The following is a 72,089-nucleotide window of genomic DNA, read 5'->3' on the forward strand; positions in this document are numbered from 1 at the left end:
GAACGTTTCTTAATCTTTCTTGATACAAGGGAATTCCCAATCTAAACCATATATCTTGTAACCGATCCTCTTGATGACAGACATTTAGCCCAATCAGATCAACAAATCCTATCAAAACAAAATTATCATATCTTGTTATAGAAATACCCTTACCTGGACAACTCTTAAGATATATTAAAAGTCTAAAAGCAATATTTAAATAAGAGTTTATGGATTTACACATATATTGACTTAAATTTTGAACACTCATGAAATGCCTAGTGATTGTGAGATACATTAACTTTCCCACAAGCCTCTAGAAATCAGTTATATTAACAAGAAAAGACATCTTCATTATCTACACCATCACAATTTATAACAAACTTTACTTCTACTGGAATTTAAGTTGGCTTGTAACCAACCATTCCAAAATCATGCAGAGTTCAAGACAATATTTACATTGATTAAGACAAATTCCCCTATCTATAGCAATTACCTCAATTCCAAAAAATTATTTTTACTTGCCAAGATCTTTTATTAAAATCTGAGTTCTAAGAAACTCTTTTATATTTTTTTTCTAGTTCATCTTTATGGCTACCTGTTAGGATTATATTATTCCCATAAACAAGAAGAATAACAACATACATGTTCTTAATTCTAATAAACAAAGAGTAATAATTATCACTTTGTCAAAATCCAAAATTAAAAAGAGAGGAACAATTTTTTTTATTCTATTTTCTAAGAGCTTGTACTAAACCATATAGGGACTTAACAAACTTACAAACCCCTATATCACCTTTAATATGATATCCTTGAGGAAGAGTCATAAAAACATCCTCAAAAGATCACTAAAAAGGAAAGTATTGTTAATCTTTATTTGATATAAAGACCAAGAATAATTAACAACAAAAGACATAATAATTTGAATAGTAACAATCTTAGCAACTGGAAAAAATGACTCCTCGTAATCTATTCCCTCTATCTAATCATAACCCTTAGAAACTAAACAAGCCTTATATCGTTTTACATTTCCATTGGGTTTGTATTTGATTTTGTAAACCCATTTAAATCCTACTGGTTTTAAATTTTTTGGAAGTTCTGCTATGTCCCAAGTAGGATTTCGATAAAGAGCCTCTATCTCATCATTCACGACTTTAACCCGATTAGGATCAGATGATGCTTCATCATGGTTCTTTGGTTCAATTGTTTTATTTAGGACATAGACATTACTTAGAAGGGAGTAATTAATAGTTTGCTTACTACCATATTTATGTTTTCCCTCTTCCACATAGTCAATAAATTTACTTAGATTGACCTAATGAACAACAAACAGAGCTACTAGTTGAAGGCGCATGTGCCTCGGCATCCTGAGTGCTGCCCTGACTAGTATCAAACTTATCCACGTTATGGACTACACTAACACCATCTGATTAGTGGTGAACTCCCAAGTCATCTAAATTTGTAGAATCCTTTATATATCAGACAAGTCTGGTTCATCATAGGAAAAGGATCCTATTGATTAGTACTATCAATGGACCTTTCAATAATTGTTAACTTCAGCTTGAAAGGGAAAACATATTTGTAAAATTTAACATCCCTGGAAATAAAAATATGTTGGAATAGTGTCGAAGCCCGTAACTGTATTTGGTATGTACTTGACCCGGTTGTGCATGGTCTTTTTGGGTTGCCTTCTCCAAAGCAACTTGACAAGGTAATTTAAGGAGAAAGAGAGAGAGAGAGAGAGAGAGAGAGAGAGAGAGAGAATATTATGGTTTATTAATATATTATAAGAATAATATATTAAAGGAGAAATCATATTTATTTAACTGATATTAGTCATAAATTAATTAGGAATTAATTTGATGACTAAAAGAGATTAATTAAATAAACGGGTATAAACTGTCAAATGTGTGATAGTTAAGTTTTCGGTTAAGGAAACCTAATGGACCTAAGGGGGAACGAAATTATGATGGGGATCCATCATATTTTCGTCCAAGGCCTTATTCCAGAAGGTTCCTTGGGCTGCTTGGTGGCTAAGCTGTCCATTAGGGTTTATACTGAAACCCTAGCAACCTGCAAGTATAACTAAGACCCCTAGGCTATGGAAATCGGCTACACTTGCTTCCAAGGAAAACCTAGAGCCGATTTTAGCATCTCTCACCCTCTCTCATATTGCCTTCTTGCTTGTGGGGTTTGTGAACCATTAGAGGAGTTATAATTGTGACTATAAGCTCAAGATCAAGAAGATTACAAGGATTCAAGCCACTTGAAAGAGGTAAATCACCTAGATCTGTTTTCTTAATGATAATTTCAAATTATATATGATAGATCTAGTTTTGTAAGTCTTGGATTCAAAGCATGTACAATAGATAAACCTAGATCCAAGCTTTAGGGTTTGTATGAGCACATAGGATAGTTCTTATGCATAAAACCCATCAAAATAGACATTAGGACTTATTAATTTATAAACTTTCTTATTAGTTGAATATCCAAGTAAGACACATTTTTTCATCATATTTAGAGAATTTATCAGAATTATTAATCTTTATAGAAAAACACAAGCAACCAGATACCCTAAGATTTGTAAAACTTGGAACTTTCTTAAAAACAAGTTCATACGTGGACATCCCTTTTAAAATAGTGGTTGGAATTCTATTAATTAAGAAAATAAATGTAAGAATAATCTCTCCATAATACTTAACTGGAAGACCTAATTGAAAAATCAAAGATATACAAACATTAAGAATATGCCAATGTTTTCTCTCAACATCACCATTCTGTTTTGGAGTATAAACACATGAAGTTTGATGAAGAATGCCATTATTTTCACAAAAAAAAAAAGATCTTATTAGGGCTCCAAAATTCAAATCTGGTCCATTCTATGGTCTAAGTGAATAAAGTTTCCAACTTTATCCCTTTAGACTCTCCAAGAAAAAGAGAGAAAAAGAGAGAAAGAGAGAGAGAGAGAGAGAGAGAGAGAGAGAGAGAGAGAGAGAGAGAGAAGAGAGAGAGAGAGAGAGAGATAGATAGATCACTCTTAGATCCAAAATTGGGCAAAACACAACTTGACTTAAATCAATAAGTAGTTAATGTTGATGAACTCTAGTTCAACACTCCAGAAAGGTTTCTAGCATCATAAATAACATAAAAATCCATGATTTTCTTACATGCATGTCGAATGCATGTCTTGAACTCCTATTAGGTAAAAATAAGGGTTTATGGCCAAAAATTCATGCATGACACCAAAACTCATTTCTGATCTAGATCTAAAGCACCAAACACTACAAATGGCCTGGAGATTCATAAAGTTGCAAAATTTATGTAACACCCGCAAATTTGGGCTAAACAAATAAGTTATTATAAGCCGTAATAATGACTTTTAAATAGGATATTATTTGGGGTAAATAATCCTAACCAACGTAAAGTATATGTGACGAGGATTCCTTACATATAAATAACACTCATGTATGACTTCGAGTGAACATGTTACAATCTTTCGAAGTTCCACATTCGAACCGTATTTTGTAAATAGCGAGTTAGAGATAGGTCGCTTATTAGCATAAGTGATCTAAACAAAATTCATAATATAAGGAAAAGTGAATTCATGCATATAGAGAACATCCAAATATGACTTACTAAGAGAAAGTTATGATTTTTCTAGGATTCAACGCAACATTGTGCGTACCGACATTGAATTTTAGAATAATAGATTATTAGGAAAACTAATCTAAACAAGAGTTGAAGATCTTGTCAATATGAATCCGTCAATATAAAGAACATTGAGAACATAATCCGTATGTAGGAGTTGTGCTTTCTACAACATTCTCTAACAGGCTAAGCCTATAAAAAATATAAATTTTTGTTAGATTTAGAATTAGCTATTGAGATCTAAAAGGATGTTGTAGATCTCACCATGGGATTTCTGGAGATAAAAAGAACATTGAAAACAGAGCTCATATGAAGAAGTTATATCATTTCGAAAATCAAGAAAACCGGGCGCACGAAGTGGTTGGTGCACACTGATGACATGGCAGCACCAAAGAGCGCAACATGACAATTCGACCATTCCCCTCCTCCAAGAGTGAAGGTGATATGACATCATGAAAACTGAACATGTGACACCACGGTTTTGTGACACATGTCACGTTCTAGAAGGTGGTCAAGTAGACCACCAGTATCGCGACACGTAGCAAAGAACCAAAGGAGCCAACAAGGCTGACGTGCCCGATACACACCATGCCTTTCCAAGTGCGCATTTCCACGTCCAATAAATAGAGCTCATTCCTGTATAAGTTCCTCACATCAAGACCCTAGAATTTCTCTCTGTTGATATTCTCCCGTGTAGAGCCATTTTCCCTTAGTTTTCGGCCTATAGCGAAGCCCTGTGATGCCCCTGAGTACGCATCCAAGGAGTACCCTTCGAGTAGGAGATCCTGAGTCAGAATTTTGTCCTTTTAGATTCTGGTTTTCATCGAAAATCCTTGGAAGTTAAGGTACACTCTTGTCTTTTTAATGTAAATTGTATTTATAGTTATAAGTTGTTATTATGAACCTATAAATAAGATTTATCAGTAATTTTCTAAGTCGTTATACTGATTGATCTGCTTACAGTAGAGGTGTCTAAAATGGTCATGTTGGCTTAGTTGTTGGATAGGCATTGAAGTCTTTAGGTCCATCTTAGTTGAAGAGGGTCACTTTCTTGTTTTAACAGAGGGTTTGGGGGTGTTTGATAGAGAATGGTTGAGAAAGGTGTGAGAAAATAAGTGATTTGCGCCTTCTATTTATAGGCTATGAGAAGGCCGAATGATGGGTGTTCAAGAGCTGAACACGGGGCGTTCTGGTGCCACGTGTCGTCATCTCGTTCCAAGCCATGGGGAAGAAGGTGCGGCTCAAATCGCGCCATGTGTTACTCGCTGGTTACTCCAAAAACTAATTATCTTCTAAACTCTGTAACTTTCACATACGAGCATCGTTTTTGACGTTCTTTATATCCACGCGTAGGTAGTGACGTGATCTACCACTTTAGTTTAGACTCTGTCGATTAATTTGAATTTATTTTTAATGTTATATTTTAACAAGCTTAGACAGTTAAAGTCTGTTAAAAATTCATAACTTTACCATCCAACGTCCGTTTTCGACTGTCTTTATATCGTTGAGCTCCTATTAATGAGATCTTCAATTCTTGTTTAGCTTGCATCAGCTGATAATCGATCGATCTAAAATTCGATTTTCAAGTTGTGTACTGCTATGCTAAATCTTAGAAAAATCATAACTTCCTCAAACGAAGTATGATTTGGACGTTCTCTATATACACGCTCTCGGTTTAACATATACTACGACTTTAGTTTAGATAGATAAGGCTAAAAAGTAGCTTATTAAAAATTCACTTTTTACGATACGCAGAGCCGTGTCGGTTTAGTCGCAAACTTCGATGGGTCATAACTTCTTCGTTATAAGTCTGATTTCAACATTCCTTATATCCCCGAAATCCTTGTTACGACTACTTCAACTTTCTTAAAAGATATTGGGTCTAATTGTTATTTTATTTTTTATGCATATTTTCATTATTATTTTATTATATCGTTATAAGGATATATGTTGCACATAAATTACATAAAACACATAATACTCAAATAATTCTTCTTCGTTACTTCAAAATATATTACAATTGTTGACCCTAACTATTACATCATCATAATAATGCTTAGCCAGAAACACAGGCGTTACAGTATACTTATGATTATGATTCTTCTAGGTACCTTCTTAGTGAACTCCTTGCATGCTCTTGTGTTTTTTGACTCGGGTGCGAGTCTGTCGTTTGTGTCTTAGTCTTTCAATAGGAGTTTTGACATGTATCTTGGAGATTTGAAGTGTCTGTTGCGAGTTTCCATCGCAACGAGAACGGGGAGCGTTTTTTTATTGCGTTTTGGAGATTTTCAGGGTGTCTTACCCGATCGATTTGATCCTTATCCTTATAGGGGATATGTGTGTGATAGTAGAGATGGACTAGTTGATCAGGTTTGGTGTAATGATTGACTATGAGGGTCAGCGGGTGGTTGATCGAACCCCAAGCGGGGGAGAACGAATTATTTATAGAGAGGGTACCAAGTTTCGATGAACCTTTTGTTCTGCTTCCAGGGCTTGGCAGTATCTACAACATGGATGATACTAAGGTAGAGAATAGAGTTTTGATTTTGGATTTTTCGGTAGTTAGAGAGTTTCCATATGTGTTCCTGGAGGAATTGCTCGATGTGCCTCCGTCGAGACAAGTGGAGTTTAGGATCGATCTGATCCCTGGTGCATCACTAATGGCTAAGGCGTCGTACCGATTAGCACCACCAGAGATGTAGGAGTTGTCTGTTCCGATTTTAGAGCTGTTTTATAAGTAGTTTACCCAACCGAGCAGTTTGCCTTAGGGAGCATCGATCTTGTTTGTGAAGAAGAAGTATGGGTCTCACCGTATGTATATTGACTATTGGGAGTTGAACAAGCTAACAATGAAGAATCGGTACCCGCTTCCGTGGATTGATGAACTTTTCCATCAACTGCAAGGTGCATCTTCATTCTCTAAGATCGATTTGAGGTCAGGGTATCATCAGATGAGGGTTATAGAGGAGGATGTGAAGAAGACAACATTTCAGACTCGTTATGGTCATTACGAGTTCGTGGTGATGGCATTTGGGCTCACTAATGCGCTTGCGAAATTTATGGACTTGATGAATCGGGTATGCAGGCTGATGCTTGATCGATCAATCATTATTTTTATTGATGATATCCGGGTCTATTCCAAGACCAGGGACCAACATGAGGAACACCTTTTATATATTTTGGGAGTTTTGAGGCCGTAACAACTATATGCCAAGTTCTCGAAGTATGATTTTTGGTTACGGAAAGTCTAGTTCTTGGGACACCTCATTAACCATAACGAGGTTTTGGTCAACCTGGAAAAGATTGAGGCTATTATATAGTGGGAGGTCCTGAAGTCTCCCTCGGAGATCAGGAGTTTTCTAGGTTTTGCAGGGTATTATAGAAGATTTATTCAGGATTTATCCAAGGTTGTTGTACCCAAAACCTGTCTGACGAGGAAGTGTATGGATTTTGTCTAGGGACCTGAGTAACATGCTACATTCGAGAAACTGAGACAGAAGTTATGTAAGTTATGTGAGGCCCTAGTATTAACCCTCTGGAGGGTGTTGAGGTTTTTTTTTGTATATTATGATGCTTCTATCACTGGTTTGGGGGAGGTACTTACGCAGAGAGGGAGGGTTATCACATATGTTTCTAGGCAACTAAAGTCACATGAGGTTCGATATCTGACACATGATTTGGAGCTGGGGGCGGTGGTGTTTGCCCTCAAGATTTGGCGAAATTATCTATATGGACTTCGGTGTACCATTTACACTGACCACAAGAGTTTGAGGTATTTTATGTATCGGCCGAATCTGAATATAAGGTAGCATAGATGGCTTGACATGGTCAAGGAATATGAGTGTGAGATTCTTTATCACTCGGGGAAAGAGAATGTGGTTGTTGTTGCCTTAAGCCGCTACTCGACTAGTTCTTCTGTTGGGAGCTTATGTATGAGGATTTCAATTGATTCACTACTTATTGATTTGACTAGGTAGGCTCAGGCTGAGGGAGTCAAGAAGGAGAATTGGAAATAGGACTGAATCAAGGGTGAGATTGGCAGGTTTTCTACCGATGGTCGTGGATTATTGACCCAGTGTGGTCGGGTTTGGTACTAGATTTTGGTGTGATCATGCAAACTGTGTTGGAGGAGGCACATAAGTCCAGATTTTCGATACACCCTAGAGCCACCAAGATGTATCGGGACTTGAGACTTAGTTTTCTGGTGGCCATGAATGAAGAGGGAGATAGCCTGATATGTTGAGAGGTACTTGACTTGTCTGATGATCAAGGCCGAGCATCAGAGGCTGTATGGCAAGCTTTAGCCTTTGGAGGTTCCCATGTGGAAATATGAAAAAATAACCATGTATTTCATCATCAAGTTACCTCGTACAGCTAAGGGATTTGATGCGATATGGGTTATAGTGGACTGTATGACCAAGAGTGCCCACTTTTTAGTTATTTGGGAGAGCACCTCAGCTGAGAAGTTAGCCGATGTTTATGTGCGTGAGATCGTTAATCAACATGGTGTTCCTATTTCCATTGTATATGATCAATATGTTCGGTTGACTTCTCGATTTTGGCAGAGGTTCCATGAGGAACTGGGTACGAGATTGAATTTTAGCATTGCTTATCATATGCAGACTAAAGGCCAGAGCAAGAGGACCATCCAGATGCTCGATGATATGTTGAGAGCCTGTATGATAGATTTCGGTGGGATTTGGGATACCTATCTTCCTTCGGCTGAGTTTTCTTACAATAACAACTATCACTCCAGTATTGGTGCGCCGCTGTTTGAGTTTCTCTATGGGAGGAACTGTCGTACCTAAGTCTATTGGAGAGAGGTCAGTGACAGATTCATGGGAAAGACTGAGGTGGTTCTTCAAAAGACAATGCTTATTCAACAGATTAGTCAAAGGTTACAGACAACTCAGAATTAGCAGAAAAGTTATGCTAATAGGTGTCGGTCGGAGTTGGAGTTCTAGGTCGGCGACATGGTTTTACTGAAGGTATCACCCTAGACGGGTGTAATACACTTCAGGAAGAGGGTCAAGTTGGGGCCCCGATATATTGTTTCGTTTCGAGTGTTAGCCAGGGTATGCAAGGTAGCCTATCGGTTGGATTTGCCTGAGGATCTCATTTAGATTCACAACACCTTCCATGTTTCTGTTGGGTTATGGGCATTCTAACACTCCTAAGTGTACATGCAACCCTAAATACCTTGGATCTATGTTTTCTCTATTATACATGCAAATAAGAATATCCAAGGTATTATCCTAATCTAGCATACAAAACAATAACTATAGCAAGATAGAATACATACCTCTTTGATGTAGAAAGTCTTCATGAAGCTTGAGTGCCTAGTGCCCCAAGTGTGACACCTCAAATGGAATCACAATCATCAAAACACTTGGAATGACTTGAGAGAATTCTACACTCATCAAAATCGGCTAGCCCTTTTACTTCACACACTAGTGTGATTCTAGTCGCCAATTTTGTCAAGAATAAGATCTTTATATAGTGTTACAATTAGGGCAAACCCTAATTGTCATGACTTTCCATTTCCTTGGATCCATGGGTACAAATACACCATGGAGCATCCATGGACCATCCTATGGGTTTTAGCCCAACTTGATTATCCATGGAGCATTAGCCCACTATACAAGTATGGATATTTACACAATCAACCCATATATTTAATTAGTCTTCTTTTGATCACTTAATTAATCCTAGATTAATTCTTGATCAATACTAATTAAATAATCTTATTATTATTATTATTAATATACTAGAACTTATAATATATTAATAACCATAAGTGTCTTATTTCTCTCATCCAAGTGCATGATGGTATGCAACCCAAATGGACCATGCCGGGTCGGGTCAAGTCTTACCAATTATAGTTATGGACTTAGACATTAATCCAACAGTCTCCCACTTGGATAAGTCTAAAACTATTATTGCGAATGACTTCAAGAACCGACCGGCAATCGTAGCTCTCAAAAGCTTCTGTCGAACTCTGACCTTGTCGATGAACTCTGACCTTTGTCAGTGACTTGTCCATTAGATAAGGGATCATATATTCCTCCATTCTAGATATCATATGGACTGAGACATGGATTATAATCATTCTCTCTGTCCATTTGTTGTTTCCCGATTTCCGATTTATGATGACTGACTAATTGAACAAATCAAATCAGTCCTGGCCCGGCCGAGCACTTCCATTTGTCATCATCAAATCATCGAGGGGCCCACAGATATCGCTTTTATCCCGAAGGTAAAAGGAACGGATAAACTTCGACTCATATGGCTTGTTCTACTACTTGTTGAATCATACACAAAAACACGTTTTATAGCACAGAGTTACCAAATGCGGTTTCGTGCAATCAATGTACTATCAACTCATAGTAACAACTCATATCTCTAGGTTTGAAGAATATAAGATATTATCGTCTCATGACCACTCGTGATAAAATCCATGAAGTGATTCCAATGAGCGCGGGTTGAATCCAATACTCAGAACTTATGAGCACTCATGAGTGTTGTAGCCTTGTCCAACACCTTAGACCTCTACAAGCCAACCCATGATAGTCTTAATTCATATCTACTTCCAACATATGACCGACTGTGGATGGTTTGAATAACTTAGTCATTCCGGAAGAATAACCCAGTTTATTCGGGAAGTCAAAACATGCAAAGTGAAACACAATAATAATTGAATCCAATATGGTATCAACTCTTTGAACATAAATAAAACACCTTTTATTTATCACCATATGATTACATATTATTCATTGTATACTGTTTCAGCTATCAACTTTATTCTTGAATTTAAAACAATAGTTGTCCCATGCTCCAAGCATGTACACTATGTTTTCTAAACACTAGTCATGCCACACACCAAGTATGCATACTATGTTTGTCTATGATCTTTACTTTGTGAACTAGATCAATTGAACATTACTTCAATGATTCTCTTTTCACACTCCCAAATCCTTACTGCAAATGCAAGAATTCCAAATTCATGCCATTTACTAGAATCTGTCAGATTCTAAACTTATATGCATTGATCCTCTTGTAATGATTATGCACAAAGTCATAAAGACTTGGCAATAATCATTACAGAGTATTCCAAAGGAGATCAACTCCTTGGAAATATCCTTCTTGCATTAAGTTTCCTTAATCTTACACAGATTGAAAATTCTAACTTTGAAACATTTCCAGATTCCATTTTGACCATCACTTCTGAACAAGAGTTGCCTCCTTACAAACTATGTCAATATGGTCCTTCCAGAATTATTACTATACTTCCAATTGTCCTTGAGCAACCAATCTTTGGTAAACCTTAGATTGTCCTCGACAATTGTTTGATCCTTTTAGTCATATCCAGTTCTAAACCTTTTCCCTTCTTAATGCCCCAGGCATTTGGAATATTTTAGAACGGATGATTATAGCACATGTAATCGATCCTATATCCGAAGCGTATGGGACACGATTCATGATGTCTTACATAAAGACTAAACCAGTCTTTTGCTATAATATGTCCATTTCAATTTGCCAAGTTCTCATAATTCAGATTATGAAAAGGGATGCCGTAATCATAATCGAATTTTAGAACGCAAATAATGGACCCATATACAGAATTTCCTTATGTTGAGCCATTCCAACATGAAATTCATATATATATCCTTGACTAAATGATTAAAACCTCACGATCTAAGCTTATAGATTTGAGATGAAGTATAATTTTCTCTCCCTTAATTATAGCAAAACAATTGAAACCTTTGTTTTCTATAATTAACATTTCTAGCTTGCAATACTTAACATAATTATCATGCTCCCACTAACATGATGATTATTAGCATAACACTTATGCTCCCACTAGCTTTGACATGTACTCAGAAATCAGCTGACTTTCTTACCAAAGTTCAGATTTCTGATACTAGATTGTTTTGATAAGACTTTATCAAAATCATACACCTTCCCTTAGATAGCACACTTGTGTATCTAAACAATTATGAAGAGGGATGTCGTAATCATAATGTTTAGACCTTTTTGCCACTTCTCACAAGTCCATGTTAGTGTGCCGGTTAACCACACGCGCTCCACTAACGACTTTGAGAATGCAAATATCACAATTGCTATCTAGCTAAAATCTACTTAGTGAAAGTGTTTCCTCACCATCATTTTCATGAATCGGAGAGAAACCTTATGACACTTAGATTTACTGGTGTATGTGTTCTTATCCATGTGAATTGTCAAAATCATAGTCACAAGACAAGGATAATGACAAATCCAAACTCATATGGACTGAACTCAATCTTAATTTCTTGCCACCTGGCAGCTCAAGGGCCTACCATTGCTTCCAAGTTGTTGTGCAACCAATTGAGAACTCTAAGAACTCATATGCAAAGCCAACTTTAACTGGAATGGGCACAGAATAAGTCAACACGATAGGTTATAAACCTCAAGTCGTGTGCTAGTGAAGAACTTCAGGTTTTATTCTTGATTAGTTCTTGAGACTTTCAAGACCTTTAAGACTCCCACTGTCCTCTTGACCTATAAGACTCCCTTGTCAGACATCCAAGAGACAGTGTGGATTCTAATCAAGACAAACACTTCACACAATTGGCCTAAGTTGGTCTTTGTTTTATCCAAAACATCACAACTTACCAATTTCAAATGTACAAGAGTAGAAAACTTTTACTCTTACATTTGACAAGTGTTTTAAACCTTCTTTAAGACATTTCACTCAAAATACAATCTTGGAGTATGACTCTAAGACTTGTATTGGAACGAGGTATGACTCATCTTCTTGATTTAACCATTTCAACAATTCAAGATCCCTCTTCTTAGTCATAAGAATGCACTAAGATTTCCTTAGAGAACTAATTTTGATATGGTTTCTTAATCATTAAGATGATCACAAAACTGATACTAAAGTACTCTCCCATCTTTTCAGATTTGAGAAACTTTTATCCTTCTGCCTAATTTGATTCTTCTTATTCGCTCTGCCATACATTGAAACCTTTTCCAATGTCTCAGAGTTACACTTAAGCTTGTAAGTATAATCATATTTACTGAACTTAAGTAAATCATGACGAATAGTCTTATCAAACTTTTGTGGTGGACTAAATCAGTGCACAAGACTATGTACTCGATCCCTTAGTCCATTACTTGACTCACACATCCATGTGAACAAGTAATTAGTCTTAATTTTTCCAAAACTTGAAAGTTCTCATTCATCATGCTATATAACTTGCATGATTCCAAGTCCCGGTCCAAATGAAACTTGGGTGATGAGAATCTTTCCTTATTTGGTAAATTTAGACATTACCACAAATGAAAGAATCAATTTCATATTTCCACTCTTGCTCTTAATGGAATCATATAAGCAACAATTTTTCCTCAAATGCCATTGTAAGGATATTTTAAAATAAATAAAATCAAAATTTTTTCTTTTATTTTAAACTTTGCGGAAAACTTATCCTTACAATCCATATGAAAACTTGTTGTTACCTATTCCTAAGCAATATCTCATAACTCCTAAGAAGTAGCTCAAGAATCCGATCTTCAAACTATGCGATAGAAATCCATCTACGCCATCAGATTCAGCATGTTCTTTCTTTAAGTTTCTTCACTTTTCTTTGATTCTTAAAACATCACCATGTGACCCAGTCACATCATGTATCAAGAATCTCAGAATAGAAACTTAACAGAGTTAGATAGTGGACTTTACCTGAAGTAGAGTCAAACTTATTGACTTTAACATCCTTAGGTAAATTTGGCAGATTCGTAACCAATGCCCCTTCCCTTGGCAATATAAACATATGGAACCTTTGATAGTGGTACACGAGACTATCACAGACTTAGCTTTTCTCTTTACCATTTGGTCAACCGAGTTGACTATGGCCGATCCCTTTCCATTGGGAAGAGAATGCTTTAATGGATATCCAATGTCATCATTGTCAATGTCCATAAAGTTTTAGGAAGTTGATCTTAGCAAATAGATAAGATCATTAAGGGTCTTGTCATAGTCGGTTTCATAGGTGTTCCAAAAGAACTCACTATGTGACTTAGAAAGTGATTGAACCACCAACTTTCTCAAGACTTTGACACCCAACTCTCCCGGCTTGTCAATATGTGACTACATCTCCAAGATGTGATCACACCTAGACCTTGCCTTTCCAATAGGGCCTGAGTGACCTTAAACTTTTCAAGAACTTGTGGGTTGGGGAGAATAATTGGAGGAGGAGAAAGAAGTATGATATCCCTGGGACATCATCTTCATTAGGAAAGCTTGTTTCAAGAGATTTGGGAAGATCATAAATGTCTAAACCAGACATCTTTTGGGAGATATTCAAGATAGTTGATTTTAAGTCCTTAATATAACACCCAATATGAAATATTAAGGCTAGGACCCAACAAACTATTTTATAACTTAGAAGAGGTATGCCGTAATCCGAGCTATAGAATATTTGAAGGTAGGTGAATGACGATTCACCAATTTCCACCAAGATAAACGAAATGTATTATTAGGTTTTAATTGGTTTTGAAACTCCTAGATCTTTGAGATTCATTGAACTTTTCAATGGCATGTTTCAATCTCGAGTGTGCCCTTCAGGTTTTGTGACTGGGATGCCGAGGATCACAAAACAAGGTGTGAAGTAACCATGCAAATCACTTGGTACCCTTAATAAATTACCCCTCAATCGATGTGCCGGTTAACCACACACGCTCCATCGATACTATGATAAATATTAAGTCACCCTTTACCTACCTTGTTAAGTCCAAGTTAGTGTGCCGGTTAACCACACACGCTCCACTAACGACTTAGACAAAGTGTAAAGTGTAATTTCATGGATTAGCACCTTATTCACATTTTTCCTAAGTAACTAAGATTGGGTATTATTAAGAGTTTAGTTACTTAGTATTTTTCATTAATACTTTTAATGAAGGGAGAATTCTAGTCCTGTCAAACCCGTTCGGCTAACGACCCTCCACCAGTCAAGCAAGCGGTGGGTGAGAGTGGACACCCATTAAGTTGCCATTTTATAGGCAACAACCTTATACCCACCTTATAGACCGGCTTCGTGAATGAGGCGTACTAGCGGTAAGACTGACTTTACTCTTATACATATATATATTATTAACTTATAATATTATAAAGTATAAGGGTTGAATTTTAACTTTTAAAATTCTAAGGGCTAACTTGGAATTAAAGTATTCATACTTGAAAACTTTTCAAATTCCAGAACTTGAGGGCAAGTTTTGAAACTATTCAAAACTAATTAATTCCATAACTTATGTGTTTAAAGTAGTTTTAATCCAAAAACTCTTCAAGTTCCATAACTTGAGGACAAGTTATGGAAGACTTTAAACTAATAAAAGAAGTAACTTTTTCCTTTATTTTATAACTTATGGATTTAATTATGGTTACATATTTTTCTTTAATGAAGTGACTCTTGAACTTCCATAACTTGAGGACAAGTTATGGAGTCATAAAAATTATTCAATGACACAAGACTCTTCATTTTGTAACCATTGCCAACTCTTATGAATTTTATGAGTCTTTAATGTGACTCTTCATGTAACTTGAGGACAAGTTACACAAACACATTTTATACTCAACTCTTAGATTAAAATGGATTGAAAACAACTATTTCACTCAACATTTCTATTAATCTAAGCAACTCATAAGAACAAGATAATTCAAATCAAACTTTTTCATGTAATTAGTCTAAACCTTAAACTAATACAAAACATGAATCTATTGACAATTATCTTTGAAAATGGATTAGCATGAACATTACCACATCAAAAACAAGTTTATAAGATCAAAAACAACTTAGGGTAATGTTCCTAGTCCATTTCCAGCCAAAAAACTCGAAAATATGCTGTCTGGGGGTCTAACTCGTCGAGTGCATGAACAAACTCGGCGAGTTGGATCGAATTCATCACTTTTTAGGCATGGACTCGCCGAGTCTCCTGATGGACTCGCCGAGTCTGATGGCCAGACAGCACCAGATTCGTTTTTTCAGCTTCTATTGCAGGTATAACAAGAAAACAAGCCTAGTCTCTGATACCACTGTTGTGTTTTGAGCATTCTAACACTCCTAAGTGTACATGCAACCCTAAATACCTTGGATCTATGTTTTCTCTATTATACATGCAAATAAGAATATCCAAGGTATTATCCTAATCTAGCATACAAAACAATAACTATAGCAAGATAGAATACATACCTCTTTGATGTAGAAAGTCTTCATGAAGCTTGAGTGCCTAGTGCCCCAAGTGTGACACCTCAAATGGAATCACAATCATCAAAACACTTGGAATGACTTGAGAGAATTCTACACTCATCAAAATTGGCTAGCCCTTTTACTTCACACACTAGTGTGATTCTAGTCGCCAATTTTGTCAAGAATAAGATCTTTATATAGTGTTACAATTAGGGCAAACCCTAATTGTCATGACTTTCCATTTCCTTGGATCCATGGGTACAAATACACCATGGAGCATCCATGGACCATCCTATGGGTTTTAGCCCAACTTGATTATCCATGGAGCATTAGCCCACTATACAAGTATGGATGATTTACACAATCAACCCATATATTTAATTAGTCTTCTTTTGATCACTTAATTAATCCTAGATTAATTCTTGATCAATACTAATTAAATAATCTTATTATTCTTATTATTAATATACTAGAACTTATAATATATTAATAACCATAAGTGTCTTATTTCTCTCATCCAAGTGCATGATGGTATGCAACCCAAATGGACCATGCCGGGTCGGGTCAAGTCTTACCAATTATAGTTATGGACTTAGACATTAATCCAACAGTTTCTCAGCTTCAAAAGTGTGTGGCTGATGACTTAGCGGTTGTTCCTTTAGATGATTTTCAAGTTGACGATCGTCTGAACTATTGCGCAACAAGGTGGCGTCTTTGGTCAAGGTCCAGTGGCAGCATCGGGAGGGTTCCGAATGAACTAAGGAACCTAAGGCAGAGAAAAGAGAGCACCACCATGAGTTATTCGCAGCACCAGACTTCGAGGACGAAGTCTGATTTAAGTGGGGGAGAATTATAACACCCTTGATCCATGTATTTTCTGTTTTTACCCCTTAGTATGAAATTTGTTTACAAAGTGGCCCCATAGCTCCTTAAGAGGAAAATGTGCCTTTTGTTAAGTACGTTGGGCGTACTCACTATACGCTGGGTGTACATGGTTGATGCCTAAACCATAATTTTTAGGGTTTAAGACCTATTTAAGCATCATTATCTCATTCAGACCCCTTCATTCATCAACCTCCATCCCCATTTCCGTCCCTAGCAAACCCTAATTCCTTGTGTGAGCCCTTGTGAGCTTATGAGTGCATTTGTGGTGTTCTTAAAGGTAACCATCTTGGAAGCTTAAGGCCACTTGGATCCAGAAATGTTTCACCCTCAAGCATTATTTGGAGGTATAAAGTCTGAAACGTGATGAGTATTTTCTTAGATCTTGTTAGCTTGTACTTTGTGTTCATTTTGGTCCCATAAGCTTGGTATTCATGAGTATGGCTTACCCTAACCCATAAGGGCTATCCTTCCAGACGTATTTAGGTTCATAGGACCATAAAAATGTGATCTTAGTCCCTTTCATTTTTTCATGCATGAGATTGAGGTTTCAGTTTGTGTATTAAGTTAGGGTTTAGTTGTGGGGCCCTTTCTAGCCTAGGAAAGTCATAAAGTTGGAAACTTTATGACTTAGAAAGTTATTTGCAACTAGATCTGAGTTTTGGATGTGGTGTCTTTAAGAACTTAATAGAAAGGAAAAGGTGGCAGTCGGGTACGTTGGGCGTACCTGATGGTACGCTGAGCGTACCTGGTCGAGACCCTATAATATGGCCAAGAGAGTGCACTAGGTTGCACGTAGTGGCTGAGTAAGTCGAGCGTACTAAGTCTGAGTTGACCCCATTGACTTTTGACTTTTGACCTTTGACAAGAATTTCGACAAAGTTTGACTTAGGGGAATTTTGGGTGTTTTGAGTTGTAATTTGAGTTTAGGTCACTGTTTGTTGTATAGGCGACCTGTAGAGTTGACTTTTGGAGTAGCGTTCTTTTATGCTATTTCTTAGACTATCAGGAGAGTTTCTTCACTATACTTGTGGGTCGAAGGCGCCAATGTTGGCCTATTCGGTTATATATCTTGGTATATAGGATGTTGATATGATGTAGTGATCTATTAGATCTGTGTGGTTATTTGTTTGCTAGTTATATGTTTATCTGTTACGGTTGGGTTGAGGAAATATTGCTTTATGCGTAAGCCAACAAACCCGGGAGCAAACCAGACATAAGTTGTGGGCCAGAAAGGCAAGCCAGATTTATGTTGTGGGTTCGGGAGCAAGCCAGACATAAGTTAATGGCCGAAAAGGCAAGCTTGACTTATGTTGTGGGCTCGGGAGCAATCTAGACATGAGTTGAGGGCCAGAAACGCAAGCCAGACTCATGTTGTAGGCTCATGGGTAATCTAGTCTGATGGCTGTGGCCCCAATATGCATGTTGTTATATGTTTGTGTGGTGGTATTTTGGGGGAACTTACTAAGCTTTGACTTACTGTTTAAGTTTTTATGTTTCAAGTAATTAAGATGATCGGGGGAAAGCAAATGTGTGATCGTACACATCCTTCGTTGACATGTTTTGGAGATGTTATGAAACATTGATATTGGAATATTTGTATTTGATCTTAGGTTATTATGATGTGGATTGATTGAAAACAATGATTTTTTTTATTAAAAATGAAAATTTTTATTGGGATTTTTGGGGTGTTACAAAACCAATATTGAAAGTGGTGTCTATAGACACTTGTAGATTTTAGATGGCAAATCATATATCTTTTAAACTAATATATGATTTTATAAACAATAAATAAAAGTGGGGAATATTTTTAGAAGATAATGACATTACCGTGATGTCTTTCTATCTATTTTCTTTCACATTTTTTAAATGTCAATTAACGAGTAAATTATACAGATGGTCTCTATGGTTTGGGGTAATTTGGACGTTTGGTCCATAAATTATTTTTTAACTCAAGAGCTCCATACTGGTTGTTTTTATTGCGTGTTTGGTCATTGTCTTACCTAAAAAGACTATTTTGCCCTTAATTTTTTTAATTTATTTAAATAAACACACCACAAGCTCATTTCCACCTCATCTTATATTACCTTACATACCCCACTTTATTTAAATAAATAAAAAAAAATCAAGGGCAAAATAGTCTTTTTAGATAAAACAGAGACCAAACGCGCAACAAAAACAAACTGTAAGAGCATTCCGAGTTAAAAAAAAAAGTTAGGGACCAAACATGCAAATTATCCTAAACCATAAGGATCATTTGTGTAATTTACTATTAACACAATTATACGACCTTTAAATTTTAATCATCATGTTTATATGATGTTTAGATTATGTGGGGTGTTTTGAAAAAAGTAAACTGATAAAAGGATATTGTTGTTAAAATCGCGTTTTAGATCGTATGATGCTATGATCCAACCTAGGTTAATCGATCCCGAACTTATTTGGATTGTTTTTCGGTAGGATCACAATATGGTTGTAGGATCGTTAGTATTTTAAAAAAGCAAAATCAAATAATTTTATAGGACTAGTTACATAGAATACCCATTTTGAATTGTTTATTATTAAATAATGTATTAGAAACATATATTTTTTTGTGTTTTAAAGTATTTTTTTTAACTGGATGGTTAACCGATGGATGCGTATATATTTTTTATGTTTTAAAATGCTTTTAGTAAGATATTACGATCCGATTGAATTTTACCATAACGATCTTACAAAATGAAAAACGATTCAATATAAGATCTTAAAAACCTTGTTTGCCGCTTGATATACAAAACTAACATAGTTGGTAACGTTGGACGTTTTCAATAGCCACGCCTTAAAAGGTTACCTTATTTAGGCAAACATATATAAGATTCCATTGTTTGTTTCAATAAATACCAAGCAAAATACGACAATAACTGAGCATGAAATCTTCAACTATATATTTTTAAATCTTTCTTGTGGGATAAACGTAATCATATTGAATACTTCTAATTAACAAAATATTTTATTGTTGAGTAGTTTTTTCATATTGTTCAAGTTCAAAGACAATAAAATTATGATTTTTCATACGTAATTATACTAGAATCCACATATAATTTATTTTAAAACAAATAAGATTTTTATTTTTTCAAATCATCAATGTGACATTTTTATATATTAAATAACAACCAATGATAGATAAATTTTAAGGACTCGCAAACAAAAATTTGTTATAAATAATTTAGTAACTAATTCATAAAAGTAGAGACAACTTTTATTATTTTGGCGACATGCACAGTGGCGACCATTGGAACCCAAGTTTGGTCATTAATTAGTGACATTTTTGCCATAAGGTCGTTATAACAGCTATTAACGAATTTTTTCTGACAGTCTATGACGGATCAAATTTAACCTAAGTATTGGGGTCACTTATATGGATTTTCTCTTGTATGGTGATTATAAGGGAAAATGATTTATGAAGGTAGTTAATTGTTGATTTTGTTTAAATTTAGAGGTTTTTTAAATCATATAGCATCCAACTTGTTAAATTTATTCACATATTATTCTTGCGACATGCTACTATAGGTAAAAAGGTAATATGTGAACAGTTTCAACAAGTTGGAATGTATATAATGTATAAAAAGAAAAAGACTAAATGTGAATAAAAAAAAAAAGAACCTCTCCCACTACCACAACCGACATCGCCACCGCCACAACCACGACCTCAATGACCGCCTCCGCCACTACCACCACCGCCACCACTCCTCTACCACCTCCACCTTCGCCTCTGTCACCACCACTGCCAATACCTCTGTCGCCATCACCTCCACCGCTGCCATCGTCACTACCTCTACTTCCATCTCTACCACTAAATTCACTATCACCTCCACCGTCATCACAACCACTCCACCTCCTCCATCGACGTGGAAGAGGCGAAGGCGGTGGTAGAGGTAGCAAAGATGAGTGGTGAAGGCAGAGGCGATATAGTATGTGGTGATGGTGGTGGCGACCGTAGGAGAGGTGTATGTGATAGTAAAGGTGGCGATGACACTTATGGTGGTAGGGGAGGGTTTTTTTGTTTACATTTAGTCCTTTTGTTTTTGTACATTATATATCATCCAATTTGTTTAAACTGTTCACATATTACATTTTTACCTATAGTTGTAACATCTAATTTTCAGGTATTTGCTTTTAACCCTTGGGATTGTGTTTTGTTTGCAAAGAATAGTCCCCACGCAACTTAGTACGATAGACGTACACCTTGGTATACTGGGTGTACCAGGTTCCGTGCTAGTACGCTAAGCATACGCTAGTACGCAAGGTATACGCAGCCAGGGTGCAAACCTTAAATTTTAGGCTTTGGACCTTATTTAAGCACCTTTTCGGACTCATGCACCCTCTTATCTTCAGCCCCCTTCCTCATTTAGAAATCCTAAAGTGTGTGAGTGAATTTTAAAGCATGAAGAGCCCTTTTTGGTATCATTTTGGAGCCTTGGAGTAGAAGGAAGAACCTTGAGGTTGTGGAGTTTCAGTCAAGGCCTTGGATCCAACATTTTCTCTTCATTGTGCTTCTTGTGGAGGTAAAAAGCTTCAATCTTGGTATATGTTTCTTATGAATCTAGTTCTAGCCTAAAGTTGTCACCTTTTTGCCCTAAACTTGATCCTTGTGAGTAGGAGGTACTCCAAGATGTTTGAGTTGTCCTTTCAGAGGTTTTAAGGGGTGTTAGGTCATAAAATGTGCTTTTGGTCACTAGCTTCTCCCAATGCATGTGCCAGAGTGTCTTAATGGGCTAAGAAGTTAGAGTTTGTCGAGCTAAGGTCTTAATAGCCATGCTAAACCATAAAGTTGGAAAGTTTATGGTTAAGGACATCTTTTTGAGCCTAGATCTGGATTTTGGACGTAAATGCTTAAGGAATAAGCACTTAATGGCTTAATTGGAGAGCAACCGCGTACGCTGGGCGTACCTGGGGGTACGTTGCATATACGTGGTCAGCTCCCCGATATCTGGTCAACCATACACTACGCCCCACATATATAAGGAGTACGCCCAATATCCTCACTGAGTCAGCTCGGCTGACTCAATTGATTTTGACCTGGATTTTGACTACGGTTTTACCTAGGCATATTTTTAGAGGTGCACAAAACCCGAATCCGATTTGACCTGACCCGGTTTCGCTCACGTCATTAAAAATCCGAATCCGGTCAAAATCCGATCCGGTTCCAACCAAAATCCAAATCCGATTCTAATCCGATTTGAAACCAGTTTAAACCGATTTTAGTGGGTTTTAGCAAATTTAGATCCAGTTTTTAGCAAATCCGGTATCAAATCCGATTTGGAATGTAGGATTACGATCCGATTGAAAATCCAGTTTTAAATCCATCCGGTTTATGATCCGGTATCAAATCCGATTTGGAATGTAGGATTACGATCCGATTGAAAATCCAGTTTTAAATCCAATTCGATCTGGTTTGGTCAAAACCGGTTTTGACCCAATCCGGTTTTGAATAGTGAAACCGGTTTTGTGTGCATCTCTACATATCTTAGATATTTGAGTGGTATTTTGAGTCTTGGTCACTGTTATTCGTAAAGGTGACCAATAGCGTAGTTAGTGTGTCATTTTAGCTTTTCTTCTGTCCATGAGGTGAGTCTTCTTACCACCTTAAGTGGGCCGAAGGCACCAAGTCTGACCCACTGTATTGTATGAGTAAAATTGCATGTTGCCGTATGATTTTGTATGATGTGATTGATGATTTATGTATTGAGCTAATCTGGGCTCGGAGTCATTATAGACTCGAGGTTGATATGGACACGGGGGTTGATTCGGACCCGACACAACTAGTTGCTTTTATTTTAGGTTGATACGAATCCGGGGGTTGATATGGACCTGACATAGTCACGTGCTATTATATTATGTGTATGTTGTATGTGGTATTTTGGGAAGCTCACTAAACTTGTGCTTACAGTTTGTTTGTGGTTTTAGGTAGATCATGTATGAAATGTAAGGGCCCAGCCTAATCGCTTTGCATCCACCCGTGTGACGTATTTTCCTTATGATTTTGATGTGTACTCTAATAATAACTCTTATTTGACATACTTTGGTTGGTTTCTTATGAATAGTTGATGGTTTTCGATTAAAATAAAAATGAAAAAAATTTATCACTATTTTGGGGCGTTACAACAGTAGCACGTCACAAGGGTAATATGTGGTGGTAGATGTAGGAATTTAGAGAGTATTTTGGGAAGCTCACTAAACCCTAAACATATATCTGTAGTTTGCTAGGGGTGAACGTGGTAAAATAAAAAAAAATAAAAAAAGTAAGAAAGAAGAATTGAACATACAACCTCATTAATACATAACTAACAACTTAACAACAGTACCAAAAATCTATTTTGTATTTATAAGGGCGGATTTAAGGGTCCTGGGCCATTACTAGATTTTGGTTTACTGTAAAAAAATTGTAAAAAATACATTTTTTTACTAAGGTGCAACAACTAATATAAATATGTTTTGCAAATTTCTAACAAAAGTATTAGGTCATTTAGTTGGTTAGCATGCTAAAAAAACCTAATACTTTTGTTATTAATTTGCAAAACATATTTATATTAATCGTTGCATCTTAATACAAAAATGGTTTTTTTTTTAATATTTTTTACATTAAACCGAAATCTAATAATGACCGAGGACCCCTAAATTCGCTCTTGATAATATGTGAATAGGTTCAACAGCCTACATAGTATGGGGTGTTTGTCTAAGCTTATTAAAACAATTTATTAGCTTATTATATATTTCACTTTGTTATAAGTTAAAAAAATGTTTAGATAAAAAATAGCTTATTTTGGGTTGAAACCTCTAATAAATTATTTTTTCGTAAGTTACCTAACCTTACTTATTAGCTTACAAGTTAATAAGCTAATAAATAATAAGTTTTTTTAATTTTTCAAACACCCCCTGTATGATCCTATATGATGTATAGAAAAAACTAAATATAAACAAAATAAAAAGTTAATGCCCTTCATGGATCATTTTTCCTAAAACTAATACTCCTCACACTTCCTGCGAAAGTGGTTCGACTATTGGATGTTCAGCGACAAGTGAACAAAAGTTAACCTCATCAAAATATTGTTTCTTTCGTAATATTGTGCTCGAAAATATATTTCTACAAGTAACAAGATCTCATTGGCTACGTTGAAGTACCTCATTTTTGCTCAATACCTCATTATATACTGTACAGTATATAATGTACATCTTCAAAGCATCACCTTCTTCTCTTTTTTGAAAACTATAATGAATAATCTAGAGATTTGTTCTTTAGAAAGAAGACATTTAAATATAAAACTATGCTCTAGTAATTCGATTTTTTTTGGGGGGTTCGAAAACTAGCGTTTTTTTAACAGCATGCTAGACTTTATTTGAAGAAAGAAAAAAAAATTCCATGGTGTGATACATTGGATTATCAACCTATAAACCCCATATCAAACCCCCTACCCTATTTTGAGTGATAATACCAGATACGTTTCAATAAACTGCAATTACATGCCCTAATTAGGTTGTATCATACAAGTTCGGGTTTTATAATATTTAATATTTAGTTTATTTCTCTGTAGTAAATTTGTTTTCAGATATTGTATGTAGTTACATTGTCCAAGAAAATATAACCACTCGAACATGGTACGTATAATCGTATTAGTGATAACAAAATATATTAATGGTAATCACTTAGTTTAATGATATCAGTGTGGGAAAATTAGGGTTTGCGGTGGAAATCTGGATACCAGCTTGGATCGTGATATCACTTTCCGAACTGATATTTCTACCCTATGTCTGGGTTACAAGAAATTCAACATAGGATAATCCAAGCGGACACCTACATTTCTAGGCACATAAAACGTAAGCTATTATGCTGAAGGGTTCTGTGAATGTGTGATGAAAAACGAGAGCTAAAGAACGTACGTCTTCTGGAAAGCAAGAGTTGTTTATATACTCAACACGATTAGGGTTTCATTAGGGTTGGGCCGTCATTAGTTGCTTTGGAAGCAAGTAATATTAATCCGGATTAGGGTTACCAAAAACTAACGAGTTTCGTTAGATTTACCATAATCACCCTCAAGAAATTGAATTTTCCATTATGTTCCCCCAGCCAGGGGCTCTGCCCCCTTGGACCCCGCTAGGGGCGCTGCCCCTAGACCCCGCGAAAGGGGCGCTGCCCCTTTGGAAACCCCAGACCCGGGGGTGCTGTCCCCGGACCCCGACTAGTCGTCGAACCGGCTTCTGACTCGATCTTATACATGTGTGCACTCCGCACAACCCCGTACATGTATTAAAGTACAAATCATGAAGCCCCTTAGCTCACATGTTTGTTCCAGTTACTTAAAATGACATCGTGACACTAAAATCACCAACAATCAGTTTTCTCTAAGATTCTTAAATTATGAGCTTAACTTTTTATTAAAAGATATAACTCATATAGTCATATTAGTAAAGATAAATAAGTATCATTTAACTTAGAACTTTAACTAAGTTATTGAACAGAAGGCAACTGATAAGGAATCAAATATGTTTGTAATCAAATAATGGGATACTGTGAATGAAAAGAGGGAAGAAGATGAAGTTTGTATTGATATGGTGTAATGAATGAGAAACAAAATAACACCAGGGAATATTTACTCTCTCAAACACATGCAACGAGCCAATAAACTGTGAGCATACAAAATCCTACTGAGTCCCGTTCCTTTTATTCTTGTCTTTCCTCGAACGAACACTTTAGCCACTTTCCACATTTACCCTTTTGGGCCTTCTATTGTACACCTATAATGTTCTGGGCTTAGGCACATTGAGATCCATTAATTCCTATTTCCCATCATTACTCTCTCCTTCTGAAAAAGTCTTGTCGTCAAGACTTGTATCAGGAAATTGATTCTTTATTACTGATACTAGACCTGACAAACGTGTCATGTCGGGTTCGTGTCGTGTCAAGACATTAAACGGGTTAAAAGGGTTTGACCCTAAACCGACCCGTTTAATTATCGTGTGGTGCCGTGTCAACCCGTTTATGCTCGTGTCGGGTTTCAGGTTAAGGTTTAGACCTTGTAAATATGTTGTGTCATGTGGGGTTGAAATATTTCAAAGGTTAGAAAGTAGGAGTTGTGGAGGCAAATAGGAAAAAAGTGAAACACTGGAGTTATGAGATGAAATGACAAAATTTATAGTAGGTTTAGAAGGAAAAATGAAAAGAGTTAAAGTTGGGAGCAAAAGGGATAGGTGGTGAAGATGACTAAAATTAAATAACTTTGAAAATTTGAATATTAATTCTAATTATTGAGTTTGGCCCACTACAAATCTATAACATATGATATATTTATAAAAATATGAAATTTATAATAAATAATATATAATTAAACGGGTCATATTCGAGTCATCTTCGAGTTGAAAGTCTTGACCCTAACCCTACCCGTTTATATCGTGTCGTGTCGTGTCAACCCATTTACATAAACGTGTCGAAATCTCTAACCTTAACCCGTTAATTTCATGTCGAGTTTGTGTCGGGTTTTCGTGTCGTGTCATGTTTTGCCAGCTCTAACTAATACATCCTCCCAAGTTGCCTCGTCAACTGTCCCTTCTTTCCATTGCACCAACCATTGATCGACCTCCCCCTGCTGTCTCATGATCTTAGATATAGCTTGTAAGCCACTGGTCGTCTGGTCCCACCTGGTCGAGAATTTTAAATGGACCAAAAAAACGGGCTGCTAATTACATGGTATGTTCAATACGCAAAAAACATTTATCGATAGGGTTTTAGTTTCACGTAGACCCATTCCCCGATTATAAAGCTTATCTCACGTCTCTTCATATCTTATTGTGCTTCCATGATAGATTGAACTTTAATTAACAAATGAACTTTAAGTTGTTTTAAAGCCTTGTCCCTATCTAACAATTCAGTTACAACCGCTTCTACTCTAACTTCGCTTTGGACAAACTGAACCACTGTTGGTGGCTTACGGCCATAGACCACCTCAAAAGGTGTCTTACTTGTGGAGCTATGAAACGAAGAGTTATACCAAAACTGGTCCAATCGAACCCATGTGGATCACAAACGAAGTTGGTCCATTACAAAAAAACGTAAATACATCTCCAAACATCGATTGACATCGGTCTGTCCATCAGATTTAGGGTGATAAGTAGAGCTCATGTAATGCTCCGTTTCTGGTATGTGATTTAATTATAGCTTTTCTTTTTGAAGGGTACTTGACGAGTCTGTACCCGACTCGTCAAGTAGAAGACGGGTTGATCACGCGAGTTAAGCTAGCAACTCGGTGAGTCCGCCTGTCTGTGTGAAGCCCTAATTTAAGGGTTTGCACCCTATCTAAACACACTTATACCCCCCCAACCTCGCCTCCATCACTCTCAGAGCATCTCTTATCAAACCCTAGACCCTTTTTGAGTGTGTGTGAGTGATTGTTGCTTTGTGAAGGAATTTTTGGAGCAAGTAGAAGAAGGAGAAGATTGAAGAGTTCAAGGAAGAGGAAGTAGATCCAGAGCACACTCAGTTGTGGTCATCTTTTCTGGTATTAAAGCCTCCATCTTGTTTATTGATCTATTAGATCTTGGATGTCCCCAAATTGTTGCTTTAAACCCCCCCAAAACCCCAAATCCTTTATGATTAAGCCTTATGTTTGGGTCATACTTCAGATCTGGACCCTCATTGCATTCTAGTAGTGTAAAGTTTCAGCTACGGTCGTGATTGAGGTCCCTCTTGAGCTTAGAACCCCATTAAGAGCTTAGTTTTGACATTTGAAGCCTTTAAAGCCATGCATGCAGGAAAAGTTTGCAACTTTACGTGATAAGCATGTCCTAGAAGCTTGGATTTGTGATTTGGAGCCGCTGCATGGCTCAAATCAGGTCTGTATGGAAAAGGGACTCAATGGACTCGGCGAGTCACAAGCTTGACTCGGCGAGTCATATGAAGATAGCTATGGACTCGACGAGTTGGATGAGCAACCCGGCGAGTTCGATGAAGATTGCCTTAGACTCGACGAGTTGTTCTACAACTCGGCGAGTTGGATGAGCTTTCCCCAAAGAAAAGTAGTTTTTGAGTGAAATGGCTTCATTCCTTCGTAGCTACACGTAAAGTCAGCAAGTTTATGTCTTCAGATGGTCCCAAGGGATCAGATTTACGAGTTTGAGGCCCTGTAATGGATTAGAATTCGATTGTATGGAATCTGTGATAGGACTCGGCGAGTTGTCCTTTTGACTCGACGAGTCGAGTCGCAAGTCCCCGTTTTCCCTTCGAGTTGTGAGTTCAGAGTGAATCAGTGAGTGGGAAAGGGGCTCGGTGAGTTAAAGTTAGAGTTAGTGAAGGAGGGACTCGGCGAGTCTGCGCCCTGACTCGGCGAGTCCGGTCAACTGGAAGTTGACTTTGAGCAGGGAGTTGACTTTGACTAGGGGTAGTATAGTCATTTGACCCCGAGAGCATTTACCAGTAACTGATCTAGTGTTTTTGGAAATTGTATTAGGGCAGTCCCAGAGCAGCAGTCAGCTACCTTTAGAGTTAGCATCTCAGCAGCCAGCACTACGAGGTGAGTTTTCCTTCCAGTAGGAACGAGTCTACGGCCACAATGCCGGCCCGTCTAGTTAGCGATAGTTCCGGACTTTGGTCCGATGCAGTAGTTCAGTGTGCTTGATGTCTTTGTGATTCAAGTATGTCTTTGTGTTATGTGTTCCGGACTTCGGTCCGATGCAGTATGCAGTATATGTGTTTATGCTAGTTGATATGTTTATGCTATGCTATGTTATGCTTATTCAGTTTTCGGACTTCGGTCTGATGCAGGGGACAAGGTCCCAGTCAGTTTCGGATATCGATCCGATGCAGTTAGTTCCGGACTTCGGTCCGATGCATGGGACAAGGTCCCAGTCAGTTCCGGTCTTCGGTTCGATGCAGTTTTCGGACTTCGGTCCGATGCAGAGGGCAAGGCCCTGGTTAGTTCCGGACTTCGGTCCGATGTAGTTTCCGGACTTCGGTCGGATGCAGTGGGCAAGACCCAATATGTGTCTATATGATTGTGTGGTATGCGGTAGTCTGGGGGAGCTCACTAAGCTCTGTGCTTACAGTTTCAGTTTTGGTTTCAAGTACTTCCGCAAGCAAAGGGAAGGGCTCAGGATGATGGCATTGCACACACCACAGCTTCAGCTTTTGTCTTGGGAGTTTATTCATATACTATGATATGTTGTTACAGTCCTTTGTTATGACACCTCTATTATAACTTTTGGGATTTTTGATGTACAATTTTATGATATATTATAGACCGTTAATAACCTTAATATTATATAAACGAAAAATTTTTGGTCGTATTTTAGGTTGTTTCAAGTTGGTATCAGAGCCTTGGTTTGAGGGATTCAGGCACACTTACGGGTGTGACTGAACTCAAAATAAGGAAATAGTAAAAAGATTTTCGAAATAAAAATGTTTTGAAAAGAATTTTTGAGAAAGAGACTTAAAAAGAAAAGAGTTTTGAAAACGAGAAAAGGGTGTGGTGGATGCGATCATCCGAGCTCAAGTAAGTACTCCCAAATTACCCATACAAGTTTATGTTATGATTATCAGTTTTAGTCCCAGTAGAACAACAAGCTAGAATAGGACTAAGGATCTAGGAGGATGCCTTATGTTCCTGCTTTATGTGTTTCAACTTTATGAGAATTGCATGCTAGTATTGATGTAACATCCGGATTCCCATGTACATTATTTATTCATTTAATTTGGAGGGACTCGGCGAGTTGAAGCTTAGACTCGCCGAGTAGGATCACGAATTCTATCCAGGTTAATGATCGGACTCGGTGAGTCGACTAGTGGACTCGGCGAGTCCGTGTTGTTTAATGAAACCCTAATTCCCGGGGTTTGGGACCTATTTAAAGGGCCTTATAGCCACCATTTGCGGCTACCATACCCCTGAGCGAAACCCTAAGAGATCTAGAGCATTTGTGAGGAAGAAGAGGCCATTTTTGATCCTTGTGTGGGTGTTTTTGCAAGAAGAAGGTGACCAAGGCAAAAGGGAACTGAAGAGGGTGCTATTTTGGGGATTTCAGAGCCTAGGGACTTCATATTGAGGTACATATTCGATCCTTCTTCAGTTTTGGTGTTAATCTTTGAGAGTTAGGGTTTCTACCCCTTTAGAGTACGAATTGTGAAGCAATAGGTCCCTTCTTGTGTTGAGACTTTGGATCTGGATCCAAAGAGGTCCAGAGACCTTAACTCCTTGATCTTTATGGGTGTCATTGGGAGATATGAGCTTAGGGTGGCATATTGAGGCCATTTCTTCAAATAGAGCCATTAGGTCTTTGCATGGGCATCAAGATCCAAACTTTACGTGTTTATCTTGCTTAAGGAGGCCAGATCTATGGGTTAGAGGAACGGATCTGACCTCAGGAGGTCATTTGAGTTTGAGCATGGCATGAACTCGCCGAGTCCAAGAACAAATTCGGCGAGTATGATAGGTTTCCCCCATGAATCACACAGATGGTGACTCGCTGAGTTGGGGAAATGACTCGGTGAGTCATTACGGGGATTTTGAGGACTTGAGTTCATGACTGAACTTGCCAAGTCACAATTGTGCACTCAGCGAGTCTGGTCAAAGATTTGACCGTTGACTTTTGTTGACTTTTAGGGTATGGTCACCAATTGGACTTGTGAACTGTTTGAAGGGTAAAATGGTCTTTTAGCCTTCTTAGAGGACGTGTGAGGATTTAGTCTAGCCTGGAGAGCCGTTATTAATTGGGATGATGGTTTATGTGTTTAGGCAGAGGCTAGATCAGTGTTACGCGAGCGAGATATTACCGAGACATCCGAGGTGAGTCTTATCACTATACTTTACCTTGAGTGGTAATTAGAGTTATGTGACAGAGTTATTGTATGCTATTTATGTGATGTGTTGCACTGCATCATTTCTATGTGATTTATGTCGTGTGTATATCAGAGTATATCAGAGTTAGAACCGAAAGGTTCACAGAGCTAGGACCAGAGGGTCCATAGAGTTAGGGCCCAAGGGCCCGCAGAGTTATAGCCTCGAGTGGCTAGTATGTGTTATGTGTGGTATTTTGGGGAACTCACTAAGCTTCATGTTTACAGTGTTTTGTGTTATGTGTTTCATGTACTAGTGATGATCGTGGGAAGGCGCCGGCATGATCAGTACACACGCGCACGGAGTTTCATTGATATGTTGTGATCTTGGGATTTGTAATAATATAATGTTGATACATTGTTTTCTTGAAAGTGATTATGAATGAATTTACATGGTTTTAAAAAGTAAAAAATTGTTTGAATTTTTACGGCGTTACAATTGAGTAGATAGCAGTAGGATAGCATGTTTAGGTTATGCCTGACATTACGAGTTTTGCATTCTATGCTAGTACAGTTTCTTGTTATGAGAATAGAGTTCCTTGATTAGTTTCCTGTGTCCGAATGTTGCTTGCTTTGTGCTTTGTGGGACTCCTAGTGATGGGAGTTAGCCATTAGGTGAATACGACACATCACATGATGTCAGGGTTGAATAATCTCAGAGTGCTAAATTTGGCCCTACTGCGTAGCTCTTGTTTGAGTCCAACCGTTGTGGGAAGGAGTCTTTTACTCGAAGGGTTATCTGAGCCTCGTCACATGTGATGGTATTCAGGTGATAACTAATTGGCATTACAAGGAGGCCTTCAGCAGCTGAGGACTGGTTTTGTTGAGTCAGAGATTTCCCCTAGGGCAAGCCTAAGATGAGAGTAGCAGAGATCAGAAGTAGTAGTAGTAACTTGGTGGAGTCGAGGCGGTTCTTGAGGAAAGTACGGATTTATGTGGAAGGTAGTAGGGGCCCATACTACTGGAAGCAGAGGATCTGTACTTGAATCAAGGAAGGACGAGGCGAGACCAGGAAACCTGTAGTAGTAGTAGCGATCCCTCGAGATATATCAGTGTTTCTGACGTTTATCCCGATGTGTTGTCAGAATGGTGGTTTTACGCCCTAGGCCAACAGTCAGCAGCCCCGGTGTCGGGGAGGGATCAGGATCAGGCTCAGGGGACGAGCAGTTGGATGAGCAGACTAGGGAGATTTTCACTTCAGAGGTTACCCGTATCATACTTGAGCAGACTCCTGTGATCTTCGGTTCGATCAAGGAGGGTATCTTGGAGTTGATGGATGAGAAGTTGAGCACATTTCGTGCTGAGATGGCGGCCATGATGGGGTCGTGCACACTCACCTTCAGGGAGTTCTGGGCTTGTGGAGCTCCAGACTACCATGGGGCGCGGGAACCCATTGCGAGTACTAGGTGGCTGGCAGATGTTGCCTACGCGTTCCGCACTAGCAGATGTCCCGAGGGGGACAAGGTCAGATTAGCATCCTGTCTCCTGAAGGACAGGGCACGTGACTGTTGGGAGGAGGTTGGGCATGATATTGGGGATGACACAGCACTTGATACTATGACTTGGGCTGATTTTACCACCAGGTTCAGAGTCGAGTTCGCATCGGTTATTGATGTGCAACAATTAGCCAGAGAGTTTCAGGACCTTACTCAGACTACAGAGACAGTGGCAGAGATTACCACTAAGTTCAGGGAGAGGGATCTTCTTGCTCCTCAGTACGCAGCTAATGAGGAAATGAAGAAGGCCCGATATCATGAGATGTTGCGGAGTGATATCCGCCAGTTTGTGAGCTGGTCCAACTGTAAAACGCTGGATGACATGATTGCTAGGGTTCGTGAGAGAGAGATTGACCTTGAGATGGAGAGAAAGAGGAAGTCGGAGGTGGCTTCGGGTACAGGGAGTTCGGGAAAGAAGCCCAAGGTATCAGATCACAGATCTAGAGGACTGCAGAGCCACAGTCGGTGTGGCAAGTGTGGGATATTGCACGATAGGGCATGCAAGGTAGGGAGTCCCGGTTGCTACAAGTGCAGCCAGACTGGGCATATGAGCAGAGATTGTACAGCTACTCCCACCGTTACCGCAACATCTGATCTGATTTGCTTCCATTGCAATCAGAGGAGACATAAAAAGTCCCAATGTCCGAGTTTGACAGCAACAGCAGCAGGGAAGGTGGTAGCACCTGCCCCTGCAACATTGAGGATTACAGACGGCCGTCAGGGCCGAAGTGAGGCACCAGTGGCAAAGAGTAGAGCTTTTCAGATGACAGCAGAGGAGGCGCGAACGACTCCTGATGTGGTGACAGGTATGTATTTTCCTTCATCTCTTTATTATTGTTGATTGTTGATTGCTCTTATAGTTATGTGTTTCTATATATTGGGTCATTCTTAGTAAACCGCATATCAGCTACAGTCTTGTTTGATTCGGGGGCTACCCGATCGTTTGTTTCGCTTGCGCTTAGCAAGAGGTTTAGCAGAGCTCCGGGGGAGCTAGATTGTCCACTTGAGGTTGAGATAGTCGATGACAGGACCGTCAGGGTCGCGAGAGTGCATAAGGGGTGTTCGCTTCAGTTATTCAATGAGCAGTTTTTAGTAGACCTGGTTCCTATTCCTCTGCAAGGGAATAAGGTTATAGTGGGTATGGATTGGCTGAGCCCTAATGGGGCGGTGATCTATTGTGAGCTAAAGCTAGTGAGGGTCCGCACCCCAAGTGCGGGAGAGTTAGTGATTCAGGGCGAGAGGCAACAACGCGGACCGATTCTTTGCTCAGCAGCGAGAGCGAGGCGCTACTTTCAGCAGGGTTGCGCAAGGTTCGTCGCCTACGTTCTAGATGCCCGGGAGAAGGGCAAGGTGACAATCGATGATGTACCGGTAGTGCGAGACTACCCGGACGTATTCACAGAGGATTTGCCTAGGATACCTCCGGAGAGACAGGTTGAGTTCAGGATTGACCTAGTCCCTGGTGCGGCTCCGATAGCCAAGGCACCGTATCGGTTGCCTCTTCTAGAGATGCAGGAGTTGTCTATGCAGTAGCAGGAGCTGCTAGACAAGGGTTTCATTAGACCGAGTAGTTCACCATGGGGAGCCCCGATCCTGTTTGTGAAGAAGAAGGATGGGTCGCACCGTATGTGCATAGATTACCAGGAGTTGAACAAGGTAACGAAGAAGAACCGTTACCCACTCCCGAGGATAGACGACTTGTTCGATCAGCTTTAGGGAGCATCTTGGTTTTCCAAGATCGATCTATGCTCCGGTTATTACCAGATGCGGGTCAGGGATGAGGATGTTCAAAAGACAACTTTTAGGACCCGTTATGGTCATTATGAATTTGTGGTGATGCCTTTTAGGCTCACCAACGCTCCAGCCGCGTTCATGATGTTGGATTAGTGTCTAAGTCCATAACTATTTTGGTATGTACTTGACCCGATGGTGCAAGGACCTTTTGGGTTGCCTTCACCAAAGCAACTTGATAGGATGAATTATGGAGAGAGAAGATTAATTATGATTTATTAATATATTATGAGAATAATATATTAAAGGAGAAATCATATTGTTTATTTAGTATTAGTCAAGAATTAATTGATAATTAATTTTGTGGTTAAAAGAGATTAATTAAACTTAAGGGACTGGAACTGTAATTATAAGATAATTGCATTTGGGCGATGGATTACCTTGGAATAATAGGTTGGACGAATTCTATTGGGAAAACCATTAGAAATCGTCCAAGGGATATTCTAAAAGAGTCCATGGGCTACTTAGGGCTTAAGTAGTCAGATTAGGGTTTCCTAGTTGAAAACCCTAATAGCCTACATGTATATATAGTACCCTTACGCCCCAAAAACGTGGCTAAGAGTTCCACTAGGCGTTTCTAGACATTTTGGGCAGCCTCCTCTCTCCTTATTCTTCATCCTCTTGCTCTTGGTGTTTGTGAGCCATTAGAGGAGTGACACTTGTGACTCTAAGCTTTCTAAAGCCATTACAAGGAGGATTTGAGATTGTTATTGCTACATAACAATCAAAGGTAATTCTCTAAGCCCTAATTTCAGTTTATAATATGTTAGATCTAAGATTGTAAGCCTTGGATACATTGCATGTACAATAGAGAAACCTAGATCCAAGCATTAGGGTTTGCATGAGCACATAGGATGTTCTTATGGCTAAAACCCATCAGTGGTATCAGAGCCTTGATTGGTTTCTGTTGTATGTGATCCTATATTGAATTATTAACTAAAAATCGAATTTTGGCCTTCTGTTCGAACTGACTCGGCGAGTCACTACATGGACTCGGCGAGTCTGCCCTACTCGACGAGTTCCAATGTGTGACTCGGCGAGTCGGAGCGTCAAACAGAGGGAATTTCGGATTTTATTGTTGTTTTGCTTAAGCATAATTACCATATTCGTTTTAAGCTTATAAAATACGATTTTTAATGTTTTTAAAAGATTATCCTTGCCAAAACACAAGATAATTACCAATTGATTAGATAATAACTTCCTTATATGATTAAAGATTGATTATTTGTACTAATTGGGTAATTTATCTTGCAAGAAATTGAAATTAGGTCAAATATAGATAATGACAAAATTAATTGTTTAATTTCTATTATTTGTTATTTGATCCGTGTGTTGTGAAAAAGTTTCATTTGTGGCCATGTAAGTTTTATGGTTTAAATTTGAACTTAAAGGTTTTGTTTTGAAATTTAAATAGTTGAAACCCTAATGTTTTGAAATGTTTCAAAACTTGCCCTCACGTTTTGGAATTTAAAAGTTGATTAAAAGGTTAATTTAGAAATGTTAAATTCTAAAACCCTAGTATTGTTTTGAAAAGTTCAAATCACACCCTTATGGTTTTATTAATTAATTAAAGTGTATAATTATTAAATTTGACCACCTAGTATTTTAAAAGTGTAAAATACACCCTATACTATATATAACATCAAAAGTCTAATATATATGTATGAGTAAAAGTCGGTCTTACCGTTAGTAGGCCTTATTCACGAAGCTGGTCTATAAGGGGTGTTTAAGGAAATTGCCTATAAAATGGCGATTGAATGGGTATCCACTCTTACCCACCGCACTCTTGACTAGTGGAGGGTCGTTAGCCGAACGGGTAGGATAGGACAGAAACCTTCCATTATAAGTATAATGAAGTATAAAAGTAACTAAATGCTTTTACAAATTCCCAATCTTAGTTACTTTAGGCAAAAGTGAATTGATGCAATTCCATGAAATTACACTTTGTGCCCTTGCGAAGACGTTAGTGGAGTGTGTGTGGTTAACCGGCACACTAAATGGTTCTAAGAAAAGGTAGCAAAGGGTGACTCAATGTTTTTCATAGTTCGGTGGAGCATGTGTGGTTAACCGGCACATCGAATAGGTGACTGTAACATGTGGGGGCACCATGTAAGTCTGCATGGTTATTCACACCCGCTTTGTGATCCTCGGTATCCCAGTCACAAACTAGAGGGACATATCGAGATTTAAACATGCCATTGAAAAGTTCAATGAATCTCAAAAGATGTAGGAATTTTCAATAGATTTAAAACTTAAATTTCTTTTTCGTTTTTCAAGGTGTAAATTAGTGAATCGTCATTCACTTACCTTCAAATATTCTGCAACTAGATTATGGCATCCCTTATCTAGGTTGTAGAGTATTGTGTTGGGTCCTAGCCTTAATATCTCATTTGGGTGATTTATTAAGGACTCAATCAATCAACTAACTTGAATTTAATTTTTCTCCCGTTTTGTAGATGTCAAAGTATAACAACTATGGTCTTCCCAAATCCCGTGGAACAAGCTTTTCACATGAAGATGATATTCCATGATTCGATCGAGGAACACGAGATCATGCTTCACTTCCTCCACCTCCTCCTATTATTCTCCCTAACCCACAAGTTCAAAAGATTGAAAAGTTCAAACTCACTCAAGCCCTTTTGGCAAGTAAACATGAAGAAGGAAAGTCCATGTGTGCACACGTCCTAGAGATGAAGTCACACATTGATAGGTTAAGAATGTTGGGATCTGTTGTCTGTGAGGAGCTGGCTGTCGACTGGGTTCTTCAGTCACTTCTTGACTCATATAGTGAGTTTGTAAGAGAGTACTATATGATGAACCACGACGTAACCCTCATCGATCTCACCTATATGCTTATTGCTGCTCAATCAGTGATGATTTGGCGCACTGGAAAAGCAAAGTTGATTGGTGGATCTGCCTTCCAGACCTCTATGGATATAGGCAATGGCAACCAAAGGCATGACATGATCGAAAAGTTTGATCATAAAAGAAAGGCAAAGTCAGAAGTAGTTCCATGTGCTGTTCTAAAAGAATCAATTTGTTTTTATTGCCAAAAGAAGGGGCATTGGAGACGAAGCTGCCCTATTTACCTAAGAGATCTAAGAGATGGGAGAGTCAAAACGTATGGCTCTACTTTAGGTAAAAATCCATTAACTAACTCTTTTAAGTTCCTATTCTAGATTCTTAATACATAATGTGATAAGATTACATTTCGATGTTTTGTAGGATCAAAGAAAAGAGAGGAAGCTTAAGGGAAGAAGTGAGCAGAATCTAATCGTGAAGAAATGGATTTCGATCGCATTACTTGAAGATTAGAATCTTGAGCTACTACTTAGAGTTAGAATAGATTGCTAAGAAATATGTATTAACATAGTTTTTCAATGAATTACATTGTAAGGACAAATTTTTCCGCAATAAAATAGATTTTGATTTGATATTTATCCTTGCAATGGCGTGTATGAAAAATTGATGTTTGAATGTTTCTGTTATTAGCAATAATGGATTTGTTTCTTAATTAGTTATTTTTGGAAATGTCAAGAATTTACCAAATAGGGAAAGTTTCTCATCGCCCAAGTTTCAATTGGACAGAAACTTGGAATCATACAACTTGGTTGCATGATGAATGAGAAATTTCATATTTGGAAATTAGACTAATTCGTTTACAAAGTGTCAAGTGAAGAACTAGGAGATCGAGTACACAAGGTTGTGTGTTGATCAAGTCCACCACAAGCGTAACGAAGATATTCGTCATGATTTAGTAAGGTTAAGTAAATATGATTATACTTATGAGATTAAGTGTAATTCTCAGTTGATTGAAAGAGTTTCAATAAATAGCAGAACGAATAAAGAAGAATCAAGTAGGCAGAAAGATAAAAGTTTCTCTATTCTAAGAAGAAGGGAGAGTACCTTTTATTATGTTTTATGATAGGTCTTAATGATTAAGAACCATATCTCAATTGATCCTCTAAGTGAGTCTTAGTGCAATTGTATGTCTGAGAAGAGGAATCAAGAATTGAAGAAATGGTTAAATCAAGAAGTCAATCATACTTCGTTCCAAAACCAAGTCTTAGAGTTGAGATTGTGACATTGAGTGACAAGTCTTAAGAAGGTTTATAACATTCATCAAATGTGGAAAGTTGTGATGTCTTGGATAAGACAAAGACCAACTAGGACCAATTTTGTGAAGTGTTTTGTCTTGATAAAAGCTACACTAACTCTTGAATATTTGTTTGGTCGAGAAATGTTTATTGACAAGAGAATCTTCTATGTCAAGGAGTCAGTGGGAGTCTTAATGGTCTCGAAAAGTTTCAAGAACTAATCAAGAATAAACCTTATCGATCATCACTAGCACATGAGTTGAGGTTTACAACCTATCGTGTTGACACTATCTTGTTTCTGTGCGGTTCCAATTGAGTTAATTATGCATGTGAGTTCTATGAGTTCTCATTTGAACGCATAAAAGGCAAGCACTTTGATCAATGAAAAGTACATTGATAGGAAAGGATGAGTTGCTTAACTACTTGGAAGACATGGTGGGCAGCCGTGTTACCATAAGGCAAGAAATCAAGATTGAGAAGGTTCGGTCCATATGAGTTTGGGTTTGTCATAAACTTTGGTTTTGACAAATTCGTATGGATAGGAACACATACACCATTAAAATCTAAGTGTCATAAGATTCCCTCCTTCATGAAAATGATTGTGAGGAAATGCTTTTACTAAGAGAGATTTTAAGAAGATATTGATTGTGAAAATTGTATTCTCGAATTCAATTATGGTTACGGTATCCCTTTCCATGATTCGATTTGTGAGATTTGGCAATTAGTCTGAATTTTTTAGACACACATATAAGCTACCTAAGACAAAGGTGTATAAGGTATTGGAAATATAGAAATTCAATAGGTATTGTATTTCTGGAAGTTAAGCTGGTTTCTAAATACATGTCAAAGCTAGTGGGAGCATAAGTGTTATGCTTATATGATAACAATCATCATGATAGTGGGAGCATAAATGTTGTTCTTGTATGATTATTAAGGCAAGTATTGCAAGTTAGCAATATTAATTACAGAAAACAAGAGTTATACTTTGCAAAGTCGTAAGGGTTGAATAGTTGTTTTGCTATAATTAAGGGAGAGAATATTATGCTTCATTTCAAATCTAAAGGCTTAGGTTGTGGAATGTTAATAAATTTAGTCAAGGATACATAGTGTGTTCTCAAATTTCGATTATGATTATGGCATCAAGATTGATAAAGTATCAGATCTTCATGTAAGACATTATGCATCGTATCCCATACGCTTCGGGTATAGGATTAATTGCTAGTGTTATTATATTTGACCATTCTAAAATTTTCCAAATATCTAGCGCATTAAGATGGAAAAAGGACTAGAATCGGTTTTGACTAAAATAATTAAACAACTATCAAATGATGATCCAAATTTTGCTGAAGATTGGTTGCTTGTAAGTAGTTGGAAGTATGGTATTGGATGGACCATATCGACATTATTTATGAATAGATAATATTCTATTAAGAATGAGTTGTCATATGGCAAATATGGAAATGTTTCCATATTGGGAGTTGGATATTGAGAATCTATATCTAGATTAGAAACTTTTATGCAAGAAGGATGTTCAAAGGAATGTACTTTGAGTGAGAGACATCATATCTATAGAATTGTTTCCGATAGAGATTAGCCAAGGATTGATGATTTTGAGTTATGACTTTACGAAAGAATCAGTGCATAAAATGTTAGAATCTAGCATAAGTAACAAGAATTTGATATTCTTATACTTATGATAAGGATTGGGAGTTGTGAAATGAGTATGATTGGAAATGTGTTCATTTGATCTATTTCACAAAGTAAGGGCTGTAGAAAAACATTGTGTGGATGCTGAGAGCATGGGACAAGTGTAGTTATAATTCAAGTAAGAAGTTGATTACCCGAAACAACAAATAATGAGTAATCAATATGGTGATTAAATAAAATGTTTTATTTATACCCAGAGTTTGGGGCCATATGGGATTAGTATTATTCTTGTGTTTCACTTTACATGTTTTGACTTCCTGAATAATTAAATTGGTTCAGAACAATTAAATTATTCGAACGGACCATAGTCGTTCATATGTTGGAAGTAGGTATGAATGAAGACTGTTGTGAATTGGTGTGTGGATTGTCTAAAGTGTATTAGACATAAGCAAATGTTTGCTGCAACGTTCATGAGTGCTTATGAATATGATTTGAGCATTGGATTAAACCCACGCTCACTTGGATCACTTCATGGATTTTATCACGAGTGATTGGTGAGACGATAATATCTTATATTCTTGAAACCGAGATGTGTGAGTTGTATCTTGCGAGTCGGTTACACATTGATAATATGTAAACGCACCAATAACTTGGTGTCATAAAACATATTGTTGTGTGTGATTCGGTGAGTGAGTGCAAGCAAGCATTGAATCAAAGTTTATTCGTTCCTTTTATCCAAAGTAGGATAAAAGCGATATCTTTGGGCCCCTCGATGATTTAGTGATGACACTAAGTGATTGGCCAAGCCGGGACTAATTTGATGTGTTCAATTGTAGTCTGTTGTCAGTTGTCATAAATCGGAAATCGAGAAACAACACATAGACATAGAGAATGATTTAAATCCATGTCTCAGTCTATACGATATGTAGAATGGAGGAATATACGATACCTTATCTAAAGGACGCGTATCTGATAAGATCAGAGTTGACGGCGGCTTTTAAAAGCTACGATTGTAGATCAGGATCTGAATTCATACGCAGAATAGTTATTAGACTTATCCAAGTGGGAGACTGTTGGATTAGTGTCTAAGTCCATAACTATTTTGGTATGTACTTGACCCGATGGTGCATGGTCCGTTTGGGTTGCCTTCACCAAAGCAACTTGATAGGATGAATTATGGAGAGAGAAGATTAATTATGATTTATTAATATATTATGAGAATAATATATTAAAGGAGAAATCATATTGTTTAATTAATATTAGTCAAGAATTAATTGATAATTAATTTTGTGGTTAAAAGAGATTAATTAAACTTAAGGGACTGGAACTGTAATTATAAGATAATTGCATTTGGGCGATGGATTACCTTGGAATAATAGGTTGGACGAATTCTATTGGGAAAACCATTAGAAATCGTCCAAGGGATATTCTAAAAGAGTCCATGGGCTACTTAGGGCTTAAGTAGTCAGATTAGGGTTTCCTAGTTGAAAACCCTAATAGCCTACATGTATATATAGTACCCTTACGCCCCAAAAACGTGGCTAAGAGTTCCACTAGGCGTTTCTAGACATTTTGGGCAACCTCCTCTCTCCTTATTCTTCATCCTCTTGCTCTTGGTGTTTGTGAGCCATTAGAGGAGTGACACTTGTGACTCTAAGCTTTCTAAAGCCATTACAAGGAGGATTTGAGATTGTTATTGCTACATAACAATCAAAGGTAATTCTCTAAGCCCTAATTTCAGTTTATAATATGTTAGATCTAAGATTGTAAGCCTTGGATACATTGCATGTACAATAGAGAAACCTAGATCCAAGCATTAGGGTTTGCATGAGCACATAGGATGTTCTTATGGCTAAAACCCATCACATGGATCTTATGAACCGCGTATGCAGACCGATGTTGGATCGGTCTGTTATAGTATTCATTGAAGACATCTTGGTTTACTCCAAGACTCAGGAGCAACACGAGGAGTATCTGAGAAAGGCGCTAGAGACACTAAGGAGGGAGAGACTTTTTGCGAAGTTCTCCAAGTGTGAGTTTTGGTTGCGCGAGGTGTAATTCCTTGGTCACCTCGTCAACCAGAAGGATATTCTAGTGGATTTGGCCAAGATCGAGGCCGTGATGCAGTGGGAGATCCCGAGGTCTCCATCTGAGATTCAGAGCTTCCTAGGTTTGGCAGGGTACTTCAGGAGATTCATTCAGTATTTATCCAAGATAGCAGTTCCACTCACCCGACTAACCAAGAAGTCGGTGGTGTTTTGTTAGGGGCCTGAGCAGCAGGCAACATATGAGACCCTCAGACAGCGATTATGCGAGGCACCGATTCTTACCCTGCCAGAGGGAGTGGATGATTTTGTAGTCTACTGTGATGCCTCGATCACAGGTTTGGGGGCAGTGTTGATGCAGCAGAGGCATGTGATAGCTTACGCCTCTAGACAATTGAAGCCTCACAAGGCTAACTATCCGACGCATGATTTGGAGTTGGGGCAGTGGTGTTCGCCCTCAAGATTTGGAGTCACTACCTCTATGGAGGTACCATCTACACGGATCACAAGAGTCTGAGATACCTCATGGACCAGCCAAAACTTAACATGAGGCAGCGTCGGTGGTTAGATGTGGTGAAGGATTACGATTGTGAGATCCTTTATCACCCAGGGAAGGCCAACATAGTGGCCGACGCCTTGAGCCGCAAGATAGAAGTGGCCCTGATTAGGGATATATGCTTGAGGATGACAGTGATTGCTCCGCTGTTGGAGCAAATCGGGGAGGCACAGGTCGAGGGCCTCAAGGAGGAGAGGCAGAAGAGTGAGAGGATCGTGGGCCGAGTAGCTTCTTTTGATTATGACAGTCGGGGATTGTTGACCCTTCATGGGAGAGTTTGGGTACCGTACTGGGGCAGAGTACGGCAAGTGTTGATGGACGAGGCCCATAAGTCTCGATTTTCCATCCACCCAGGGGCGATGAAGATGTATAGGGATCTTCGACCCAACTATTGGTGGCCCTGCATGAAGCGGGATGTCGCCTGGTATGTGGAGAGATGCCTGACCTACAGGAAGGTCAAGGTAGAGCACCAAAGACCCCACGGCAAGATTCAGCCATTAGACATTCCCGTATGGAAATGGGAGGACATTACCATGGACTTTATCACTAAGCTTCCCAGGACCGCGCGGGGAGTGGATTCGATTTGGGTCGTAGTGGATCGGATGACCAAGAGCGCGCACTTTATATCGATTCAGGAGAGCATATCGGCTGAGAAGCTAGCCAAAATCTATGTGCGTGAGGTGGTAGCACGGTACGGAGTGCCTGTTTCAGTAGTGTCAGACCGAGACGTCTGTTTTACTTCCAGATTCTGGAAGCGGTTTCATGACGAGATGGCGACTCGTCTTCATTTTAGCACCGCTTTCCACCCTAAGACGAACAGGCAGAGTGAGAAGACGATTTAGACTCTCGAGGACATGCTCCGGGCATGTGTTTTAGACTTCGGGGGTAGTTGGGATACGTATCTTCCACTAGCGGAATTTTCGTATAACAACAGTTACCACTCTAGCATTGACCGTCCTCCTTTTGATATGTTATACAGAAGGAAGTGCAGGACCCCGATTTGTTGGGTTGAGGTTGGTCAGTGAGTCATCAGGAGCACCGAGGTGGTGCTCAAGACCATAGAGCTGATTCAGCAGGTTCGTAGCAGACTGTAGACTGTACAGAGTAGGTAGAAGAGTTACGCCGACAGGAGGCGTTCAGACCTAGAGTTTCAGGTGGGCGATATGGTCCTCCTGAGGGTATCACCCTAGAAGGGTGTTATCAGGTTTCGGAAGAGGGGCAAGCTGGGCCCCAGGTTCATTGGTCCGTTTAGGGTTTTGGCCCGGGTGGGTCGGGTGGCTTATCAGTTGGATGTCTAACAAAGCTTAGCCAGATCCACAACACTTTCCATGTTTCTCAGTTGAGAAAGTGTTTAGTAGACGAGGCGGCAGTTGTACCCTTGGAGGACATTCAGGCTGATAGTAGCCTGAATTATATTGAGAGACCAGTTGCAATCCTAGATCTAAAAACGAAGACCATGAGGAACAAGGTAGTTCAGTTGGTGAAGATGCAGTGGCAGCACCGAAGTGGTTCAGAGTGGACGTGGGAGGCCGAGGGGGAGATGAGGGAGCATTATCCAGAGTTATTTTCAGATTCAGCCACAACAGCAGACTTCGAGGATGAAGTCTAAGATAAGTGGGGGAGAGTTGTAACGCTCAGTTTCTGTTATGTGATTTAATTATATCTTTTCTTTTTGAAGGGTACTCGATGAGTCTGTAGCCCGACTCGTCGAGTAGAAGATGGGTTGATGTAACGCCCGTAGATCAGGGCTAGTCAATTTAAAGACGATAAGCATCAAAAAAATGAGTTTCTGATAGAAGACTATTTAGAATGAATAATCTTAACTAGGTTATAGTATATGTTACAAGGATTCCGTACATATAAAGAGCGCCAAAATCTGAGTTATAACGAAGAAGTTATGACCTGTCGAAGTTTCGCGACAGAACCGGCACGACGCCGAGTGACGTAAAATATGAATTTAAGTTAGAGCGATATTTAGCCTTGGCGATCTAAACGAAAGTCGTAGATTTCGTTAAACCGAGAGCGTGCATAAAAGGAACGCCCAAATCTGACTTCGTATGAAGAAGTTATGATTTTCTAAAGTTTCGACGTGGCAGTATGCAGCCCGAATACTCGATTTGAGATCGAGCGGTTTTTAGCCGAAACAATCTAAATGAGAATCGAAGATCTCGTTGTTAGTAGCGAAACGATGAAAAGATAGGCGAGAACGGACATCGGACGAAGAAGTTATGATTTTATAACGAAGTTTTCCTGTCCGGGCCTCCTAAAAATAATTAATAAAAATAAAATTCAAAATGAGCCGACGGAGTCTAAACGAAAGTTGTAGAGCGTAGTCTCACCTTCGCGTGGATATAAAGAACGTCGAAAACGGAGTTCGTATGAAGGAGATATGAATTTTTGAAGTTTAATAAATATTTAATATTTATTTTTAATTAACATACGATATTATCCGAAGGAAGATCAGTCGGTCCATCCGAAGTACGCACCGCGTACTGCTGTACGCCCCGCGTACAGCGTAGGGCACTCAAGTTCTACGGAGTCGTGAGTCGTATGCAATGACGTATGAGGGCCGATGACGTAAGCGCTGACGACCTCCGAGGAGTACGCCCCGCGTACCCCGAAGTTACGCCCCGCGTACGTGCGAGGGTCAGCCTATAAAAGGGGATCCGAAGGCAGCTCATTCTTCACACACCATTTCTTCATTTTCTCTAGTCCTTTGCCTCGTTTTGCGTGCCGTTTGCACCCCGAAGCCCCGGTAATATTCCCGAGCCCCGAAGCGAGATCCGAAGCCCCGAGAATCCCGAAGAGCGTTATTCCCGAGCCGAAGCCCTGCCCGCGAAGAGCCCGGTTTTTGTGAAGATCTTCCAGATCTGCGGAGAGGCGCTACATCTGCAAGCCGTAGTGCTGTCGGATCATCTTCTGAGCAAGTGAGTGTATAGTCACTTTCATCTTACATATAAATATGAAGTATTTTATAAAATACGTGTTATGTGTATATTTATATATATTGTTGTTTATATGCGTGAGTGCATAGTTACTTTCTTCTAATACATAAATATAAAGTATTAGCTATGAAATACGTGCTATGTGATATATATTGATTATCTATTTGAGATGGATTTGGAATTGATGTTTTTATACGGGTGTTAAATGATTTAAATTGTGTTTGTATTTATATCTACAAAAATGTTGGGTAGAACATGGGTAGATGGAATAGTTGGTGACGATGCGACTTCGTGCCTATTTGATAAACCTTGGTGACGTAGTGCCTATTGTGTAAACCGTGGTGACTATGAGACGTAGTGCCAATTGTATGAACCCAGGTGACTATGAGACGTAGTGCCTATTGTGTAAACCGTGGTTACTATGAGACGTAGTGCCAATTGTATGAACCCAAGTGACTATGAGACGTAGTGCCTATTGTGTAAGCCCTGGTGACTATGAGACGTAGTGCCAATTGTATGAACCCTGGTGACTATGCGACGTAGTACCTATTGTATAAACCGTGGTAGCAGATGGAATGTGTGCCAGTTCCTCAGGTAAACCCTTAGGAATGAATGAAGAAAGTATAATCGATTCTTAGGGTAAAACCTTAAAGAAGATAATGGGGATGGGTATTTGGGTTGATTGTTGATAATTGAATATAATAAATGTATTATTGTGGGTTGAAAACCCTATATGCTCACCAGGCTCCCAAGCCTGACCCACTCAATTTTCTTTGTATCACAGGTATCAATACGAAGACATAATTGACTGAGAGAATAAAGGAGATGTAAATCATTAGTGTAAATGAATGTAAGTTCTGTTTATGCTTATGTTCCTGTATTGACGATGACATCCCAAACGTTTTAAAATGAATAAAATACGTTTCTTCGAAAATGTTTTAATAACGTATTTATCATGTTTTTCTGGGGACAAATTCCCCAACACTTTTATTAAAGAAGTACTCTGATTTTTATAAAGCATAAACAAAAATCGGTCTTTTCTGGCCGTAAAAATGGGGATGTCACAGTTGATCACGCGAGTTAAGCTGGCAACTTGGCGAGGCCATACGCTGGACTCTGCGAGTCCGCCTGTCTGTGTGAAGCCCTAATTTAAGGGTTTGCACCCTATTTAAACACACTTATACCCCCCAACCTCGCCTCCATCACTCTTAGAGCATCTCTTATCAAACCCTAGCCCATTTTTGAGTGTGTGAGTGATTGTTGCTTTGTGAAGGAATTTTTGGAGCAAGTATAAGAAGGAGAAGATTGAAGAGTTCAAGGAAGAGGATGTAGATCCAGAGCACACTCAGTTGTGGTCATTTTTCTGGTATTAAAGCCTCCATTTTGTTTATTGATCTAGTAGATCTTAATTGTCCCCAAATTGTTGCATTAACCCCCCAAAACCCCAAATCCTTTATGATTAAGTCTTATGTTTGGTTCATACTTCAGATCTGGACCCTAATTGCATTCTAGTAGTGTTGAGTTTCAGCTACGGTCGTGATTGAGGTCCCTCTTGAGCTTAGAACCCCATTAAGAGCTTAGTTTTGATATTTGAAGCCTTTAAAGCCATGCATGCACGTAAAGTTTGCGACTTTACGTGATAAGCATGCCCTAGAAGCTTGGATATGTGATTTAGAGCCGCTGCATGGCTCAAATCAAGTATGTATGGAAAAGGGACTGAATGGACTCGGCGAGTCACAAGCTTGACTCGGCAAGTCATATGAAGATTGCCATGGACTCGACGAGTTGGATGAGCAATTCGGCGAGTCCGATGAAGATTGCCTTAGACTCGACGAGTTGTTCTACAACTCGGCGAGTCAGATGAGTTTTCCTCAAAGAAAAGTAGTGTTTGAGTGAAATGGCTTCATTCCTTCGTAGCTACACGTAAAGTCAGCAACTTTACGTGTTCAGATGGTCCTAAGGGCTCAGATTTACGAGTTTGAGGCCCTGGAAAGGACTAGAATTCGATTGTATGGAATCTGTGATAGGACTCAGCGAGTTGTTCTTTGGAATCGATGAGTCGAGTCACAAATCCCCGTTTTCCCTTCGAGTTGTGAGTTCAGACTGAATCAGTGAGTGGGAAAGGAGCTCGGTGAGTTACAGTCAGAGTTAGTGAAGGAGGGACTAGGCGAGTCTGCACCCTGACTCGGCGAGTCTGGTCAACTGGAAGTTGACTTTGACCAGGGAGTTGACTTTGACTAGGGGTAGTATAGTCATTTGACCCCGAGAGCATTTACCAGTAATTGATCTAGTGTTTTTGGAAATTGTAGTCGGGCAGTCCCGGAGCAGCAGTCAGCCACCTTTAGAGTTAGCATCTCAGCAGCCAGCACTACGAGGTGAGTTTTCCTTCCAGTAGGAATGAGTCTACGGCCACAATCCCGGCCCGTCTAGTTAGCGATAGTTCCGGACTTTGGTCCGATGCAGTAGTTCAGTGTGCTTGATGTCTTTGTGATTCAAGTATGTCTTTGTGTTATGTGTTCCGGACTTCGGTCCGATGCAGTATGCAGTATATGTGTTTATGCTAGTTGATATGTTAACGCTATGCTATGTTATGCTCAGTCAGTTTCCGGACTTTGGTCCGATGTAGGGGACAAGGTCCCAGTCATTTCTGGATTTTTGATCCGATGCAGTTAGTTCCAGACTTCGGTCCGATGCAGTTTCCGGAATTCGGTCCGATGTAGAGGGCAAGGCCCTGGTTAGTTCCGGACTTCGGTTCGATGCAATGAGCAAGGCCTAATATGTGTCTATATGATTGTATGGTATGTAGTAGTATGGGGAGCTCACTAAGCTTTGTGCTTACAGTTTCAGTTTTGGTTTCAGGTACTTCTAGAATTGTCTAAGAAAATGATATGAATAAATATCCACATAATTATGTGTTTAAATTAATATTAGAAAACAATAAAGCAATTGTTTAAAACTACGCATAACTAAAATTACATAGAGTCGGAATTTCGACTCAGCCTTACTGTATGTTCTTGTCTGATTGTTGCTTTTTAGGGTAAAAAGTTAATTATTCGAATGACTATTTTGATTGAAAAATATGTATAGTTACATAATTATGATACTTTTTGACAATATTAAATTGCTTTAAGAAGAGTGTAGTTAGTAAACTCTTTAGACAATATATGTATGCCTGCATTATTTGAAATACATGTTAAACCAAATCTGCAATTTGGAAGACTTTGTGAAAAACCGAAAACAATTATGTATAGGTGTGAGCGTTAGTATGGGCCCATACTAATGAAAACACATGATACATAATTGCAATTGGAGGACCATAAGAAAAATCAAAGAACATATGGAAGTTTTTATAAGAATAAATCATAGAATTAATTACTTAGCATAAACGTAATTAGTTAATAAAAATACAGCCAAAATGTTTAACTAAAGTTTATAGATGCTCAATACTTTCGTATTTAATTAAAACAATTTGGTGTACTAAAATATAAAAATAAATAAATAAAATTAATGCAGTTTTCAGCAGAGATCTAATAAGAGACAAGAGATTATGAATCAAACCCCGAGTGCGGGAGAGTTAGTCATTCACAAATAAAGAATAAAACGTGAATCAAACTTATAAGAATTGCAAAATACCAAATATACTTACAGCATGAAAGTATATTCAAATCAGCGTTATGCAACATCAAGAACAATTAAAACCAAATAAAAACGTTAGACAACCCATATAAATGTTGGTTTTCAAAATATTATGTTTTAACCAAAACATATAAAATTAGGATGCTATAAAGGTTGGTCTTTAATGTAATGTTTTAACCAAAACATATGAAAGTAGGATGTTGTAAATGTTGGTTTTCAAAATATAATGTTTTAACCAAAACATATGAAAAGTAGGATGCTAAAACTCGTAAGGGTATGTTAAGACCCTAAGAAGTAACCGATTAATGAAAGTAATCAAGCAGAAATAGTATCTTCAAACAGAGGTAATTACTAAAGAGATTTGTATTTATGAGACAAGGAAATAGTAAGAGGAAAACAAGGTATTAATTCCAAAAAAGATAATACAATAGTATTTGTAGCATTTGACAACATAGTTTAATTATGAATACAAGTCACGATTATTCTTTCATGACAACATTCATATTTCTTTTAAGTTGTTTATGTGGAAGAAGTTGATGATGCCATGGTTCTTCGTTTCTTGTAGCATGCTTGTCTCAATCTCCTTGTATTGTGTTCTAGTTGTAAATCTGGAATCTCTTCCATCTTTTTCCTCTCTCTTTACAGTACCAGTATTACTTCCTTCATCTTTTTGTCTACTCCATCGTCAGACTCCTTACTGAATTCCTGTTGCATAATGTTAATGGAACACTACAACTTGTAATGTGGAAAACTATTTATGAAAGAAAAAGAAAGGTTGAGTAACCTTGACATTGTTAATAAGAGTTTGTAGCGAAAAAGAAAGGTTGAGTAACCTTGACATTGTTAATAAGAGTTTGTAGCCTCATAAGTTTACGACGAGGCCACCGACGATTGCCCAAGTCTCTACAATGTTTCTTCAACAATGTAGTTCCAGCATTCAACTCCATTGTTGCTTGTTTAATTGGCATGTAAAAATATTTAGTGATGTTTTCCCTACTTAAACTCATCTGAGAAGTGTAACTTGAAGCGCCATCATTGCCATTTTCAACACTCTCTTTTTCCATTGTTCTTGGATTCGTCATTTGCGTGAGCTCCGTGCTAAACTCCATTTTCTCTTTGTTATCACTTATCATTGTCTTGTTGATGCTCTGTCCACTGTTTTTATCCTCAATGTTTGTTATCAAAATTCTTTGATTCTGATTCTGATACCTACATGAGTTCGTCGAGGATGCGATCTCTTGATTCTGGGAATAGAATCCATTATCCAATTCATCGACTCGATGAAATCATCCGTTATACCAATATTTAAAGAGTCTACAAAATAACATAAATAAATAAAATAAAAAGAAATGAATGTTCTATGTAAGTTCATTAATAATACAACCTGGGAGAAGACATTGGTCGTGGTTGGGTACGGTATTTAAACATGAATGTAGTAAATCCCTTGAGATGATGTCTGTCCATGGCCACACCTCAAATACATTCTAATGTTGCTCTAATGGCATTGGGATCAAATCATAAGCAACATTGCATTCTGTCACCAGAAACCTCCATCATATATTTTACGAATTTACTAAAAATAAAGAACAAAAGAAAAACAAAAGTTAAGATCAATGTTACTTTGTAAGAATTTAAAACATTACTACCCGAACTCAAGTGGAGACAAATGGTTAGGAAAAGAAAAGCAATCTTATTCTTTAGTAGAATTAACTTTATGGATTTACGACTTTCTAATAGAATTTTGATTTTCCATGGTTGCTTTGTTTGGTTTTTAACTTTTTGTGTTTAGGATGCCTTACAACTAATACAAGGAACACTTTTTATAAGAAATTCAGCCACCATTTCAGCCTCTCCATTTAATGTGTTCATCATAGGGTAGAAAGAAATCTTGTCACCCTAGGAAGAAAAAGGTTCTGTAAATTATGGTAGATTTCATGATAGAGGTTGGAAGCCAACAAATCAACATGTGCAAAAGGCATTATAGTCAACATAAACATTTCTTGAAACTTGTTATTGATAGAAACTGTAATAATGGTGTTGTGGCGAATTTTAATGATGGCGTTGTTATGTTAGTGTACTTTATAAGAAAATTAGTTTTATGCTCATTATAGCAGTGTACTTTAATATATATATATATATATATATATATATATATATATATATATATATATATATATATTAGTCTCCAAAATGTCCAGCTTTATAAAACCATAAAGACATCTTAGTTTTATTATCACACTTTCATTTGGTAATGTGATGGGCGACGTAGTTAAATTTTAAGTGATGATTAGTTTAATTTGGTGAAAAGTTTATTTTACTCTCAACACCCCAATGAACTCTTTCTGGAAGTTGGATGAAATCAATTAGTTACCATAAACACCATTATCAACACTGAATGTTTTCTGTCAGATTTGTTGCAATTTTGGATAGGAAAACAAAAACTTTAACCAACAAAGAAATTGTTAAGGTGCAATGACATCATTGTCATGGTTCAGAATGTACATGGGAACCAGTCGGGAAATTGTAACATCCATAAAAATCATGATCAATTTAAACTTTTTAAATACATTCAAAAACCATAAAGTGTATACAAATAGCTTTCAAAACATTTCTGACATCAGAGTTTTCCCAAAATCGTAGACCAAAACTAGAGGATGTGTACGGTCACACCATCTCCTTCCCACGGTCATCCAAAGTACCTGAAACATAACCCAAAACTGTAAGCCAACGCTTAGTGAGTTCCCCTGAAATACCAAAAAATAACCAAATAACACATATACAATATCAACATGCAATGGTTCCACAACGAAAAGACTGGATTATCCCTTAGCCCACAACATAAGTCTAGCTTGCCCTCGGGGCCCACAACTTATATCTGGCTTGCTCCCCGACCAGATCTATCCTCGGATAGAATACCAGCAAGCCCTTAGTAAAGGTTTGGCATGCCCTACCTGGCCCTCAACTTGTATCTGGAATTCTCATGAACCCTCGGTATGTGTCTAGCATGTCCTACCCGGTCCTCAGCTCATATCTGGATTGCTGCAGGGTTTGTTGGCTACCGCATGCAGCAGTACAACCTCAACCCAACCCACACAATATGTCGACATATAACAGATAATAACATATACAGATAATCATACAGACAGTATCACAAGGAGTCTTACAGATCTACCAGACTAGCATATCAAAACTAGCATGCATATCTATTCCATACTTAACATATCAATGAATATCAGGTTATCAAACCAATGGGCCGACGTTGGTGCCTTCGATCTGAAAGTACAGTAAGGAAAACTCACCTCACAAACTGGACAAAAGCTGAAGGAATATCAACCCCGAATCTCAGCTCCGACTGCCTCCTATTCCAGCTAAATGCCCAAACTCAATTAGAATTTTCAAAATATTCAAAATACCCTTAAGGTTAAACTTAGTCAAACTTGGTCAAAGTCAAACTGGTCAAACCCACTAAGTCAACTGAGTCAACCCAGCCGAGTCAACCCAACAGATCTAACCAAGTGCGAGTACGTGGGGCGTACTCCGGAGGTATGTCGGGCGTACTCCATTCTTCGTAGTTAACCACCATCGGGGTGGTTGACCTCATACGTGGGGCATACTCCGAGCATGCGGGGCATACCCTCCCAAACTCCAAACCTCATTAAGAGCTTAATGGCTTAAGCTCTTACATCCCAACTTCAGATCCATGAAAAAACACACTCTAGAGTCATAAAGTTTCCAACTTTATGACTTTACAAGCCTAATAAGAGCTTAACTCAAGGTCTTAATCCATTAAGACTTTCTACAAGATGCATGGTGTAAAATCAACCCTTTGAGACCCACTTTTATGACTCAAGACCGTTCTAAGGGTCTGAAAGGACATCTTAAAGGGTCAAGAACATGCTTTGTTCAAGAAACACCACATTTGGGACAAAAAGAACCTAAAACTAACCCAAAACAAGATCTACAAGAAACTGATGGGTTTTATGCATAAGAAACAATCCTATGTGCTCATACAAACCCTAATGCTTGGATCTAGGTTTCTCTATTGTACATGATTTGATTCCAAGACTTACAAACCTAGATCTATCATATATAATTCAAAATTATCATAAAGAAAACAGATCTAAGTGGTTTACCTCTTCCAAGTAGCTTGAATCATTGTAATCTTCTTGATCTTGAGCTTAGAGTCATAATTGTAACTCCTCAAATGGTTCACAAACCCCACAAGCAAGAAGGCAATATGAGAGAGGGTGAGAGATGCTAGAAATCGGCCTAGGGTTCTCTTAGAATCAAGTGGTAGCCGATTTCCATGGCCTAGGGGTCCTATTTATACTGCTAGCTGCTAGGGTTTCAGACTAAACCCTAATGGACAGCTTAGCCACCTAGCAGCCCATAGAACCTTCTAGATTAGGGCCCTTGGACGAAAATATGATGGATCCCCATCATAATTTCGTTCCCCCTTAGTCCATTAGGTTCTCCAGCCCAAAACTCAACTATCATGGATTTGACAGTTTATACCCTTTATTTAATTAGTCCTTGGACGAAAATATGATGGATCCCCATCATAATTTCGTTCCCCCTTAGTCCATTAGGTTCTCCATCCCAAAACTCAACTATCATGCATTTGAAAGTTTATACCCCTTTATTTAATTAGTCTCTTTTAGTCACCAAATTAATTCCAAATTAATTTATGACTAATACTATCAAATAAATATGATTTCTACTTTAATATATTACTCTTATAATATATTAATAAACCATAATATTCTCTCTTTCTCCTTAAATTACCTTGTCAAGTTGCTTTGGAGAAGGCAACCCAAAAGGACCATGCACAACCGGGTCAAGTACATACCAAATATAGTTACGGGCTTAGACACTAATCCAACAGTCTCCCACTTGGATAAGTCTAGAAACTATATCTCACATATGACTTCAGAATCCGATTTGCAATCGTATCTCTTATACTCTGCTGCCAACTCTGATCAAATTGTCCTTTAGATAAGGGATCATATAATCCTCTGTTCTGGATATCATGCTGACAATGCTTATTGTCCAGCACTTGTTCCTCGATTTCCGATTTGTTTGACATAGAATTTAGTTGAGCACATCAACTTCATTTTGATCGGGCCCGACACATAAGTCAAACCAAATCATCAACTGGCCAAGGTATCACTTTTATTCTCATAGAATAAAAGGAATAGATCAACTTCGACTCATATGCATCTATTATTCACTAATTGAATCATGCACAATAATGCGTTTTATAACGTCAAGTTATTGATGCGTTTACACATCATTAATGCATAACCAACCAACAAACAACAACCATATCTCTAAGTTTTAAGACTATATGATATTATTGCTTTGCGATCACTTAAGGCAAAACACCACGAAGTGATACCAGCAAACTCGGGTTTATTCCAATGCTCAAATCATATTCATAAGCACTCATGAACTTTGCAGCAAACCTTTGCTATGCCTAAAACCTTTTAGACAATCTACAAACAATTCATGACAGTCTTCATTCATATCTACTTCCAAAATATGACCGACTGTGGACTGTTTGAATAATCCTATCATTCAGGAAGTCAAAACATGCAAAATGGAAAAAAAAAAAATAGATAAATAACCAACACAAGATAGTAGCTTTACTCATAAATAACTCAATTTTATTTATTCATCAAATGTCAAGTACAAACTATCTATTACACGTTTCCTATCTAATCTAAACTTATGTCATCCTTCAGCCCAATGCTCCTAGCGTGCTGCAAGTGTTTGACCCTACTTAGTCCCTTCGTAAGGGGATCTGCTGGGTTTTCTTCTGATGATACCCTCTTCACAACGAGGAGTCCCTCTTCTACCCGATGTCTGATAAAATGGTATTTTCTGTCGATATGTCAAGATCTACCATGATCTCTCGGTTCCTTGGTCAAGGCAACCGCTCCTTCATTATCACAGAAAATTTCGATCGACTCCTTTATGGATGGCACAACTCCAAGGTCTCCAATGAATTTATTCAACCATATATCCTCCTTTGACGCTTCGCTCTCCACAATGTACTCTGATTCGCACGTTGAATCAGCTACGGTCTCCTGCTTGGAACTTTTCCAAGTTACTGCTCCTCCATTCAGGGTAAAGACCCAGCCCGACTGCGATCGGAAATTATCCCGATCCGTCTGAAAACTAGCATCACTGTACCCTCGTACCCTTAAGTCATCACTCCCACCGAGGACTAGAAACCATTTCTTGGTCCTTCGCATGTACTTAAGGATATTATTAACCGCAATCCAATGGGCTCTACCAAGGTTCCCCTGATATCTGCTGACCATGCTCAAAGCGAAGGCCACATCAGGACGAGTAAAAGTCATAGCGTACATGATAGAGCCTACTGCAGAAGCGTAAGGTACTCGACTCATATCAGCTATCTCTGCCTCTATACTCGGGCTCTGAGTCTTACTCACCTTGGTATTGCTTTGGATTGGCAACTCCGCTTTCTTGGAATTTTCCATACTAAACCGCTTTAGTACCTTATCCAAGTATGTATCCTGACAGAGTCCTATCAGTCTCTTTTCTCTATTTCTTACTATCCTTATTCCCAGAATATAAGCAGCCTCTTTGAGGTCCTTCATAGCGAAACATTTCCCAAGCCAGGACTTGACCTCCTGTAAGGTTGGGACAACGTTTCCAATGAGCAGTATGTCGTCGACATACAATACGAGGAAGCTCACTATACTCCCACTGGCTTTGACATACACACAAGATTCATCTTCGCTTCGCAGAAAGCCAAACTCTTTAACCTTCTCGTCAAAACAAAGATTCCATCTGCGAGACGCTTGTTTCAATCCATAAATGGATTTCTCAAGCTTGCATACTCTATTTGGATGCTTCGCATCGACAAAACCCTCTGGCTAATTCATGTAAATATCCTCGGCCAACTTTCCATTAAGGAAAGCGGTTTTCACGTCCATCTGCCATATTTCATAATCATGAAACGCAGCTATTGCAAGCATTACCCTAATAGACTTTATCTTCGCAACTGGCGAGAAGGTCTCATCATAGTCAACTCCGGGAGTTTGAGTAAAGCCCTTCGCAACCAATTGCACTTTATAAGTATGTACTTTCCTATCCATGTCCGTCTTCTTCTTGAAGATCCACTTGCACCCGACTGTCTTATGACCCGGTACATTATCAACCAAAATCCAAACTAGGTTGTCGTACATGGACTGAATCTCGCTGTCCATCGCCTCTTTCCATTTCGCAGACTCCGGGCCTGCCATGGCTTCCTGGTAGCTGCTAGGTTCGTCCAAATTTACTAGTGTACTATCACTAATAAATGTATCCCCTTCAGTAGTAATATGAAAACCATAAAACTGGGGTAGAACACTAGCCCTAGTGGAACGTCGAAGAGGTAGGGACTCGTCAACAGCTTCAACAGGAGTTTCCTCCTCAAGTTGAATGCCAGTGTTAGAGGTTCCTTCATCGCTTTGATCTTGAATCTCTTCAAGTTCAATTTGTTGGGTTTTGAGCAATATAACACTTCCTAAGTGTGCATGCAACCCTAATAAACCTTGGATCTATGTTTGTCTAAATACATGCAAAATAATAATTTTCCAAGGTTTATAACCTATCTAACATGGCATGGGGAACATTTCAACATAAAAGAGTTAGAAGAGATTACATACCTTTTTGATGAGTTTGGTTCTTGAGGAGTTTGATGGACAAGCACCAATAGTGTGAATGCCTCAAATGGAATCACAAAACACCACAAACTCATGGAAAACTTTGAGAGAGTATACACACTTGTATATTTCGGCCACACACAAGCTCACACACACTAGTTCCCTAGTTACACTAGCCACCATTTCATGCTCCATAAGCATGCTTATATAGTGTGCATGGTTAGGGTGAAACCCTAATAACCCTTGACCTTTCCTTTCCAAGGATCCATGGGTTAAAAGCTCCATGGATCATCCATGGACTTCCATATAAGCCTAGCCCATTAACAAATGAGTGTTAGCCCACACCATATAAAACCAATAGCCCATAATCTAATTAGTCTTCCTTTTAATCTCCAAATTAATTCATAATTAATTTAAGACTAATACTAATTAAATAACATAACTTCATATTAATATATTATGACTTATAATATATTAATAAACATATGTGTATAACTCTCATAAAATTATCCATAAATAGTTCGGGTGAGATGCAACCCAAATGGACCATGCCGGTCGGGTCAAGTATATACCGAATAAGTTATGGCCTTAGAAACCTTATCCAATAGACTCCCACTTGGATAAGTCTAATAACTATATTTGCGTATGTTACTTCAGGAACCAACCAGCAATCGTAGCTCTCGAAAACTCTGTTGAACTATGAAGCGCCATTTTAGATAAGTGATCATATAATCCTCTGTTCTCATGATATCAGCCGGACAAATACATGGAACAACGTCGTACTTATTGTCCAGCAGTTTGTTTCCCGATTTTCGATTTGTTTGACAAAGAACTTAATCGAACACATCAATTTAGTTCTGATCGGCCGGTACATAGGTCACAACAAAATCATCGAGGGGCCCAGATATTGCTTCTATTTCTAGAAGGAACAGATAAACTTCGACTCATATGCTTGTTCTACTACTTGTTGAATTGTACACAAAGGCACGTTTTATAACATCAAGTTACTGATGCGTTTACATGCAATCAATGCACAACCAACTCATGGGTAACAACTCATATCTCTAGGTTTGAAGATTTATATGATATTACCGTCTCACGATCACTCGAGATAAATTCCATGAAGTGATACAAGTGAGCGTGGGTTTATTCCAATACTCATAACTTATGAGCACTCATGAATGTTGTAGCAACCATTGCTATGACTAAACCCATTTAGCCATCTACAAACTCGATTCATGACAGTCTTGATTCATACCTACTTCCAACATATGAACGACTGTGGAGTGTTTAAATAACTTAGTCATTCAGAAAGAATAACCTAGCTATTTTGGAAGTCAAAACATGCAAAGTGAAACACAATAATAATCGAATCCAATATGGTCTCAGAACCCTTTTGAATATAAATAGAACCACCTTTTTATTTATCACCATATTGATTACACATTATTCATTGTATAATGTTTCAAACAATCAACTTAAGACTTGAATAAAAACAACAGTCGTCCCATGCTCCTAGCATGTACACTTTGTTTTTCTAAACAATAGTTATGCCATACTCCAAGTATGCACACTATGTTTGTCTATGATCCTTACATTGTGATGTAGATCAATTGAACATGATTCCATTGATACTCATTTCACAATCCCAAATCCTTATTGTAAATGTGAGAATCCCCGATTCCTATCATTTACCAAAAATCTGTTAGATTTTAAACTTTTATGCAATGTTCCTCTTGTAATGATTATGCACAAAGTCACCAAAACCTTGTCACCAGTCATTACAGAGTATTCCAAAGAAGGTCAACTTCTATGGAACGGAAGTCTCATATTCAAAGTACATTGCTTTGAACATCATTCTTGCATTAAGGTTTTCTAATCTTACATAGATTGAATAACTTCCACCTATGGAGACATTTCCATAGTCCCATTTTGACTATCACTTCCGAACAAGAGTTACTTCTTTTCAGAATATGCCAATATGGTCCTTTCCAACAACTTACATCATACTTCCAACTTTCCCCGAGCAACCAATCTTTGGCGAACCTCAGATTGTCCTCGACAATTGCTTAATCACTTTAGTCATATCCAGTTCTAGACTTTTCCCTTCTCAATGGCTTAAGCATTTGGAAAATTTAGAAAAGATGAATATTATAGCACATGCAATCGATCCTATATCCGAAGCATATGGGACACGATTCATGATGTTTAACATAAAGACATGATACTAGACAAGTCTTTTGCTACAATATTTTTTTTATTTGCCATGTTTTCAAAATTTAACTATGAAGAGGGATGCCGTAATCATAATCGAATTTTGAGAACGCAATATATATATATATATATATATATATATATATATATATATATATATATATATATATAATTTCCTTAAGTCGAACCATTCAGACACAAAACTCATATATATGTCCGTGACTAAAGATGATTAAAATCTCAATCTAAGCTTTAGAATTGAAATGAAGTATAATTTCCTCTCCCTTAATTATAGCAAAACAACTTTTCAACCCCTGCAACTTCGCGAATTGAAACTTTGTTTTCTATAATTAACATTGCTAACTTGCAACACTAAACGTAATAATCATGCTCCCACTAACATGATGATTATCAGCATAACACTTATGCTCCCACTAGCTCTGACATATTTACAGAAATCTGCTGGACTTCTGAAATTTAGATTCATACACCCTTTCTTAGATAGCTCACATGTGTGTCTAAACAATTTTCAAAACTATGAAAAGGGATGTCGTAATCATAGTCTCAATTGCTTAGGCATTTTCCATTTCTCACAAGTCCATGTTAGTGTGCCGGTTAACCACACGCGCTCCACTAACGACTTTTGAAAATGCAAATAACACAATTGATATCTACGTAAAATCTACTTAGTGAAAGCGTTTCCTCACCATCATTTTCATGAATCGGAGAGAAACCTTATGAAACTTAGATTTTATAGTGTATGAGTTCCTATCCACCATAATCACAAGATAAGGTTAGTGACAAATTCAGCCTTACATGGATTAAACTTGTTCAGTCTTAGTTTCTTGTCACCTTGGCAGCACAAGGCCCACCAATGCTTCCAAGTTGAACTCTGATAACTCACATGCAAATTCAACTTATTTGAAGTAGGTACAGAAATAAGAATTATGTCAACACGATAGGTTGCAAACCTTAAGTCGTGTGCTAGTGATAAATTACAGGTTTTACTCTTGATTAAATCTTGAAACTCTTTCAGGATCTTTAAGGCTCCCACTGTCCCCTTGACATATAAGTTTCCCCAGTCAAGAACCATTCCTTGACAAAAAAAATATTCAAGGGACAATGCGGATTCTTATCAAGACTAACACTTCACACAATTGGTCTTAGTTGGTCTTTGTCTCATCCAAGACATCACAACTTACCAATCTCAAATGTATAAGAGTAGAAAACATTTTACTCTTACATTTGACTAGTGTTAATAAATCTTCCTTTATGTCACTCAAGTACAATCTTGGAGTATGACTCTAAGAATTGTTTTGGAACGAAGTATGACTCATCTTCTTGATTTTAACCAATCCAACAATTCATGACCTCTCCTCTTAGCCATAACAATGCACTAAGACGTCCTTAGAGTATGAATTTGTGATATGGTTTCATAATCATTAAGATGATCATGAAATACGATACTAAAGTACTCTCCCATCCTTTCAGATTTGAGAAACTTTTATCTTTCTGCCTAATTTGATTCTTCTCATTTGTTTTGTCATACATTGTATCCTTTCCAATGTTACAGAGTTATACTTAACCTTATAAGCATAATCATATTTACTAATCTTTAGTAAATCATGACAAATCATCTTTGTGGTGGACCTTGACCAGCGCACACCCAGTGTACCTAATTCCTTAGTCCTTCAATTGACTCACATATACATGTGATCAAAGAATTAGTCTTAATTTTCAAAGATGAAAATTCTCATTCATCATACAATACAACTTGTATGATTCCAAGTTTCTGTCCAATTGAAACTTGGGTGATGAAAAACTTTCTTCATTTGGTAAATTCAGACACTACCACAAATGAAGGAATCAAATTCACTTTCCAATATTGCTATTACTGGAAACATATAAGCAACAATTTTCCACAGATGCCATTGTAAGGATATTTTTAAAATAAATAAAATTAAAACCCCTTTTTTTTCTTTTACTTTAAAACTTTGCAGAAAAACTTATCCTTACAATCCACATGAAAACCTTGTTGTTATCTATTCCTAAGTAATATATCATAACTCTCAAGCAATAGCTCAAAATTCTGATCACGGAACCATGTGATCGAAACCCATTTTCGCAATCAGAATCAGCATATACTTCTTTTAAGCTTCCTATCCTTTCTTTGATTCTTAAGAACATCAGCATGTGACCCATTCACATTATGTAATAAGAATCTCCAAATATGAACTTATAGAGTTAGACAGTGGACTTTACCCGAAGTAGAGTCAAACTTCTTGACTTGATCAACCTTATGACCTTTCAGGCGAATAGGGCAGCTTCGCAACCAATGCCCCTTCCTTTGGCAACAAAACACATGGACCCTTTGATAATAGCACATGAGACTATCTCAGACTTAGCCTTTCTCTTTACCATTTGGTCAACCGAGTTGACTATGGCCGATCCCTTTCCATTGGGAAGAGAAATCCTTTTCTAGATTTCCAATTCTACCATTGTCAATGTCCATTTAAGACTTGGGAAGGTGTTCTTTTAATCAAATTTGCTTTACTGGTGTTCCAAATCATTGCTGATTCCACAACACCAAGCAAATAGATAACATCATTAAGGGTCATGTCATATTCTGTCTCATAGTAGTCCCAAAGAGACTCACTATGTTACTAAGAAGGTGATTGAACATCCAACCTTCACGAGACTTTGACACCCAACTCTCCCGACTTGTCAATATGTGACTTTATCTCCAAGATGTGAGCACACATAGACTATGCTTGCCAATAGGGATTGAGTGACTTTAAACTTTTCAAGAACTTGTGGGTGAGGGAGAATAATTGGAGGAGGTGGAGGAAGTGAAGCATGATGTTGAGGGACACCATCTTCAAGAGATTTGGGAAGATCATAGTTGTCTGAACCAGACATCTATAAAGGGAGAAAATCAAGTTAGTTGATTCAAAATCCTTAATATAACACCCAATATGAAATATTAAGGCTAGGACCTAACACAATATTTTATAATTTGGAAGAGGGATGCCGTAATCCAAGCTATAAAATATTTGAAGGTAGGCGAATGACGATTCACCAATTTCCACCATGAAAAACGAAATAATTTATTAGGTTTTAATTGGATTTGAAATTCCTATATCTTTTGAGATTCATTGAACTTTTCAATGGCATGTTTCAATCTCGAGTGTGCCCTCTCAAATTTTGTGACTGGGATGCCGAGGATCACAAAACAAGGTGTGAATAACCATACCAATTCACTTGGTACCCTTAATATTATCACCCAATCAATGTGCCGGTTAACCACACATGCTCCATTGATCTATGACAAACATTAAGTCACCCTTCGTGATCCTTACTAGTCCAAGTTAGTGTGCCGGTTAACCACACACGCTCCACCAACGACTTGGTAAGGTACAAAGTGTGAATTCCATGGGCTAGCACCAAATTCACATTTTTCCTAAAGTAACTAAGATTGGGAATTAAATAAAAATATTTAGTTACTTTATAATATTCATTATACTTTTAATGAGAATTTAAAGTCATTGTTCTACCCATTCGGCTAACGACCCTCCACCGATCAAGCAAGCGGTGGGTGAGAGTGGACACCCATTAAGTCGCCATTTTATAGGCAACAACCTTATACCCACCTTATAGACCGGCTTCGTGAATGAGGCCTACTAACGGTAAAACGACTTGTTCTTATACATATATATATATATATATATATATATATATATATATATATATATATATAATTAACCATTAATGTTATAAATAGTATAAGTGTTGAATTTTAACTTTTAAAATTCTAAGTGTTGGAATTAAAGTTTATTAAAGTGTGTGAAACTTTTCCAAATTCCAAAACTTGAGGGCAAGTTTTTGAAACTATTCAAAACTAATTAATTCCATGATTTATGTGTTTAAAGTAGTTTTAATCCAAAAACTCTTCAAGTTCCATAACTTGAGGACAAGTTATGGAAGACTTTAAACTAATAAAAGAATTACTTTTCTTTATTTTATAACTTATGGAATTAATTAAGGTTACACTTTATTTATATATTTATTAATGAAGTGACTCTTGAACCTCCATAACTTAAGGACAAGACTCTTCATCTTTTGTAACCATCCAAAACTTTTCATTTCATAACTTATCAATTAAAGGTTCATAAAAATGAAGACTCTTCATTTTCATGTAACTTATGTGTTTTAAATGTGTGTGTTAAAGAAAAATGACCTTTGGATATCCATAACTTGAGGACAAATTATGGACTCCATTAAAACACATAAATGATCAAGAATTAATTCTAAACAATTCAGCAAATAATTCCTATCATCTTCTAAATTCATAAGAACATGAACATGATCATCAAAATTTCAAGAATTATATGAACACATAAAATCATGGAATTTTGATTATAACTTTGAAATTGGTCCACCATCATCATTACCACATCAAAAACAGGTTTTATGAGTCCAAAACAGTTTAAGGTAATGATTCTAGACCAATTCCAGCACCAAAACTCAAAGATATGCTGTCTGGGGGTCCAACTCGTCGAGTGCATGAACCAACTCGCCGACTTGGATGGGTTTTGCCTTGGACTTGTCGAGTACCTTCATGGACTCGGCGAGTCAGCTGTGCAGACAGCATAAAATCTTCGATTTTCAGCAATTTGCATCAAGTATTCAAACAAGCAAGCCTAGTCTCTGATACCACTGTTGGGTTTTGAGCAATCTAACACTTCCTAAGTGTGCATGCAACCCTAATAAACCTTGGATCTATGTTTTTCTAAATACATGCAAAATAATAATTTTCCAAGGTTTATAACCTATCTAACATGGCATGGGGAACATTTCAACATAAAAGAGTTAGAAGAGATTACATACCTTTTTGATGAGTTTGGTTCTTGAGGAGTTTGAGGGCCAAGCACCAATAGTGTGAATGCCTCAAATGGAATCACAAAACACCACAAACTCATGGAAAACTTTGAGAGAGTATACACACTTGTATATTTCGGCCACACACAAGCTCACACACACTAGTTCCCTAGTTACACTAGCCACCATTTCATGGTCCATAAGCATGCTTATATAGTGTGCATGGTTAGGGTGAAACCCTAATAACCCTTGACCTTTCCTTTCCAGGGATCCATGGGTTAAAATCTCCATGGATCATCCATGGACTTCCATATAAGCCTAGCCCATTAACAAATGAGTGTTAGCCCACACCATATAAAACCAATAGCCCATAATCTAATTAGTCTTCCTTTTAATCTCTAAATTAATTGATAATTAATTTAAGACTAATACTAATTAAATAACATAACTTCATATTAATATATTATAACTTATAATATATTAATAAACATATGTGTATAACTCTCATAAAATTATCCATAAATAGTTCGGGTGAGATGCAACCCAAATGGACCATGCCGGTCGGGTCAAGTATATACCAAATAAGTTATGGACTTAGACACCTTATCCAACACAATTTGCCTCCCACTATCTTCTTGGCTTATCAATTCCCTTTCTCGGAAAACTCCTCTTCTAGCAACGAAGACAACATTGTCACTCGGTCTATAGAAAAGATAGCCAAAAGACTTCTGTGGATAGCCGATGAAATAACACTTCTCACTACGAGGTTCGAGCTTATCGTGAGTCTCTCGTCTGACGAAAGCCTTGCAACCCCAAACCTTAATATGTGCCAACGAGGGAGCCTTCCCTTTCCACATCTCGTGAGGAGTCTTGGAAACCTTCTTGGTGGGAACTAAGTTAAGGATATGGGCGGCAGTCTCTATGGCATACCCCCAAAAAGCTATTGGTAACGAAGTCCGACTCATCGTAGAAGGAACCATGTCCAACAAGGTCTGATTACGTCTCTCAGCCATGTTGGATTAATGTCTAAGTCCATAACTATATTTGGTATGTACTTGACCCGACCCTGCATGGTCCATTTGGGTTGCACTTCACCGACACAATTTATATGGATAGTCTTTTGAGAATAGTATATTTATGATTTATATTAATATATTATAAGTTCTAATATATTAATATATAATCATATTATTTAATTAGTATTGATCAAGAATTAATTTATAATTAATTAAGTGATCAAAATGAACTAATTAAATATGGACTCTTATATATATGGAATGGGCCAATTTCATTTAGGTTGGGCTAAGATTTCATGGATAGTCCATGGAGTGTTTAACCCATGGATCATATGAAATGAAAGGTTTTGGAATACTCTGTAATGACTGGTGACAAGGTTTTGGAATACTCTGTAATGTGGGTATGAGATCCAATAAACCCTCACCCCTTTCACAAGTGCCAGTAAAGGGTGACTTGGTCATCTTCCCAAGTAAACAAGATTCACACGTATCATCGTCCCTAAGGTCGAATGACTCTAACACTCCATCCTTTTGGAGTTGGGCTATGCGTTTCTTGTTGACATGGCCAAGGCGACAATGCCACAAGCATGCTTTGTCTAGACTAGTAGACGAATCAATATTCAAAACATTATTTCCTAAATTATCAACAACCATCACAGATTCATAAATCCCATTACAAGGTAATGCATTGAAATAAAAGACACCATTCAAATAAACGTTAATAGAACCATTACTATTATCAAAAGAATATTTGAAACCTTGTCTAAACAACCCATGAAATGAAATAATGTTTCTTGCCATATCTGGCGAATAACAACAATTGTTTAAATCTATCCCTAACCCATTACTCAACACTAAAGAATAAACACCGACTTTGGTCACAGGCGACGATCTTCTGTTTCCCATAATCAGGTTCATCTTTCCATGTTCCACCCCCTACTTCTTTTTAGGCCCTGCATATCAGAATTAATGTGGTAACCACACCCTGTATCAAGATCCCATGAAGTAGCAAATGATGAGTTATTAGATTTAATAGAATACATACCTGCAAAGGTGGGCTTAATCTCCCCATCTCTTATGTCTTGTAGATATTGAGGGCAGCTTCGCTTCCAGTGGCAATAGAAGCACTCTGCTTCTTTGGGATCGGAAGAGGGTTTAGCAGGGCCGGCTTTGGTCCCACTTGAGGAAGAACCATCTCGGGGCCTCCCCTTTTGGTGGCTCTTACATGGAGCCTTCCTTTTTTTTACCCTTTCATTGACCTATTGCCATCACAAGAGCGGCCACAACAGGAGATGGTGCAACGGATTTGTCTTTGAGGTTTCTCTCAGCAGTCCTCAAGAGCCCTTGGAGCTTGCACAAGGAGACCTCCTCCTTGTTCATGTGGTAGGTCATCCTAAACTGGTCGTAGCAGGAGGGCAAGGAGTGGAGGATTATGTCGATAACCAAATCCTCATCATACTTGACATTAAGTTTGAGAAGACGATCAACACACCTCTGCGTTTTCTGCAAATGAGAGGTTAGGGATTCTCCACTCCCCATCTTAGCGGTGATCATGTTAGTGATGATCTCATAGCGCTCTTGCCTCGCGCTCTGGTGATACTTGTCCAGCAAATCTTGATGCATTTCATACGGATACATGTCCTCATAGGACTTTTGGAGTTCGAGGTTCATGGTGGCCAGCATGATGTAGTGAACTTTCGTAGCATCATGCTCGTGGGCCTCAAAGGCGGCCAACTCTTTAGGAGTAGCAACATCTAGGATGATCTTTTCAAGCTTTTCATCGAGGACATATTCTTTGTCCTCGTAACGTGTGATCATGCGAATATACCTCATCCACTCGTTGAAGTTTGACCCATCAAATGTCACTTTTTGACACAGGTTCATCAACGAGAATGACCCAAAAGCGTTGTTGTTGTTGTTGTTTGCAGACATCTGAAAAAGAAAGGAACAAAGTTTGATTAGAAATGAATCCTAATTAAACATCCAAATGAGAAATTAGGGCTAGGATCCAACAACATTATTTACAACTTAGAAAAGGATGCCGTACTCTAAAAGTAAATAATTTGAAGGTAAGTGAATGACGATTCACTAATTCTCACCATGAAAAAAGAAAAAGCAATTTAGGTTTTAAATGTATTGAAAACTCCTAGATCTTTGAGATTCATTAAACTTTTCAATGGCATGTTTAAATCTCGATATGCATTTCTAATTTGTGACAGGGATACCGAGGATCGCAAACAAATTGTGAATAACCATGTGAATAAACATGGTGCACTCAATCTCATTATCACCTAATCAATGTGCCGGTAAACCACACACGCTCCATTGATCTAACGGTAAGACTAGCATTTTAAGTTATACATACATACATACATCCATACATATATATATATATATATATATATATATATATATATATATATATATATATTAATTAAGCTTTTAATAATATATAATAGCATAGGGTTGAATTTTAAACTTGTAAAATTCTAAGGGTTTGAAATTTAAATTATTCAAAACTAAACTTTTAATCATAAAATTCAAATTTCAAAACTTAAGGGCAAGTTTTGAACTTTTCAAAACACAAGGGATAAAATAACAAATAATTCAAATTAAACAATTAATTTCATAATTATCTATATTTGACCTAATCTTATTTTAGTCATTAGATAATTACCAAATAATTTTAAATAATCCATATTTATCATATAACCAACGAATATTCAAAAGATTTGAAATTATCTATTGTTTTGGCAAGGATAATCATTTAATTAAGATAAAAATTTGTATTTTAACTTCAAAAAACGATTTAGGCATCAAATCCAAGTTAAAACAACAGCTAAATCCCGAAATACCCTCTGTCTAACGCACAAACTCGCCGAGTAGGGCCAACTCGCCAAGTCTAAATACTGACTCGTCGAGTTGAGTCGGGCAGAGGCAAAAAAAATCCAATTTTTAGCAAATAAAACAGTTAAGCATCACATACAATTGAAACCAATCATGGCTCTGATACCACTGATGGGTTTTATGCATAAGAAACAATCCTATGTGCTCATACAAACCCTAATGCTTGGATCTAAGTTTCTCTATGGTACATGCTTTGATTCCAAGACTTACAAACCTAGATCTATCATATATAATTCAAAACTATCATAAAGAAAACAGATCTAGGTGGTTTACCTCTTCCAAGTAGCTTGAATCCTTGTAATCTTCTTGATCTTGAGCTTAGAGTCACAATTGTAACTCCTCTAATGGTTCACAAACCCCATAAGCAAGAAGGCAATGTGAGAGAGGGTGAGAGATGCTAGAAATCGGCCTAGGGTTCTCTTAGAGTCAAGTGGTAGCCGATTTCAATGGCCTAGGGGTCTTATTTATACTGCTAGCTGCTAGGGTTTCAGCCTAAACCTTAATGGACAGCTTAATCATCAAGCAGCCCATAGAACCTTCTAGATTAGGGCCCTTGGACGAAAATATGATAGATCCCCATCATAATTTCGTTCCCCCATAGTCCATTAGGTTCTCCACCCCAAAACCCAACTATCATGCATTTGACAGTTTATACCCCTTTATTTAATTAGTCTCTTTTAGTCACCAAATTAATTCCAAATTAATTTAGGACTAATACTAATCAAATAAATATGATTTCTCCTTTAATATATTATTCTTATAATATATTAATAAACCATAATATTCTCTCTTTCTCCTTAAATTACCTTGTCAAGTTGCTTTGGAGAAGGCAACCCAAAAGGACCATGCACAACCAGGTCAAGTACATACCAAATATAGTTACGGGCTTAGACACTAATCCAACAGAAACGACATCAAGTTCAGAACTTAATACCTCAACATGGTGCCAAAAGATGGTGTGATTCTGGATCTAGAGAGCTTCACTCGTTCAAGGTGGTCTTCACTTTCTTGCTTCTTCTAAGGCACTAAACCACACACAATCTTAGAAATGGCTCCTCAAGCGGATATTAGGGTTACAAACACGAATAAGAGGGTGGTGGATGGTAAATGAAAAGAAAAGAGGCCATAAGGATGCTTAAATACCAGCCAAACCCTAAAAATTACAGTTTCCATATTTAGCTAGTACGCTCCGCGTATAATGATGTATGCCCAGCGTACTAGGGTGTGCCCTAGTACGATCTGCGTACATCATGTATGCATGGCGCACTCCGAAGCTCCATTTTACCAAAATGCCATTAAGGCCCTTTTTACATATAATTCTTGGACTTTGGTACCAATTGCAATATAAATAAATTAAATGGTTGAAATTTGAAGTACCTTAGCTTTAGGATGTTACAATTCTCTCTCACTTGACCTAGACATCGTCCTCGAAGTCTGCCACGACGAATTACTCAGGATAATGCTCCCGTATCTCTGCCTCTGGCTCCCACGTCCACTTGGAGCCTCTCCCATGTTGCCATCATACCTTTACCAAAGGTATTTCCTTGTTGCGAAAGGCCTTCATCTTTCTTTCCAAAATAGCCACTGGCCTCTCAACATAGTTCAGACGCTCATCGACTTCAATATCGTCCAAGGAAACCACTGTATCTTCATCCAATACGCACTTTCGGAGCTGTGAAATCTGGAAAGTGTTGTGAATCTGACTGAGCTCCTCAGGTAGATTCAACTTGTATGCCACCTTGCTAACCCTAGAAATCACCCAAAAAGGCCCAATATACTGAGGACCCAGCTTCCCCCTCTTCTTGAAGCGTATCACACCTTTCCAAGGTGAGACCTTCAATAATACCGTATCGCCGACCTGAAACTCCAACTCGGATCGGTGCTGGTCGGCATAGCTCTTCTGAAGTCTCTGAGCGGTCTACAGCCTCAGCCTAATCTGCTGAATAAGCTTCGTGGTCTAAAGGACTACTTCGGTCCATCCCATAACCCAGTGACCAACTTCCCCCCAATAAACCGGGGTACAACACCTCCGACCATACAAGAGCTCGTACGGCGGAAAACCAATGCTGGAGTGATAAGTATTGTTGTAGGAGAACTCTGCAAGAGGTAGGTAGGAATACCAACTCCCACCAAAATCAATAACACATGCCCGTAACATATCTTTAAGGGTTTGTATCGTCTACTCACTTTGTCCATCGGTCTGCGGATTATAAGAAGTGCTGAAATGTAACCTCGTGCCTAGTTCCTCATGGAACTTCTGCCAGAAACAGGAAGAAAGCAAAAAATCTCAGTCTAAAATTATGGAGAACATAACCCCATGGTGAGAAACGATCTCGCGAACATACACATCATCCAACATCTCGGTCGAAGAACTCTCCCAGAATGCCAAAAAGTGGGCACTCTTGGTCAATCGATCCACAATGACCCATATAGCATCAAATCCCTTGGCCGTCTTCGGCAGCTTGGTGATAAAATACATAAAAATTTTCTCCTATTTCCACATGGGAACCTACAGAGGTTGCGGCTTTCCATGAGGCATCTAATGCTCAGCCTTGACCATCCTGTAGGCTATGCTATCAATAGCGCGCTATAGCAGTGTTATAGCAATGCTATAGCGTTTTACGGTATTAATGAACCGCTATTTTGAAATAGCGTTTATGAATAGCGGCGAAGCTATTATCGGCGCGATTGACCACTATTTACCACGAAGCTCATTAGCGCTATAGCGACGCTACACCAACTTTTTCAATTTCACACACATTGGGCTACTTTTACAAAGAAAAAACCGATTATGGACTATTTCAATATTAAATCTGTATTTTTTTCATTTGTCCACTACACTTTTATTTTAATAAGTCCAAATAACAAATTTAATTAATTACAAACTATAAAGCAACAAATAACAACTTCTCTTTCTCGTATCTTCCTGTACTTAGAAACCACGAACGACTTGAGTTGCAATGACACTTTGATAAGTTTTAGTTTCCATATCAAAATATTAGAATATTATATATATATATATATATATATATATATATATATATATATATATATATATATATATATGGTTTATGTGATGTTCTTCTATGAATATTTATAATATGAAGTCTATATAGTATGAATACTCTAATATATATATATATATATATATATATATATATATATATATATATATATACTTTTAATAAATATATAATATAAGTTACACATAATATTAAAAACCGCTATACCACATTGATAACCGCGATTTCAAATAGCAGCATGTGACCGCTATAGAAATTTCGACTACGATAACTACTTAGCCTACAGGTCAAGCATCTCTCGGCATACCAGGCTATCTGCCTCTTCTTAAACGGCCACCAATAGCTCAGTCTCAAATCTTGATACATCTTGGTGGCCCCCAGATGAATAGAAAAACGAGACTTATGAGCGTCTTCTAACACAATCTGCCTGATCCTACCAGAAACTGGAACCCAAACCTAACCACACCGGGTTAACAACCCTCGACTATCCGTTACAAAATTGTCAATCTCTCCCCAGATTCTCTCTTGCTTCTAGTTTTCCTTCTGAATTCCCTCGGCCGAGCCTCTCTGATCAATCTCAAAAGCGGAGAATCAACTGATATCTTCATACACGACACCCTATCCGAAGACCCAACCGACTTGCAACTCAAAACATCCGCTACCACATTCGTTTTACCCAGATGGTAAAGGATCTCACAGTCATAATCCTTGACTACATCTAGCCACCTGCGCTGCCTCATGTTCAGGTTCAGCTGGTCCATAAGATATTTCAAACTATTGTGATTCGTGTAGACGTACAATGGACCCCATATAGATAGTGTCTCTAAATCTTGAGGATGAACACCACTGCCCCCAACTCTAGATCATGTGTGGGATATCGCGACTCATGCAGCTTCAGCTGCCGCAGAGCATAATCAATCATCCGTCCTCTCTGCATGAGGACCGCCCCTAACTCAGTGATGGATGCATCACAAAATACCACAAAATCCTCAACCACCACCGGGAGGGTCAATACCACGGACTCACATAACTTCTTCTGAAGAGTCTCAAATGTGAACTGCTGCTCAGGGTCCATCAGAAATCCATCCCCTTCCTCGTTAGACGAGTGAGGGGTACCACAATCTTGGAGAAGTCCTGAATGAATATCTTATAGTACCCTGCCAAACACAAGAAACTCCAAATATCTGAGGGAGATTTCAGAACCTCCCACTCCATCACAACATCGACCTTGGCCGGGTCGAGCAAAATCCCATCCTGGTTAACGAGGTCCCCCGGGAACTGGACCTCTCCTAACCAAAACTCGCACTTCGAGAACTTGGCATAAATCCATTCTCACCTCAAAACCCCCAGAAGCTCTCAAAAATGCTTCTCATGCTACTCTCTGGTCTTGGAATACACCAAGATATCATCAATAAACACAATGACAGATCAACTGATCATCGACCTGCATACCCGATTCATCAAATCCATGAACATTATGTGTACATTGGTGAGCCCAAATGGCATCACCATGAACTCGTAATGCCCATAAGGAGTCCGGAACGCGGTCTTCTCTACGTTCTCCTCTCTCACTCTCT

Source organism: Lactuca serriola, chromosome 4, assembly GCF_051521515.1.
Source record: "Lactuca serriola cultivar US96UC23 chromosome 4, Lser_US96UC23_V15, whole genome shotgun sequence".
NCBI lineage: Eukaryota > Viridiplantae > Streptophyta > Magnoliopsida > Asterales > Asteraceae > Lactuca > Lactuca serriola.